The 71,069-nt window shown below is 42.8% G+C and overlaps 5 protein-coding genes across 9 annotated transcripts in view; 1 reads left to right on the top strand and 4 right to left on the bottom strand.

The window, feature by feature from the left end:
• The window catches only part of pcdh12 (protocadherin 12), a 17,789-nt gene extending 5,747 nt beyond the window's left edge, over positions 1–12,042 (bottom strand). The window contains exons 1-4 of the mRNA XM_051419807.1: positions 11,982–12,042; positions 8,718–11,615; positions 5,593–5,684; positions 2,899–3,050 (exon numbers count right to left, since the gene is read on the bottom strand). Coding sequence (XP_051275767.1) covers positions 2,899–3,050; positions 5,593–5,684; positions 8,718–11,585 — 3,112 coding nt within the window. The 5' untranslated portion in view covers positions 11,586–11,615; positions 11,982–12,042. The remainder of the gene's footprint in view (positions 1–2,898; positions 3,051–5,592; positions 5,685–8,717; positions 11,616–11,981) is intronic.
• Positions 12,043–22,750: 10,708 nt separating this feature from the next.
• gm2a (ganglioside GM2 activator) lies at positions 22,751–30,401 on the bottom strand. The gene is made up of 4 exons (XM_051420199.1): positions 30,152–30,401; positions 29,057–29,209; positions 25,124–25,306; positions 22,751–24,827 (listed from the first exon to the last, which is right to left on the bottom strand). The coding sequence occupies exons 1-4, from the start codon at positions 30,248–30,250 to the stop codon at positions 24,672–24,674; spliced, it is 591 nt and encodes a 196-aa protein (XP_051276159.1). The 5' UTR covers positions 30,251–30,401; the 3' UTR covers positions 22,751–24,671.
• Positions 30,402–32,834: 2,433 nt separating this feature from the next.
• Positions 32,835–48,109, bottom strand: LOC127374532 (tripartite motif-containing protein 16-like). Of its 2 annotated transcripts, none has more exons than XM_051419977.1 (2): positions 47,975–48,109; positions 32,835–35,690 (listed from the first exon to the last, which is right to left on the bottom strand). In XM_051419977.1, the coding sequence occupies exon 2, from the start codon at positions 35,666–35,668 to the stop codon at positions 33,989–33,991; it is 1,680 nt and encodes a 559-aa protein (XP_051275937.1). In that variant the 5' UTR covers positions 35,669–35,690; positions 47,975–48,109; the 3' UTR covers positions 32,835–33,988. The 2 variants fall into 2 exon arrangements, with proteins under 2 accessions (XP_051275937.1, XP_051275935.1); XM_051419975.1 differs by lacking the exon at positions 47,975–48,109 and adding an exon at positions 37,880–38,323.
• Positions 43,305–48,088, bottom strand: LOC127374533 (tripartite motif-containing protein 16-like). The gene is made up of 2 exons (XM_051419978.1): positions 47,975–48,088; positions 43,305–45,774 (listed from the first exon to the last, which is right to left on the bottom strand). Exon 2 carries the CDS (start codon positions 45,750–45,752, stop codon positions 44,085–44,087), a length of 1,668 nt encoding a protein of 555 aa, XP_051275938.1. The 5' UTR covers positions 45,753–45,774; positions 47,975–48,088; the 3' UTR covers positions 43,305–44,084.
• Positions 48,110–55,117: 7,008 nt separating the features above from the next.
• LOC127374519 (sodium/hydrogen exchanger 9B2-like) lies at positions 55,118–67,025 on the top strand. 4 transcript variants are annotated; one of them, XM_051419940.1, is made up of 17 exons: positions 55,118–55,243; positions 56,173–56,262; positions 58,347–58,412; positions 60,278–60,325; positions 60,538–60,627; positions 62,969–63,068; positions 63,295–63,465; positions 63,552–63,694; positions 63,791–63,918; positions 64,047–64,128; positions 64,842–64,935; positions 65,008–65,114; positions 65,190–65,339; positions 65,423–65,531; positions 65,612–65,748; positions 66,465–66,632; positions 66,756–67,025. In XM_051419940.1, the coding sequence occupies exons 2-17, from the start codon at positions 56,230–56,232 to the stop codon at positions 66,828–66,830; spliced, it is 1,701 nt and encodes a 566-aa protein (XP_051275900.1). In that variant the 5' UTR covers positions 55,118–55,243; positions 56,173–56,229; the 3' UTR covers positions 66,831–67,025. The 4 variants fall into 4 exon arrangements, with proteins under 4 accessions (XP_051275900.1, XP_051275902.1, XP_051275898.1 ...); XM_051419938.1 differs by lacking the exon at positions 55,118–55,243 and having other exon boundaries at positions 56,149–56,262; positions 66,759–67,025; XM_051419939.1 differs by lacking the exons at positions 55,118–55,243; positions 60,278–60,325 and having other exon boundaries at positions 56,150–56,262.
• The last annotated feature ends 4,044 nt before the right edge of the window (positions 67,026–71,069 follow it).

Here is a 71,069-nt window from a genome sequence, read left to right as displayed (position 1 = left end):
TCATCTCATCAAAGCCTCGGCACGCACACTGAGCTGCCACAGTACTCTCGTGTGAGTTACGCTCATAATACAGCCTGCAGGGTAGAGGTGAGTCAGGCATCACACACATAACACAACACAAAACTCCCACTCTCTCTTTGTTTCTCTCTCCCCTGTCTTAAAAGTGAAGCTCGCTCTACCACCATCAGGTGGTAAACCCCTCTGTTTGCCTCCAGGGCTCGACCACTACAATACCAGGAAGAAACTGTTTAACACACACACACACACACATCTGTACACGGACGTTGTAAAAGCCGAGCCTACACACCACCGTGGAATTCCCAGTTAAACAATAACACTTGTGTGTTTGATGATTGGCAGCCAAAGTTTCTTAGTTAAAACTCTGAAAAGATTAAAGTGACGGGTTGATAATTAAAACGACAGAACTACGACAGTCGTAGTAATAAAGTAATAACATTGACATTTTTTGAGCTTGACATCAAAATTATGATAACACGTTCAATCTAATACTATTAGCATCCTAAAAATACTAACAGATATCATAGAAAACATACAACCCCAACGTGCTAACAACGATAACGCTCTAATACTAACAGGCGAGTTACACCAAACTAACACTAACATCATGAAAAAGAAACAATAACGAGCTAATATTTCTGTTGGACTGATAATAGTTATTAGTAATAGCATTGCTGTTGGATTTATATAAAATAAACTATTGAAAGTGATTGTTTATAGAGAGCCTGAATTATAATAAGACATTGTTATTGTCTCAGTTTGAGTTCTGGGCATGAAAACATCACATTTGAAGACAAAGAAAGTGTATCAGCGGTAGAAATCTTTGACTCGTTATGAGTTGGAGTAAGAACCCCCGACGCGTGGAGCGCGTGGGTGGATGTGGATGTATAACCTGCCACTGTGTTATTTCCTGCTTTCTTCCTGTTTTTCTACATGTGTCAGTGTGTGTCCATTGTACAGTGAGCAGTCTGTATGTTCTTCAGGGGTTCGAAGTTCAGCAGCTTTTGTCCTGGTGAATCAAAGAGTTTCGCCTGAACTCAGTGACACCGCTTGAGTTTACGCAGTCGAGATATAAAGACGGTAAACACAAACACTGTAGCGTCACACGGTATCAGAGTTTAGACCGCGTGGTACACAATGACCACTACATTAGCCTATCTAGCTAATCTACATCAGTAGTCAGCTTCTTGAAAAACTCAATCGTCCGACCATCTGAACCGGTGTTCCTCCTCTGTTCGACCCAACCATTTATTTTCACTCAACCTTTGGTAAATGGTAAAGTAAGAAAATGCACCCTTCTTAAACTCCATGAGTTAGTATACTGATTTAGGTATGATGAACTGTCTGAACTCTACTTTTCTTTTTTTACCCTGAGCCGACTGTCTGGAGTAAGTTTTTATTTTCTAATGTATCTTCCTTGTAGGCTGTCAGCCAGCAGGTGGCAGTAATGTGGCGACCAAAAGGTGGTTTGAGTCTCTTAAGAATCTCTAAAAAGCCATATTTCTGTAAATAAAATAATTATTTTATCTTAAAAACCTTAAAAAACTACAGCGGCTTTTTAGTGGATGAAATATTGAAGTTGTTAACAGAAGGATTTGGGGAGTAACAGATTACATGGAACTGAGTTACATTATAAAAAGGATGTAATAAAAGGTAACTGTAATCCATTACTGTTACAGGATTAAAAACACATAATCAGATTACAGTTACATTTTGTAAATGTGGATTAATTAGCAGGAAATAGGCAGAGTATTTTCTTTTCAAGGGTTACATTGTTGTTGTCATCTAATCATATTGCATCAATACTTGTTATTGATATTTCTTTTCTCTTATTTTTATTTGCATATTTGGTGTTGAGGTAATCCAAAAGTAACTTAATCACTTGGATTAGGTTACTGGCTACATTAATGTTGTGTGTGTTTGTGTGTGTTTGTGTGTGTGTTTCTATGTTTGTGTGTGTTTCTATGTTTCTGTGTGTTTCTGTGTTTCTATGTTTGTGTGTGTTTGTGTGTGTTTGTGTGTGTTTCTATGTTTCTGTGTGTTTGTGTGTGTTTGTGTGTGTTTGTGTGTGTGTTTGTGTGTGTTTCTATGTTTCTGTGTGTTTGTGTGTGTGTTTGCGTGTGTTTGTGTGTGTGTTTCTGTGTGTGTTTCTGTGTGTTTCTATGTTTCTGTGTGTTTCAGTGTGTTTGTGTGTGTGTTTCTATGTTTGTGTGTGTTTGCGTGTGTTTGCGTGTGTTTGTGTGTGTTTCTGTGTGTGTTTCTGTGTGTTTCTGTGTGTGTTTCTGTGTGTTTCTGTGTGTGTTTGTGTGTGTTTCTGTGTGTTTCTATGTTTGTGTGTGTTTCAGTGTGTGTGTTTATGTGTGTTTCTGTGTTTCTATGTTTGTGTGTGTTTGTGTGTGTGTTTGTGTGTGTTTCAGTGTGTGTGTGTTTCTGTGTGTTTCTGTGTTTCTATGTTTGTGTGTGTTTGTGTGTGTTTCTATGTTTGTGTGTGTTTGTGTGTGTTTCTGTGTGTGTGTTTCTGTGTGTGTTTCTGTGTGTTTCTATGTTTGTGTGTGTTTGTGTGTGTTTGTGTGTGTTTCTATGTCTGTGTGTGTTTGTGTGTGTTTCTATGTTTGTGTGTGTTTCTGTGTGTTTCAGTGTGTGTGTTTCTGTGTGTTTCAGTGTGTGTGTTTCTGTGTGTGTTTCTGTGTGTTTCTGTGTGTTTCTATGTTTGTGTGTGTTTCTGTGTGTTTCTGTGTGTTTCTATGTTTGTGTGTGTTTCTGTGTGTTTCAGTGTGTGTGTTTCTGTGTGTGTGTTTCTGTGTGTTTCTGTGTGTTTCAGTGTGTGTGTTTCTGTGTGTTTCTATGTTTGTGTGTGTTTGTGTGTGTTTCTGTGTGTACCGGCGTTGATGAGCAGGTTATTAAGCCCCTCCTCCAGCTGTGGGTCTATTGGTGAGTCTCTTCCCGGTTCCCAGTCCACATCTCCAGCCTCGCTCTCACCGTGTCCGCTGTCTTTAGTGCTCTGCCAATCGGAACAGTCCTGGCCTCCGTATCTGCACACACACACACACACACACACACACACACACACACACACACACATAAAATGTCACTTACTCACAATAAATTTAAAACTTGGTTTGAGACAACATTTTACAAAAACGTTTGTATACAAAAAGGCAAATTTAACTGATTTCTAGGCAGATTTTACTGGATCATGCAGGAACCTTCATCAAGCTGCTGAAAACTAAATCTTGCTATAAATACGCCAGCACTTTAATTCTTATAGTTTCTGAATATAAGTCTCTTTTAAAGCTGCTGTATTGCCGGTGTTATAAATATAGTCCTATGTTTCTTCTTTCTTTGAGATCGTAGCTCCCCTCAGGGACAATAAAGTTTATTCTATTCTAATCACTGAATACACTGCTGCTTTTTAATATGACTTTAAAGTAAATAGCACTTAAATGAATAAATATTATTATATTATATGACGTCTGTAAGATATATTTTTTATCTCCACAGAGAAACAAAGACCATGAATCCTGATAAAAACCAGACAGACGTCCAGAGTCAACATCGGAGCAGAAGTCTGGCGCAGTGAGATTAAAATGTTGATAAAATGCCTGAGCTTTTAGGTGACAAATCCACTGATAACCCCACACACACACACCCACACACACTCACACACACACACACACTCACACACGCCTCTGAACCTGCAGGATCAGTAGCCGCAGGCAGGTCGGATGATGTGTCAGGTAAACTCACAGACGAGTTAGTCACTTACATACACTGAAGATTAAAAATCTTATCTGACTTTGAGATAGTTTTACTTGTTTTCAGTTCGAGTTTCATTACGACTCTCTCATGGACAACTATGATTATGTTCAACAAAACGATTACAAGTTCAAAGTTTTGGTCGTGAATTTCCAAAACAACACATATGAGCCCATTCCGACATCTGTATCAGTAGGTTCCTTAAAATTCGTTATGGATACAGTCAGAGAAAGGATGTGTGTATGAAACAGTGCCCTGTGTGTATCAAGGTGATGTCAGATCTTATCTCATCGCCACGGTGACGCTGAGGTAGCTGCTTCCTGTCAGAGACACTGAATCACTCAGATGGAGCTGCTGTAACCTGCCTTTACACACACACACACACACACACACACCTCTGGGGTTATGAGACACTCTTCCTGTGATACTGAGGGTTGGACTTTGCGTCCTGTTTGTCTGTTGCTGTTATTTCAGTCACAGCAGGTCAGTCGGTCAGAAACGCGGACGAAGACGTTTATCAGCTACCATACCCCCGCAGAAAGAAGTGTAGCTTCGTGGTGCATTCAGGTGCGCCTCGGATGGTCCCATTTTCTGAGTTTGGTGTGGAAACAACATGGACGCTATTTTATTGCTCATTGAGCGTTTAAACAGTGAAGATTCATGTTGCTGTCCAAGTATGCCAAAACAACAATGAGAGCAGCTCAACTCGCAGTACGTGACCTCCGCTGGCTCCAACAAACTCACACAGCAACAACCATAATGCCAAACTCAAGGCTCGAAAACGGGACTTCACAAAACCAATGGGTGACGTCATGATAGGTGAGGGCAGCAGACGCACAATGATAAATAATCCAATCACTCGTCAGGGCCATCTTAAAACACATGAACTGGCCCCCAGGCTGCTACACAATAACAACTGTCCTGCTTTCTTTCAGGAAACAAACATCTGTGAGTTGTTAAAATAGGTGACATTCCCCTTTAATGTCTGTCCGTCCTGCTATCAGAAGCAGTCTGGTTTTTGATCAGAGAGCGCGGCAGTGATCACAGTCTGAAACCTGCAGCCAGCTGGCCTCGAAACAAACCTCCGCTGATGAAGAGAGTGACGGAAAACCACATCAAGATTTTTGTTGTTTTCAAGTCAAGCTGGAAGGTCAACGGGAAGAGACTGAGGTTGTGTTTAGTGACCCGTGTTACTGCCCCAAATATTACAACCAACAAGTTAAACAAATGCAGTTCGAACAAAGAACATTTGAGTGATATCTTAATGTCCGCTGTGGCGTCTACTGGAAAACAACATCATGTGTGTTGGCGGCGAAAACAGAGAAACCACAAACTGAACCCAGCGTCTCTCGTAAGGGTTTTTGTTTTCATTTTGAAAACCACACGAGAGACAGACAGTGTGAGGTCCCGCTCACCACATTACATGAAGTTACAGTGAGATGAAAAATGACTTTTAACAGGACGGTAAATGACACATAATCTACAAAAAATCCTACTTTCCTGCCCTGCTATTAACTTTATACCCAAACATCCAAAGCAACATGTACTCACAAACTCGGGTTTATTTATATGAGATGAAAACCATACATTAACACAAACGGCCCTGTTTCAGTCCAGATTTGCATTATCCGCGATAATGTCAGTTTTGGGGTGAATTTGTTTTCAGGGATTGGAATGACCAACCCCGTTCTCTCCTGCTCTGTTTATTCCATCCAACAGGAGCGTTTTGGTTTGTACTTCAGAGGAGGAAGGTGGAGGATGGAGGGGTCTACTGAGGATGGGGGATTAAGGAGGAAGAGGAGGAGGAGTCAGACTGACCTGCCGTTGCGATGAGAATATTTGTTCCCCCTGAAGTTGGGTCTGGGCTGCAGCTGACCCTGCCGGAGGAGAGAGAGGAGCTGGGAGATCTGCTGCTGGGAGGAAGAGGAAGGGAAGAAGGTGAAAGAGAGAGAGAGAGATAGCAGGGGATAATGGTCAGAATAATGACTTTACACATTATCTAAAGAGTTTCTTTTCATCACCAGCTGATCTGAAGCCATGAATAACCCCAAATATAAAGATTTGAAACTAAACCTTCACCTGTACTTTATTTATTTTAATTGTATTTTATTTATAAGTAAAAGGGCTTTTTTTCCTCTTATTCACCAGCTCTCACACACACTCAAGCGACCATGCAAGACACTGGCCTCGCCACAGAGAGTGACACGAATCTTTGAGTTTATTTTTAACTTGTTAGAACCTAAAGTCAGATTAGATATAATGCTGTTGGACCCCAATCCCAGAGCTTCAGGACAAATCCTCTCCTGAGTCTTTGTTGTCTTTGACTGTTTTCATCGGGACCAGTGAGTGTGTCTTTGTGCTGGTTTAGCTGCTTGAACAGTGAGTGCAGCTGATGCAGCGACGCTCAGGTAGAGAGTGAATAAACATTTTTTTTTTTTTTTTTTTTTTTTACAGTTTTACAGTGTGAGAACCGAGCGGCTGCGTCCGTCTCACTGCTCGGAGCTTTTCTGCTGACAGCTCTGTTATACAGCGGATACACACTGCACACCAGGGAGGAAATCACACACACACACACACACACACACACACACACACACACACACAGTGCTGAAGGTAAGCGTGTGTGTGTGTGTGCTCGCATGCTAATATATGACTTTGTTTTAGCCATGACATTTGTGTGTTTTTGCACGTGCATGCTGCTGCAGGGACAGGAAATGGCCTTTACGTAAAAGCCTATTCTTCTCTGGCCGGTTTCCTTCTAGGATGGGCTCTGAAATATAGAGTGGAGGAGGTAGGTGTGTGTGTGTGTGTGTGTGTGTGTGTGTGTGTGTGTGTGTGTGTGTGTGTGTGTCTGTGTGTGTGTGTGTTGAGGTGGAGGTGAACAGTAAATCCCCCTCCTCACAGGCGTCCAGCAGGCCTCTTCCTCTGCAACCTCGAGGGAGGAGAGAAACGTCTGAAGGCCGAGGAGTGCCAACTAGGCCGACTGGGAGGGTGTAGCGGCGAGGGGGGGATGCTGGGTAAAAAGAAAAAGGTCTCTTCCTCTCTCTAATGAGACTCACGTGAGGATGTCGGACCTGGCCGAGCTCTTTGTTCGCTGTCTGATGGGCGTTGGCAGCAACTTTTGCCCTCAATGACGCTGGTCTGTGTTTAGTTTGAAAGCTTTAAAACGGTTGTTTCTGATGCCAAGATGATGTTCTGAGCTACATTCATCATGACTCTTTAGATCATTTATTAAATATAATTGTTCGTTTTGGAATTCCAAATAGGTTTTCTTCCAATTTGTTGTGATTGATTTCTAATATTCTAAGGTAACGCTCTTTGTTTTACAAGTCCAATAGGACTTTTTACACTTCACGTGACCAAACTGCAGCCAGTCTTGAGTGGATCCACCAGCATGTTTTGGTTAGCCGAGTCCTATATGGTTCATTAAGCAGCCCTGATCCATGATAGCTTCTTTAGATCAGGGTTCAGTTATGAGTGAATCCCCATTACATATCTCTAATGCAGCTCGCACCAATATCTCACAGGAATAATCTGATAAAACACTCAGATTTAACTACATATTGATTAAACAACACTGTTTTTTAGGAAAACTGTGGTGTTTAAAGTCCCAGTTGCAGTCTGGCTCTAATGGTTGAATCTGCAGTATGTTGCTGACAGACTGCTCGGCACTCTGAGTTGCTGTTTTTAGCCTGAGCTGTTTTTCTTTTCTCCGGCAGCTCAGCTCAGTAAAAGTGATTTTTGGGTCATTTGTAAGTGACAGAGCAGCATGTCAGAGTGGTGTTAGTTTACACTACAAACACATCACAGCTTACTTTAGCTGGCCTCACCCCCCCTCCCGCCTTCACCCTCCTCAGACCCCCCATCCTACAGAGAAGGAATGGAGTTCACCCCTCCTCCTCCTCCTCCTCCTCTCCTGGTTTCAATATGAATCTGATATGTGATATTCGGTAAAAAGGCCTGTCAGGAGTTTTTTTTGTGGGGGGGGGGGATTACTGTCTGTGACACATGAGCACCTGAATAAACTCACTTCTTTTTGGCTCCACAATCATCCATCAGCTAGTTACACACACACACACACACACACACACACGCACACCCAGACACACACACACACACACACACCTCAACCCGACTCCAGCCTTCAGGCTGTCTGAGTAAGTCATCATACAGGGGGCTGAAAAAGCAGAGAGGATGCTGGGAAAATGTAAGGGAAGCTGGTCTGTGTGTGTGTTGGCGGGGTAGGTGGGTGGGTGGGGGGAGGCTCTTACTCTCTACTCTCTAATGGACTTCACTTCAGATTAATCTCAAAGCCTGCAGGGGGCTACTTAATTACCCCAACACTAACTGTAAGCACATGTTGAAATAAATGTGATCACACGTTTTAGATGGAGGTAAATTACATTTAAATGCGAGCCAGCAGCGGTGCATTAGCCTTAATGTTTAAGATACAGTGGAGAATGTAAATAAGAAGGCATTAAAAAACCATCATGCAGATTTAGTTAAATCATTAATGCAGTGTAAATGGAGATATTTGTCAGATCAAGTTGCAGTGAAGTTCACAACCATAAGTTTGAGCCTTGTGACATGAAATGGAACAAACTGAGCACTCGTTAACACTCAATAAATAATGTTTGTTATAAAATACATTGCAAGTGCACTGCATTTGAGTTCACTCCAGAAACCCCTCGTTCTTATCTTGTAAAAGCAGTCAAGTGATGGAGATTATTTGTATATGTTCACCACAAAAACACTTTATTATCTATACGATGAAAACTACACTCCTTTGCTTCAGTGAGAATAAATCTAAAAGGAATGCAAGTCTGAATCAAGTTTATGTAACTCAATGACATCCACAACACAGATTAACTTACAGGTACGACTGAATAAGAATGAATGTTTGTTTCTGTGATTGTGGAAATGAAGTAGATAACAGCACTCACCTGCACTTCTGGAGAAGCGGAGGAAAGCTCAATGGAGTCTCCAAACGCAGCCATGGACAGTCGAACAAGGTTTCGAAGCATCTGCCGATGTTCCGCATCGTTCCCGCCTCGTCCCTCTGAGGTCTTCGGCCTCCTGAGAGTCGCCTGGGATGATGAACACAGTGGCTCTGCCTCCTTCCTTTCAGCGTGAGTCTGGCGCTTCAGAGTACTCGAATGTGAAACTGAAGACGATGATGAAGGGTTCCTGGCTTTCCGAAGAGTCTGGTATGATGTGGCGGGTGTCAGAGGCAAAGTGCCATCGAGTTCAATGTTTCCAGGTTTCCGAAGCGTTCTGCAGTGGTTGGTAATAGGTTGAGTGGCATCCACTTCTGGGTAACCTTGGGAATGGAAGCTTGTGTTCATGGCAGATGGCGTTAAGGTGTACTGTCTCTCAGTTTGTTGATCTTCTAACATGGTTGGAGATGGAGCCAGTGGCTGGGCTTCACTATCATCCTCAGAAGGCTCCTCCTTTCGCCCTCTGATGACGGGAATTAGCTGGATGTCAGACTTCCTGATGTTCTTCTGTGGGCGCCGTGGGTGGCGGGTATAGGTTGATTCGGCTTGTCTGCAGTTGTAAGCCCGGTTGTCTCGTTTCTCTGGGCGGCAGAATGTTGTCACCAAAGCGACGGCCAACAGAAGCAGCAGGCAGGTGGCACCCAGGCAGATCGCCATCATCATGGTGAAGCTGAGCTGTCCACGGTTACTGGGTGATGAGTTCTTCAGATGGTCTTTCAGATTGATGAAAGTTACCTCCAGAGTCGCCTTGGTGGCCAGGCTTGGACTGCCCATATCAGATACCGCAATGTCCACATTAAAGGTTTTCCCAATTAGCGCAGTAGCGTTAGTGGTGTTAACAAACAGCTGGCCTGTAGCCTGATCCAACCAGAACAGTCCACTGGGGTTCCCGTCAGTGATGAGGTAGCTGAGTTGTCCGTTCAGCCCAGAGTCTGGATCTTCGGCCTTTATGGTGGATGCAAGAAATCCAACCAGTCCCTCTCTGACTGAGTGATTGATCGGCAAAGTGGTGGATCCCTCTTCAATGTCATTTCCCAACTCGGTCACAATCTCCCCCTTGTCTGCATTGACAGGTACACTTAGAGAAGCCACACCCTTTCTGGGTTTTGGCTCCTTGATGATCGGGTGGTTGTCGTTCACATCCTGGATGTCAATTTGCACAGTGGCCGTGCTTGTGAGAGGTGGATGACCCTGGTCAACGGCCTCCACGATAAAAGAGTAGGTGTTGGATTCCTCGTAGTCCAGGGGACGCTGGACGCTTATGATACCACTGGTCTGGTGGATGGAGAAAGCGCCTGTGTTATTTTCAACTTCATCAAGGTTGCGTATGAAGTAGGACACTCTTCCGCTGAGTTCCAAGTCAACATCGTGGGCTTCAACTTTGATGGCATTGTAGCCTGCAATGTTGTTCTCTTTGAAGGAAGTCTCATAGACGGACGTGGAGAACACAGGAGCATTGTCATTCTCATCCAGAACACGGACAAGTAGGTTTTTAATACAAAACAGTGGGGGGTCTCCATAATCCTGGGCTATGACCGTAATGTCATATTCCATTACCCTCTCTCGATCCAGGCTGCCAGTAGTAACAATCATGTAATTGTCACCTTGGATATGTTTAAGGCGGAAGGGGCCAGATCCTTTCTGAATTTGTGCTTTCACTTTGCCATTTTCTCCTGAATCTGCATCAGAAACCATCACCAGAGCAAGGAAAGTGTCCTCTGCTGCTCCTTCCAGCACAGTTGCCACAGGTGAGTTGGGTGGAGTCCAGGTCATGTGTATCCTCGGTGCGTTATCATTTACATCTTTAAGCTTGACATGTAGTTTGCAGTGCGCAGGGATTGCATTGGGCCCGCGATCACGGGCTTGTATGATTACTTCATAAGAAGACTGAGCCTCGTAGTCCAGAGGTGCTTTGAGACTCACAGCTCCAGTTTGTGGATCCACAAAGAAGAGCTTCTGAACCTCTGGATGTGTGTGCTTACTGAGCAAATACTCCACATCCCCATTGGCACCCTGGTCTGGGTCAGTGGCCTTGAGGTTGATGATGGTTGTCCCACGGGCTGTATTCTCAGGTAGCTCAACAGTGGGAGTGCTGTCCTCAAATGTGGGGCTGTTATCATTTGAGTCCTGAATATTTACACGGACTAATGTGCTCCCAGACCTGGGGGGGTTCCCTTTATCCCATGCTACCAAGGTAAGGTCAAATGAGGCCTGAACCTCCCGGTCCAGTTCTTTGATCACCACCAGCTCTGCCTGTTTTGTCCCACCTGGAGCAACCGTCACATCCAGAGCGAAGTGTTGGTTGACAGACAGCGAGTAGGTCTGGAGGCCATTAGGACCTGCATCAGGATCCACCGCCCGGTCCAAAGGGATTCGCATCCTGAGGCCCGCTGTCTCTGAGATCTCAACTTCCTGCACCGTGCTGGGGAAGCTGGGACTGTGGTCATTCTGGTCCATCACCTCCACACGAACCCGAAGGCAGTTGACAGCACCGCTTTTCCTGTAGAGGACGCTGAAGGCCACCTCGCACAGGTCCGACCCACGGCACAGCTCCTCCCTGTCCAGCCGGCCTTGGGTGGAGACGACCCCATCTCGAGTGCTGACAGCGAAGGGAAGAGCTTTTTCGTGCTCCACCACCTGGAAATCCTCCAAAGGACCGCCTTCGTCTCTCTGCCGGAGGTCGTCCACCAGACGGCCGACCTGGGTTCCTGCCGGCTGCTCCTCCCAAACCCGGTACTGGATAGTTATTGATGATGGCTCAGAGGATCGAGCGTCAGAGCAAAGACTCACAAGCAGAAGCAGAGCCAGCAGCATAATGATGTGAAGTAATGTCCAACCTAGTGGCTAAATAGACATTCCTAAAAATCACTATAAAGAAAAACTGAACTTTTTACTATAAAATTACTTTAAAAATGTCTTCTCTTGAAATAGAACTGAAACATATCCCGTCTATCTGTAAACAACATTATATAAAATGACGATCAAACCCAATTTTTCTTTAAAGTAATTTACAGTTTCTTCTCACAAAACAAACAACCACAGCCAAACCAGTGAGGAAAACTGTCGGTTTTGTAAAGCAAATACCAAGAAAAAACAAATAAACCTCCAGTCTGGTCAGGAGACGATTATAGAAGCCTGTAATTAAGATATCATCCTCTCTCTGTTCATACACTACCACTCTCTCCCTCTCTGCCTGCTGTTGTTACTCACTCATATAGCTGCTGGCGCCCAGCCTCTCACTTCATCCTCCTCAACTCAGGAAAGTTTTGCTCCAACTGAGAAAGTTTGGATGTGGGCTTCCACATGCTAGCGGAGCCCCGGCCAATCCAAAGGGAGTAGGAGGGTCATATGCAAATGTATACAGACTCAACACAAAGAAAAGCCCTCCTGCCCTGAGGAAACTCGCCACAACTCTGGAGTGCTTTTAAAGAAACATGACACCGCCTCTCCGTCACTTAATGCTTTTCTCCCCCTTTCAGTCTGCATAAACCCCTCACAACCTGCAGTCTGGGCCCTTAAATCATTTGGAAAATTTGTGTTAAGTTAAATCCCAGTGGGACCAAAGTACACAGCAGAACATATATATGATCTGGGCTTCTGACAGCAAAAATAAAATACAGATAGGCTGTCATCATAAATACGGCGACAGTTTCAGAGCTGTCTGTCATCAGTAGCACTCTGCTTTGCATTAAACTCTTTGTTGAAGCAGACAAGCTTTTTGCTAAGAATATAAAGAGTAAGTTATTTAATCCAAAGTTTGATGTATCCACAGTGGAGGACGTCCAACACAATGGCAGACTTCTCTTCTTTGAACTAACAGTTGTTTTTGTTGTATGTCCTTGGAAATGAACGAGATGATGTGGTTGTTTTCACTCAGGAAAAACAATCCTTGAAGATTCAACCAGCTATGAAGTGAATGCTGAAAATTCAGGAATGAGTCCTCAATGTGACAAAACCCACATTCCAGCTTTTTACCCGAATATAATTATGAAGGGTTAGAGCGTTCATCTCCAACCACGTCAAAACATGAGCAGCAGATCATGGTGGGAGCTCATTTCAGTCATTCCTTTGCTTTTAAAGGTTTGTACATTAGTGAAAAGACTTGTGAGTCCTGTCTCACAAGTATCAAACGTGATTAATTTCTGACCTTATAAGTCAGAACAATTGAGGTGCTTTAAGTAATAGTTTGTGAAGTTTTGTGTTCTTTTTATGTAGGCTTATGATTAAAACTGTAAGATATTGTACTGGGCTTTAATACACAACACAGGCTGTGATCAATTAACTAATATTGACAATGATTTATTGTAAATTTGAGGAGGATCAACTGATGTTTTAAAGGGAAACCAGATTTCTTTTAAGAAGTGGAGCTAACAGTTGGAACTCAGGAGACATCTAAGTGGACATTTGCCAACTAGAGCAAATACTAATACTCTCCTTTCAAAGACAGAAAATAATCTATGATACAGTATTTCCGGTGTAAATATATATGTATTTCTGTCTCTTCTCTGGCAACAAAGCTGCTTTGGTTGGATTAGAAACCTGCAGACACCAAGTTAAAACCATTAAAACCAGTTAGAGCTCAACAGCTGCAGATCCACTGAGTTGAACATCTTCCCAGCATGCACAGCGTTTATTTTTCATTCGGTCCCCACGAATGTCTTGCAGGCTGACAGAGAATCAGGCCGAGGAAGGTTCAAGCGTATCACTTTCCTCTCGGCTCAGAGGGAGGGGGACTGTTTAAATCATAAAGACATCAGCACTGTCATCTGCCAATGAAACTACCCCGGGACGGAGAGATGGATGACGACTGAAGAGATAACAGAAGCATGACAGCACTCGCGGGGGTGGGGGTTCAGTTCCTAAATATGTGAGAGAGGAAACTCACCTCGGGTCTTAAAATCCATTTACAGTTTGTGTACAGAGTGAAAAAGCAAAAGATAATGTGACAGAAAAAATCGAATAAAACAGCTAAAAAGCAAACACTGATGTATGGGAAGATGAAATAGTAAAATACAGTAAAACCCTAGTACCCTGGTGGAACAAAGTGTCCCTGGTTTGCGTCTTTATTTTTCTTATTATCTTTCTCCTGTCAGCTGTCAAATAAAGTCATAAAATGCCTCCATAATAAGACAAAAATACAATAAATGGGTTAAAAAGATGAGAGAGAAGGTGACTAAATATACATACAACATCACAGCAAGATAATTGTAGCTATTACTCACAGTCATTAGAAAAATCAGTTCTGCCCACTTCAGAGTTCAGAGAAGCTTTTAAAGTTATGTCATCATTGATATATAATAATAAGAAATGAATGCTGACTGTTAATGACTGTCAATAATAATAGAATAATAATAATAATAATATTAATAATAATAAACTTTATTCAGATAGCACTTTCCAAAAACAAGATTACAAAGAGCTTTACAGACATAAAAAACAGATAAATATAGACATCTATACAGCACAATTACACATTAGATTTAGTTGCAGTCAACAATTAGAAACAGATTAAAGAAAATCAATAAAAATCTGTAAAAATAAATAAATAAAACCAACTGAAAAAGCATTTTATAAAATTAAAATTACACTATTTTAACTAACTCTAGATTTAGAAATATTTGAAATCGCCTTTAACTCTCTGTGATGTCGGCAGTCGGCTGTTCAGGAGCCCCAAACGTGAGGCACCCAGGCAGAGCAGAGGTCAGCCAAGGAGATTAGATTATCAGCAAAACAAACACCATAAACCTCCTGTCTGCGGCCAATCAACAGGCACTGTGTGTGTGTGTGAGAGTGTGTGTGTGAGAGAGATTCCCAACTGAATAAGTCACAGGAAGAGAATGTTTCTGTAGACACACTCAGGAACACGTCTGCTTCCAATGAATTCACCACCTGTATGAGGGTTCGTGTTCGTCAACACGATCAATCTTTCGCGACGTTCTTCACTTCAAAAATACTTCTCTAAATTCAGAATTTTTTATTTTTTTAGCTGCTGGAAAGGTATGAATGAGACGCTACCGTTTTCTGCAGGAAGTGAAAACTACTGAATGAAGAACATCTGCAACAGCTGCAATGATTTAGGAAGTTTGTGATTAAGGTGAATAATTTTTTACAGCGTAACCTGCGAGCATATTTTATCCCTCTCTCCTCCGGAAAACTCCCTGAACTGTACTGTCCCTGATCCACAGCTACTGATACCGAAGCCGGATTCGACTTTCTTCGTCATCAGTTCAGTTTATAATATTACGTCACACAAGAAGAAGCGGTCACAGTGATGCCTGGATGTGCTGCAGCTTGTGTGGACCAGCCGACCCATATTGGACCATTCTGCAAAGCTCCCAGGTTACAGGTTCAGTTTTACGTCCATTGCCAACATGTATTAGTATTAGTAAGTGTTGAAGAGAAGATGAACACACACTAAGCTCCAATGACTTTATTGTATAACCGACGTTTTCAGTTCAATATTAGTGTCAGATACGGCTTTAAAGGTCCAGTGTGGTACATTAATTGGTTTAGGAAGATCAGGGTTTGGGTTAAAATCTAAATGTTAGTTAATTACACAATGTAACTTAAAAAGAAGTCATACTCAGTTATGACGCTAGAGGGAAACCTACAGTTTGAGGAGCAGTTGACACTTTCTTTAACTTTGTCAGATGATTTGTGGTTGTCGTGAGCTCAGGTACACACAGGTAACTTGTCGATGATGGTTCAAGGCTCTTTGTGACCGAGTCATTGGATCTTACTGTGTGTGCTCATCTTCTCTTCAGCATACAGGTATGTCATTGCCATAGTCAATGGTGTGCATTCAGCAGAGAAGCTCTTGTTGATAGGGAAAGATCATGGTTATGGTAATGGTTAATAAAGACACGAACAGCGAAGGGAACACTGCTTTCTGCGTTGGAATCCGCACTGAATGTGAATCATGAGCAGCAGAATTGTCCAATAAATCCGAGCTCGCCTCCAACAGGTCATCACCACCCTCCCGTCCTATGGAAGATAACTTATTATAGCTTCACCTGAGTGAGGTGTGTGGTGTGTGTGTGTGTGTGTGTGTGTGTGTGTGTGTGTGCAATTATATACGACCCCATTAGCAGCCATTAGTGCAGCCTTCAACAGTTAATTCACCTTTTGTTTGGCCTGAAGCCTCGCTGAAAGCAGCTGAAACCCCCCCTCCACCAGCGGGGAATGTGTGTGTGTGTGTGTGTGTGTGTGTGTGTGTGTGTGTGTGTGTGTGTGTGTGTGTGTGTGTGTGCGCGCGTGGTTAAAAGCAGGATGTAGCTGATCTGCTGACCCACATGTTGCCAGATAAGAATCAGAGTGGAAGAAGAAAATACCACACTCACTGGTGAGAGGATACACTGTGTGTGTGTGTGTCTTTGTGTGTGTGTGTGTGTGTGTGTGTGAGTGTGTGTGTGCATTTTTCCATATTAGCTTTGTGCTATGTGACCTGAATTAATGTTTCCATCAAATCTAATTTGCAGAATTCATAGCTGATTATGCTTCTGAAAAACAAATATATCTGAAGACGTGTTCTTCCTCAGTCGTTCTCTGTAGACGTTTGTAACTTAAAGGATCAATCTGCAGATATTCTGGATTAAAGTATTGTGAGTGTCAAAGCCTGGTTCTTCCTCTGTACTAAGGAGCTCCGTTACCATGAACACACACACTGTAGTTTATTTTGAGTCAATCAAACATACACCGTCCTGCTGCCCCCAAAACCCCCCAGAGCACCAAATGTGGATTAAACCGCTGTAACATCTCGCTTAAATACTGGAAAATGGCTCTGGACAGCAATGGCGTCTACCGTTACCGTTGCCGGTATTCTAGTCTACGAAAGTTTACCGTCATGCTCTCATCCACTAATGTGACATCCTGGGTGCTTTTCATTTCACTAACTCGTTTCCTTTCCTCGCGTCTTAGCTCCTCCAAGCGAGGAGGTGAGAGAGTTTCAGGTTTTCAGTCACGCCCACTTCCGCGTAGGATACACCGGCGTTTCCTCGCTCTCGTCCCCCTTCAGGTGCATTAAATGAATTGGAAGATCCTCCATGATGGAGGAGGGGGAATGATTTCCGGGTCACAGAAGGAGAGAGGGACACGAGGAAGCATAACGTCGTATCACTGCCTCATACTGAAGAAGTTCTTTAGACCTCCATGTTGACGGGCGAACTGACGACTGACTGGAACGCTGTAGTTTTCGGGCTGCGCAGGTGAACAGAACACGATTGGCCACACAAGCGCTGGCGAGCTAATCTGCCTGTCACCCCAACACGACCTTCTGCCAGAACCGTCCTCTCATTGGTTGATCCCACATGACAACAGGTGATGACACGGGTCTGTTGACGCCCAGAACCCGTTCACCTCCAGCTCCATTGTCCCACTGAACCACTGGTTTGTTTACTTGTTGACCTCTGACCTCTCCGCTCCTTCCTTCCCTCCTCCTCTTCATCGCCTCCTCTTTTGTCTACCTCCACCCCCGTCTTTCTCCTCCTTAAGCCTTTCTGCAGACTTTCCTCCTCCTTCTCGCCTCTTTGCCTCCTCCTTCGCCGTCTCCGCCCTTGTACCTCCTCTCCTGCATCTGTGGACGAGTTTCCTGCCACAGGAAACAGCCTGATGGTGGAGGTCAGAGACAGGATGTCCTGCAGAGAGGAGGGGAGAGGAGAGGAGGAAACAAGGAGATGAAATAAGGTGAGGATAAAAGAGGAAAGGAGAGGACAGGAAAACAGGAGAGAAGAGGGGATTGAAGAGAGGAGCAGAGGGGAGGAAGAGGGGAACCGGCTATGGAAACAAACCACAGAGAGGCTGCGATAGCTGTGAACGAAACACAAGCCTCTGATATTCGCTTTGGAAAGACAGGCTGTGCACTGCGTCTCTTCCTCCTGTATTAGTATTGTATCGGTTCGTCTTTATTCGTCTGTTTCACACACACACACACACACACACACACACACACACACACACACACACACACACACACACACTAACTCTGACAGTGATCTTGGCGTCTTCCTTCCTCCACTTTCAACATCCTCATCCGTATCTACTTGCTCATGATATTGTTTGTTTGCTACCTCGTTTCTGAAATGAATGTGTTGTTTTTCTTCTGCAGAAGAAGTGATGATGTGTTATTTCCTGTTTGTGTTGAATAAACAGAAGACCTTTAAAAGAAATGTGCACAATACTCTCACTCTACACGCTGTGTGTGTTCTGTCAGTGTCCCGTTGTCGAGCAGATGAAATGAAGGCGACGCAGCGAAGCGCAGACTGAGGAAACAGCAGCATCATAACAGTTGTGTGTGTATGTCTGCAGGGTTAATTGTTTCTTCCTGCGATTGTGGATCATCCTCCACCTCACCCAGACCCACTGACCTCCTCAGCACACACACACACACACACACACACACACACACACACACACAGAAAAATGAACTCTCACGTTAAATAAATATCACAGCATTCATAAACATCTATGGATGCAGGTGCATACTGATGTAGACGGATTGTATTCGTGGGTGCGGTATGTGTATATCAAACACGTTCTCACTCCCAAATGGTCAACTACTGCAGCTGAGTGCCCCCCCCCCCCCCCCCCCCCGCGCTTCAAAACCTGACGCTGTAGGTATTATTTCTGGACGTGCGCAGCGAGTTAGCAATAAGATTTATATCATAAAGTTATCATGTGAAAATAATAATAACATTTCTTCTTAATACCACATCTGTGAATCCACACAGTCTTTCTGTTATAATGTAATTGTACTGTATCTTAATAAACTGCACACACAGCTGTGAGAGAGGCATCCAGATTGAATCAGTTTAAAGTCGGTCGCGCTCTGACGCCGTCTGTGAACTCCAACACATTCAGCTTTAATCCAATTTTGGAAATTCCAAATTTTAAATGGAGCAAAGAAAGAAACAAAATATGGACTTTGATTCGATTTTCCAGCCGGAGTCACATTAACACCTCTGAGGGCACGGTGAGGAAGCTCCCATGCAGACGCTGTGACACTTAAAAAGAAAATTACATTTACAACACCATAAGCTTTCATCTCATGATCATGATTATTCCGCTGTGATTAGATTTACAAAAGAATCTCTCAGATCAGGGCCTATTTTTATTATACATGTCTGCATGCTAATAGTTGCTTGAAGGTCTTAGTGGATAATAATACAATAAGATTATTGAGTAAAAGCTTGGACTTCAGGTTAAGATGAGGCCCTGTTTAGGTGGCAGGTGGCAGTGTAAAGAGGTTTATTATCTGCATTAAGTGCTGACCTTTACCTTATAGAATAAGCTGTAAGAGATGAAGAGCAGCATGACTGTCATGGACCAACAGCTAGACAATATAGGAAACAGGAGTTGTAGTTAAAAAAAGGGTTTCTATTTACCTCCCATAGAAAAAGAAAATCAATATGAAGCAAGAATTGAAGGCGTAGAGCTCAATAAAATATACCCGACAGACAGAAGACAGAAGGGAGATCACATTGTATCTGTCTACAGGCTCAAACTACCTCATTACCTCTCCTTACAGTTTCAGGTCGCAGGATGTTTTAAGTCCTCCTCCGCTCAAATATCAGTGTTTCTTCTTGTTGCTACAGTGTGATGTTTGAATGATGTGTGGGCAGAGTTTGACTCCAGAAGGATGTTTTCACATTCATCTGCTGCAAGTGGAAAGTTTCTCTGAGCTCATTGAACATCAAAATTTTAAGGGGTGGCCTGTGTCAAACACTTCATCAAAGGTTAGTTTATGACGTTACAGAGTCAATCACGTGTGCGAGAGTCTTAGTGATGGTGGAAATAAAGTTTTACTGTGAATAAAAATACATCCCTAACTTAAAACGGTTGTTTTTTTAATGGAGTTTGGTTTGACAGTGTGGAGCAGAGTATTTTAACCTTAATAATTCACATAAACTAAGCTGAACCTACCTTCTAATAATTAATTATTTTCTGTGTGATGACAAAAAAGAAAACATATCAAACACACATTTATGTCCCAAGCACACTATTTGTATATATTTCATAATACATGTCTGGAAAGGATCTTTAAAGTGAAGTTAAATGGAAATAACTGTGAATATGTCTGCCCTCTAGTGGCCACAATCACACAATGCAGAGATGTAAACTCTAAACCCAGCGTATTATCATTGTTAATACAGCTCTGTGTTTGTATGCCTGGCGTCCACATGCTGTGGTTTTTTCTCTTAAGTGAAACCACATCAGCGTCTCTCTGGTTGAGATGCTGCAGCTGCCAAAGTGTGCACTTCCTGTCTGAGATTAACAGGAACAAGTGGTCTGCAGCTGTCTCTCCAAGTCCCTCTGAAATTAAAGTGCACTTTCTTCGTCTGCTACAGCACACACACACACACACACACACACACACACACACACACACACACACACACACACACACACACACACACACACACACACACCTATCTGTAAATCACCTGTAGAAATATCTGGATGAATGAAAGGGAAATGGACAGTATTTTATCATATTTTGAACACATTAAGAAAGAAATGAAAGATTAAATGTTATGTAAAATGAATCGTAACATTAAATCTGAATGTTAAAATGACATATCACCTCTTCCAAACATGATAACACTGAATTAATGATTGATTCTATACGGTGAGTTTCACCAGAATGGCAAAAGTAGCCCCAAGTTCACTGGATTTATGTCTATAATTTATATATTAAAGAATATATGAAGACGTTTTTTCACTTTAAAGAAGAATAACTTCCATAATTACATTACATTAATGATGTTTATTTAACATATAATCATTATCTTTTTCATTATTTGGTTATGTTTGCATTGTTTGTACATATATGTTCCTAAATAAAGTTTAAAGGATTTCTTCAGAATAAAAGCCACATGTTGCTGATACGGAGTACTGTAGGGGTTTTACAGACGCTTGTTGAAAGGTCACTGTTCAAGGTCTGTTCATTACAAACGTCCCTGGGAATAAAAACACAACCTGATTGGAGGTTGCGGTTTGTTTCTTCTCTGGAGGTTCAGTCTCTCGGTCTTTCATCTCTGACGGAACCAGAGAGGAAAACAGTTAATGAACGTTACCAGACGCCAGAAGCTGATTTTCATCGGTTTTCAAAGTCCAGGAATCCGCACGAGGCTGAAAACACATGTGAACAAGATCCTGATTCTGTCATTCCTGTTTCTGCTCGCAGCTGTGCAGGTTAACCTCTAACAGTCTAACTTCTTTCATAAACATATGACAAACAACCGGTTCTTCATCGACAGCTTTGTTAAAAGTTGCACCTGTTCTGTTTTCATCACCTGCTTGACGCCGAGTCCTGGACTCCTCATTTTCCTCCTTTTGTTTTCTGTTTTCCATGCTGCTTCCTGTTAACATTCGCTGCTACTTAAGTGTCTTTGTCATAGTGAAGAAACCAGAATGTATTATTAGTTTGGGTTTGTTGGAGAAGAAAATCGGATAAATCTCAAAGGAACAAAGGAGTGTTTTTCTGGTTTTGTGTTTTATGGTTTCATGTAGTTGTACTTCTAGTGGCAGTATGTGCAGTTAACAGTAACATTAGTACTGTTGAGTGCCTCATAATGTGCCACTGGTGTCCAACCCGGGGGTCCCGACACCCACTAGGGGTCACCAAAGCTTCACAGGGGCCATCTTGCTTTTAAGGGGTAACGGTAGAGGTCACTTATCGTTTGTATGAACATTCATGATGCCAATTTTATGGTAAATAATTTTTTTGCACACCAAACTGGTGTATAGCATATTTGGACGGAGCCGTACAAGACTTATAGGTCCGTGTTTGAGTATCACTTTAACTTTTTATCAGAACTCTTCTTCGCATGCACTTAACGGACCATAATTCTTCAGTTCTGAATTGGATTGCAACCAAATTTGGGATTGTTGCTCATATGGCCACATTGCACACGTGTGTAACATTACAAACAGCTGTACTGACAATAGCTCCACCTCATGACCATTAGTAAAACCCCCGCCATATCTCTTGAACACAGTATTCAATTACAACCGATTGTGGGTGGTATCTTCAGATGTCAATCACTCTTCTAGCTGGAAGTCTTTCAGAGAGTCAGACACATCAATCAAATGCAAATATTCTTGTTACTTAAGTTATAAGGGCACGGGGAAGACCTGAACATAAGCTATATTCACAGAGCTAAACAGCCTGGTCCTGCATTAGAAAAGTACGCAGTTAAAAGAACCAAAGATCTACAAGAATAATGAGGTTGAATGAGACACTGGATTTGTCAAAGAAGCATTATGAGTATGCATATAATAAAAGACATATAAAACAGACAGAGAATTGTATAAAAAACAACCCAGAAAAAAATCAGGAAAACTCATCTGATGCAATATTCCCAGGAAATAATCCTCTCAAAATTCATCCAAATTCCTCTTTTTTAACAAACTTCCTGCTGTTATCGCATTCACTGTTTGGGCTCATTCACCAGGTGTTCTGTACTGTTATTGTTATGGATTGAATATTTAATGAAATATCCATAAAATGTGTCACTTAGTCAGTTTACTCAATGACAGGAAAGGTTGAGAACCAGTGAGTGAATACTGTGGTCAGAGAAAGTGCTGCCACCTGCTGGTGAAACATGGAGACGCTCCAGATACATGATAGAAGTCTTCAATGATTCATATTGATTATAGCAGCAGAGGAGGAGGAGGAGGATTCTTTAGGCATCATTATGCACATAAACATACTATTTGCTTGTGTTGGAGGATTTGTGCATTCAGTCTGGTCTACAGTGAAACTCAGACAGACTTTTAGATGCACTGTAAAAGTTATGATTAATAAAAAACACAATATGGATGAAAACACACTTCGTCTAATCCTGTTCCCACTTTTCATATGTGCAGTTTCATCTTTATTTCGCAAAATCTAATGAGTTAATCACTGGAATTACTAATTTTTAATTAGGAATTAGTCATTTCTATTACTAGTACTTGACTTTTCACATGAAAACACACAATTTATGGGATAATATTTATTAAAAACTGTACAGTGTATAGAAATAATTACAAGCATGACTCAGATTCCATCATTTGTCATCATTCTCAACACTGTAGGAAACAAAGGAAATGTTTAGGCAAATTAAAATTCATAATTAACTCATCAACCGTAATCAGTTACCTCTCTGCTTTATGACTGATTTTCATTATGGGTGTTTGTAGATGAAGATCTAATCAGGCACTTAGTAAAAATAAAGAGTAAAAATAATAAAATCAGAGATAACGAAGGATATAATATCAAAGAATATTTTGAGACGAGCACTGTTTAATTCCCAGCAGAGCTTCTACTCATTGGCCAAAAACCCTTTTTCCTAACATCAAATAAGAAACAACCGACAACTGAAAGAACTGAAAGCACTTTTTAAAAAAACATCACACACAGATGTAAAAGCAGAGCGTATGAAGGGAATTATTACTGTAAAAAACATTTTAAAAAAGAGCATCTCATCTAAAAACCCCACAAAATTCATGTGTATCCATTCGATTAAATGGTAAAACAGTGTGCAGCAAAATGATTAAAACAAACCCTTTAATTCAAAGTCTTTGACTCGTCTGACATTCAGATTGTACCGAGCGTTTTAAGGTTTATTAGCAAAGTTTCCCCAATAGTGTGAAATACTGTGCGAGAGAAAAATATTGAATTACATGTTGATCTATTCATAAGCTGAGGCCTGAAAAAAGCATCGATGTTTCACCTTCTATCATCAGTGAATAAACACAGAAACTCTCAAAGTAAAAACTTTTTAATAACATTTAATATTTCTAAATTTGCTCAATTTGACCGTGTTGCAACTCTGAATAGCTGCCAGTGTTTAGTTCCTTTTGGCTCGCCGTGCCTCCGTTTGTTCGGACACTGAAGACCATGAACTGACCATTTCTATGAAAAAGGTTTTAAATGTGAATCGGGAACTGAGAGAGCGACCCTCAGGTCATCATCCTGTTTCTCAGAGTGCGAAAGACATCACCAGGGCAGACGCAGACAAACGCAGCAGCATTCACCGTCGACACACACAAACACACACAAACACACACAGAGAAACTGTTTCCTCTGCTAGTAAAGGAGTGACATGCTGCTGGTGAAAGGATCGAATCCCTCTGGGCTTCTGGTCCTGGTAGATTTGTTCAGATTTTTCCCACACATACCTAAATCATATCTACTAAACAACTTAAACCAAGCTGCGCAAAACAAAGTGGACATACAAAGAGGTTGAGAGCCACGCTGATTACAGCCAAATGTCTGGGCTACTTTTTCTCAGAAATATGAAGCAACGTTTTCCTCACATTATTTTTTCCGGTGTTTCGAATCATCTTCTGCTTTTTTGCAGAATTAAACTGAGGGGAAATTCTGATTCGATAGTCAGATATCACCACAGATTCAATAAAGTCTCGTCCCTTGAAATGTCTTTGGCACACATTATTTCGTGTTTGCTTATTAAATGGCACCGTGGCTGGCAGCAGCAACTAAAGTAAAGCAGTTACTGTACATAAAGAATGAAATAAATGCTGCCCAAAGGCTCAGACGCTGGAAAAAAGCTTCACTGTCAGACACAGTAGCCATAATTTTTAATGAACACCAAATGCTATGTTTTTCTGTCTGTACAGAGACTGGATCCCCAAAAAAACGTTCTCCAACTGAAACGACTTCAGAAATGTAGTACGCAGGTAAAATGTAGGACCTTAAAGACAGCTACATTAGAAACATCTACAAGCTAATGTATAAAATGTGAAATCTGTTTTCTAATTTTTCCCCCACTGTTCTTGACCCCTGCGAGGTTTATCAGTGTCAGAACACTGTGCAACTCCTGCTTTCGTTTCCCAATTTTCATTTTTATGTGCAAATAAACAAAAACCTGAAACCTCCCGACTGTTTTGGGCGTCGGTTTAATCGGAGTGAAGGGAGAGAGCGATTTTGAGGCAGCCCAGCTCTTTGCCCTGGCTGCCCAGGACACCCTGCACACGGTAGTTCCCGTTAGTCAGCCAGTAGGGCAGATCCATGTAGGGCAGGTAAAAGTCCGACTGAGGCAGAGAGTACGAGCCCTGAGGAGACACACAGTCAGACTTTAATCAGACAGAGTTATTAGGTATCATTATCAATATTATGATGGACTGTGGGAGTTTTTTCTTCAAGTCTTTGGGGGAAATCTGGAGGAAACTGTTGGGCACTACAATGACAATAATAATAATAATGGAGAGCACTTTGAAAATTCCTAAATTACAACCTCATAAATTGCATCTCATAAATGCAACTCAGATCTCTTAAATGCAACAGATCACACATCCTTTAAATCAGAGTTTCTGTAATCATCGGTAAGGAAAACTGGAAAAAGACTCACAGCTTTGAAGGGGCAGCGGCAGGGCAGTCCGTAGGTGTGCAGCGGTTCAGGACAGTCCTGACCCGGAGGGATAAGCTGGTTCAGGACATCACAGGCGTCCGAATAGTGACAACTGCCCAACTCCTCCAAACAGGGGATCTTCACCCAGAAACCTGCCACCTCCTTCTCCAGGGTCACGTTCAACTGATGAAGAAGAGGATACAGTCTGAGGTTCTTGTAGACACATTAGAAAATCCTGCAAACCTTGGGTCAAATCAATGAAGAAAAAGGGAAGGACACAATTGTTGAATGAAGACAGAGAAATTAAAACAGACATTTTGAGGTTTTTAAAAAACAGCTTCTATGCTCGTCTACAAATAGTTTCAGCTCTTGCCATCTCAGAACTACCAGAGGAAAGAGATGGTTTGATCAAATCTTCCCAGGGCACAGAATGCCACGGACATCAGGAGTGTGGTAGTGGAAATGGAGTCTAGGAACCTCAGAGGTCGACCATGAACCACCAGTCTCTTGCGGTTGTGAGCAGCCCACCTTGGATCGTCCTTTGGGGCTGAGGGTTCTCAATTGCTCAGACAAAAGCAATGGTGCACTTTGATGGGTGTTGCTGCCCGCAGAAGTTGGTCATGGTGCCAAAGATACCACCACTCTCCCAAGGCCTTTGGACAGCAGCTGAGGATGTGTGCCAGAGTTGGCAAGCAGGTGAGTCCGTCAGGCCTCAGCTGAACGGGTTGGAAGGGCTTAGCAGAAACTCCTACATGGACTGGACCAAGAACTTTCCTCCCAGGTGATCTTCTGGCCAATTGTGTGCTCCCACTTGCTTCCTCCACCTCTGCACATACCTCTTCCTGGATTAGCTTTTGCTGCTCCTTGCCTCAGGCTTTACTGTAGCAAGGTCTTGGATTGCTCCCAAGCCCGGCCTGACCAGTTTCCACAGTGCCCATGAGAATGTTGTGCTTCAATGGGTAGCTCAATGGGTAGTGCTGGCGACCCACGTACCGAGTCCTTGCTGCAGCAGCCCAGGGTTCGAATCCGACCTGTGGCTCTTTGCTGCGTGTCATCCCCTCTCTCTCTGCCCCCTTTCCTGTCTGTCTTCAGCTGTCCTATCAAATAAAAGCTCCCTCACAAAAAAAAAAAAAAAAAGGAATGTTGTGCTTCAACCTTGCCTCAGCCCGCTCAACTGACCTCGATACCCGCAGAGGAAACCTTGGTGTCCCGGTAGAGCAGGACTTTTCTGGCTTGGGCGACTTCGAACCTTTCTGCCAGACTGAAAGACTGAAAGGAAGCTGGACCTTGGTGCTGTGCCCGCAAAGTGCAATGCTGCTTAGGCTCCAAGGACTGGCCCAGCCACCTCTGCAGGAACTAGTTGGTCTTCCTTTCAGATTCCTCTACAATGGTGACTGGGACTTCATCCAGCAGTGGCCAGAGGAGTCAAGGCAGGGTTCCATGTTGATATATCCTTGAATTTACGAGGAAACCCAGACTTGTCCACTGCTTGGCGTGTCGCTGTGTCTTCCAGGTTGCTGGGGAAGATCTTACCCAGGGTCTTGACTGGCTTTTGGATGAATTTGGATGCCTCCTAAAGAGAAGCCCAACTGGTCGGTTGCGCCTTTCCTGAGGACCAGAGACCTGGATTTTGCAGGCTTGAAGCTCATTCTTTCCCACAGAATGAGCCGTAAAATGTATACACTGGTTTATTTTATGTTATTTATTTAGTTATTCTAATTAATAAGTAAGTAATGATCTTTTCTATGTGTGTAGCGTAAATACATTACCTTCATCCTTGATATTCTGAATATTTTGAACTCTTGTGTACAAACTGATTCTGGTCAAAAGTCTGTAAAACACACAGTGACACTCTGCAGTTATCAGATAATATCAGAGTCCATGTGATCAGTTCTGAAAGACACAGAGCTGTTTGTTTACTCTGCGGGTGAAGGCATCACAGCGTTATCTACGCTCTGATGATTGTATCACATGAATTTTCTACTTGTTGACAGAACAGTTAAACTTTAAACTACTTAAGGCAAATGCTGTAAAATCTATAATAATATAATATGAGTGTCTGGGTTTTTTTTATTACAACCAACAAAATGTTTCTCTACTTATCTCCACCAACAATTCTGCAGCCAAAAAAGGGTAAAACACACAAATAGTGCAGCACTTTTAATGCGTGTAAAGCAAAACTAAAAAGCAGTCCAGAACAACAATCTTTTTATTATCTATTTATGATACAGAGCAAAGGCTCAAACAGGAGTTTATAGTTTTGCTTTCATTGCTGCAGATGTGATCTGTATGTATTGAACATGCTGAGTCATGAGATGTTTTATCCCTGTTGATTACACACATGACTGCAGCTTTACAGCTGAAACTGGCTCATGAACCTACTTCTGCTGGGTCCTCAAAAACAAACAAGACCTGCAGTTTTCGCTGAGGGAGAACTTTTGTACAGAAAAGATTCCTAAAACCTGGAACTGAGTTTGCCGCGTTGCACTTCCAGTTCCCTCGCCTCAAAGTCAAAAAAGGCGGTTACGAACAAGTGGCTAATTGAGACTACAGAGGTTGTCGGTGACCAAAAGGCTGAACACGTGCACCTTTACAACCTCGCTGTGTTTATACTCTTGCAAACTATTCTAACTCAAACTTTACAACTTGTACATTTTAAATACAGGTTGGAAGTTCAGTGGTGGTGACGCTGAAGTCTTGCGACCGTGGTGTAGTTCGTTTATAGCCAAACGTTAGCTTTTCACTTCTGGTGATCGCCTTTACGAAGATTATCTCGCTGAACAAAAGGTGTAAGTATCATAAACCTTCGTTCACCACGGAGCTAATGTCCCAGTGGCTTTTTGTTGAAGGAACCAGGACGATGCTCCCTGCAGAACCCCAAAGTAGACAGAGTGGAAAATAAAAGTGATGGAACGACTCAAACTAAACAAGAGAACGAAAGAGACGCTGACCTATCAGAGGGAAGTTTTTGGTCGTCACCAAAATAAACCCCAGAAAATTTACGAGACTTCTAAAATTGAATTAAAAGACATAAAGCACTTCATTAGCTGTATCCAACTGAGACAACAGAGCTTTGGGCATTTCAAGACTTTTCAGGTTTTCATTTCAACATTTTCTTTAATTTTTGCTTTTTCTTATATAATATAATAGTCCAACACAATAGTACATTTCTGTCTTTGTCTTAAACTGTTCTCAGCTCTGTGTACAGCACAAAGCACTGACCTGCTCACATGAAGCTCACAGGATCAGCAGCAGATCCAGCAGACACGCCTGTTTGTTTGAGGACCAACAACGAGCTGCAGACAACCAGTGCTGAGTAATCCTGTATCTGTGTGTCCTGTGGCTCGAACACACTCATCCGCCACTGAGATTCCTCCCGTTTAATCTCACTTTACTCAGACTGAGGCGTCTGTTTTCGACAAAGAGAACTCCCCACTGTGATACAATCACTACACATTAATCAGCTAGCTGAGCTGATGCTCCAGATAACTTTACCACTTCCTTGGTTGACGTTTGTTTTTCATTTTTAATAGCTTTGACCACATGACTGCGAGAGTCACACAACTGAAACTCACAGGCCAAACGTCCATTTCCTCACACAGAACAGAAACTAATTTAAAACTGATAAAGACACAAAAAGAGAACACTTAGAGCACATGGCCAACCAAGACTCTCCCTCGTCTTTTGTAGGCAGGCAGCCAGACGTGAGTGACTTACTGTGTGTTATGTGGTCGATCTGAGACTCTCTCATGATTCCCAACAATATGTTATTATTAGAGTAGTACACCGTTGCAGAATCATGTAATTGGGAAGACAGCTCGGTTATGTTTGCTCTCCAGATTTGGGCTATGATGTCTGGAGGTTGGCGAGAAAGTATCGGTACAGTATCGGTTCTAATGAGGAACCCAACCCTAACGGCGGCAGTGTACTCACGGCCAGCGGGGCGCTCAGCTCCACAGACGTAGATCCAGAGGCGGCGGCCGTCAGCTCCCCTGGGATGGAGATCGGATCCGGAGACACGGTCAGAGTCTTCAGTACAGCCGGAGCATCGGGCTGCCCGCAGTTCTTCCAGTCGAAACCCAGAATCTGTCCACAAAACGCAGAATCAGTCAACACAAAACAGACAGTGTGGTTGAATGTGTTCTCCAACATTCCTGTTTTATTTCATTTCCATTCCCTCTGAAAATCAACTTGCCAGGACTCGCCTGAGTAAAATAATCCATCGTGTTTGTTTTTAAAGCCGCTGTGTCTTTGCAGTCACTGAACTCAAAAGAAACTTTCAACCTTTAAAAACTCTACTAATAACTTCTATTTCCTCTTGTAATCTACTTATTTATGTTCTTACATCTGTAAAGGACGTTGTACACTTATTTTTAAAATGTGTTGTCAATAAAAGTTATTGTAATGAAGCATTTTCTGAGGCTGTCCAGGGAGTAGAAAGAAAAACAAATTAAAAATCTAAATATTTAATAGAAAATTCTTAATAAATGAATGTAGCCATAAATATATATTTTTTTAAATCAGCCGCAAATGGGAAATTTATATTATTATAAATAATCGGGATAATTAAATTACAGCTGAAAAAACAGCGATAAAAGATATTAATAATATATATTTTTAATTCTTATATTTAATGAACTTTACTGGAAAAGGAACATTTGAAGGGTCAGAACTGTTGTTTGTTTGTTTGTTTGTTGTTGTAACAAATAATAGAGACGTCATCATGTGTGTAAAAACTACAGGTTAGAAACTTATCGATCAAATATCGATTATCGATAAATCTGACTACCGTTTCTAAATATGGGGAACATTTTTTTGTTGTTATTTTTTACCACAAACAGAAAACTTTGTTTGTTTTTTTTCGTTTTCTAATTTTAATTCCGTTATTCTTTTAATTGTGTATTTTTTTATTTGCAAAACAAAAACAAACAAAAACAAAACCCGGAAAACAACTAATTGTCTGATTTTTGTTTTTCTCATTTCAAAATAAAAGCCTGTGTGTGATGTCGTCAGTGAAGGTGGACTCACCTGAGAGACCTTCCTCAGTCCGGACGACGAGCAGCTCACCTGAGATAAAACTACCACCAGAGTCACAGTGACCCTTACAGCGACCCTTACAGCGCACATCTTCTCCACCCTGTTGTCTCTGAGCGGAACCACCGACACAAACCGGGGAGTGGAAACTATCGGCTGCCGTTAAACCGACCGTTAACGAACCCGGACCGAGGACACACTGCAGCCACAGCCGTTTCTTCTGTACTTACTTCCGTGTTTACTTCTGCACAGACTCGGTCTGTCACATGACCGCGGAGTCACGTGACTCTTTGTGTTTCTACTGTTTCTGTTCAGTTAGAGGCTCAAATGGCTGCTGTGTGTATTAAGGTCATACACACAAAGAAAACTTTATTGACAAAAAGATAACAAGAAAAATCTGCGTGTCTATGTTTATGTGTTTTTGTGCCAATGTGTGTGTGTTGGCTACCTGTTGTGAACCAAATTGCCCCTTGGGGACATTAAAGACATTTCAGTTTCAGTTTCAATTCAATTCAATTCAATTCAATTGAAAAGGCATTTCAAATGGATTAAAATGAGAGTTATGAATTTATATATGACCATTTTTAATCAAATAATCTGAACAAGTAGCCTAGTGGCATCATGGAGAAGAAAATACAGAATCTGTCAGAAAAGATTAAAATATAAGAAGATAAGTGATGGTTAAAAATTAAGAAAATACTAAAGTTCCTGAAAATATCAGGAAAACTCATCTCTTAAATTCACAGGTTCATCCAAACTGCTCATTTTACACAAACTTCCTGCAGTTCTTATGTTCACTGTGGTTGTTGTACCGTTTATCAGTTGTTCTGTACTGGCACTGTTATTATAAGAGTCTCAGTTTCCCCCCACAGTCAGCCACAGCTTCACTTCCACTCATAAAGGCAGTTCTTCCACCTCACAGCGGCTCACACTTTAAATTTAAACTGACTTTTGATTCAAATATCAGTCACCAGAACACAATATTGACATCGCGTTGGTCCAATGATAACTTCAGGATTTTATCTTCAGTTCTCTACCAGGAATTTTTCTTTCCATCATGGATCACAGCTCCCACAGTAAAACCAATGACAAGACATTCTAATAATAAATGCAGGAAACAACAGCAACAAAAGGAAAATAAATAAAGAGAACTAGAATAAATCCTATTCAGACATTAGTGCACACAGTCTTCTGAAAAGAAATCTCTATTTATGGATTAAGAAATCAGCCTCTCATGCAAGGATCTCCACAGGTGTTGGACAGTTTCACAGGAATAAAACAGGCAACTGTTGTTTCTGCATTTGTGTTGCAAAGGTAACGGTTATCTACATCCACTTTAAATCTGGTTCTTCAGAATTCATTTGAAGGATATATTTCATTCAAAGTTTTAAAATGTATTTCTTTATGTTTTTGGTATTTTGTTCTTAAAGCCAATGAATCAGTGGTGCCATAGTTTTTGAGATTATTTTCATGAGACCAGGGTTCACAGTATTTATCAAAGATTGCCTCAAAAATGTATTATTGCAACTTTTGTCCAAGAAATCAACAGAACCAATTTTAATAGTTTGTAATTTAGGTACTGGTGTGTTATCTACATTGTGTTATCTAGACCTTCTTATAATTCTTCATTGAACAATCCAAATTATATTTATAGTTAAAATCCTCCAACTTATATTTCCATTTCCATCCAAGAGAGGTATGATTGACCAAATTGCAGTCTCCCATCAATACAGATTTTCTTTTATTTAATGTGACTCTGTTCTTCCACACTGGGACACTGTGAGGGCTGAAACTCTTTTAATAAATCATTTTCCAATGTAACAGGACTCGTTGGTGAAAGACAGAGTTTCACAGAGATTTCAAAGTCACATTTTAACAGAAACTCAGTGTCTCCCAATTTACTGAGCACGAGTGAAGGTCATCAGAAGCGTATTATAGCCATTTAACATCAGAATCAGAATCACTTTTATTGGCTAGGTATGTGTGCACACACACAAGCAAACAGAGATTGTATCTGCATTTTTATGACATAATGGACTTTTATTATAAAGCTTTTTATCAGCCTATAAACATGTTCTGAACCGAAAGTGGAGACAAAATGAGTTGAGGTGCTTTAACCTCCATTACATCCCTGGTTATCAGGATGAAGGCGCCCTCTTGTGTATCTCCCTTTGTCAGTGTGCTCACAGGAGTCACAGCCTGATGCTGCATTCAGGTCACATGGGAAAATGTGGTAGAGGAGAGTTTACAATTATTATTCCGTTCAACTCTCAGGTTGAAAATACTATTCGGGGATTTCAGGGTACTGGTTCAAACACCTCTGCTAAATCGCCTCGTCCTGCATTAGAAAAGTAGTCTAAGCAGTTAAATCACCCAAAGAGCTGATAGAACAGTGGCCTCAGTGGGGAGAAAACACAGTATTTGTCAAAAAAGTCTATTGATTAACTGTTAAAAATAAAATACTAAATACAGACAGAGGACTGTATAAAAAGTTCATAGAAGTATCAGGAAAACTCATCTCTTAAATTAAGGAAATATTTTGCTCCAAATTCCTCCAAACTGCTCATTTTACACAAACTTCCTGCAGTTATTGTGATCACTGTGGTTATTGTACCATTTATAAGTTGTTCTGTACTGTTACTGTTATGCATTGAATATAACACGAATTATCCATAAAATATGTCACTTAGTTTACTCAATGATAGAAAGGGGGTCCAAGTACAGATTTAGAGCATGTGTGCAATAGAAACATAGATACTTGGTGCAGTGTACCGATAGTATTTCACAAGAAGTAGTACTGCAGTATCTCACCATATCAATGTTGTATCACAGAGACTCTTTGTAGTGAAGGTAAATAATAAAAAGAGTGCACAAGTTACTCAGTGTAGATTGTCCTCTGTAATTAAAATAAGAAACAGCAGGTGGAGCCAGACACACACAGACAGACATCAGTCAACCAGTCATCACTGCTGTTATCATTGAACCAGGTCAGTGAACGCACCTCGGCCTCTGAGCGAGGACCAGAGACCAGTCAAACACAACACAGAGCATGCTGGGAAACTACTATTCTTTAATGTTACTGCCCACTTGGTCAAACTAACAGATACATAATATTGATCATTATTACTGTAATAAAAATGATGTGCAGTCATACAGTAGTCGTAGTAAAGGTAGTAGCAGTAGAAGAGCATGTTATCATAATCACAGCTGATCTATAAGACAACATTTTATTATCACGTTCTGCTTTGTGACTAAATGAACACACAGACTGTTGCCTTCAGGGACCACTGAGATATTTAAGTATAAAATAAATGACAAACCTCTTGAGCACAGCAGCTGTGTATCTCCTTATTGATTATGATCATGTTGATTACATTTGTGTAACACCTTACATTTCCTCATTTGTACATCAATTTGGACAACAACTACAAATGTCCTCTAGCAAAATGTAATGTTAAAATAATGTAATTACAGATTATCTTAAGAAATGTACAACGTGATAAGAACAAACTATCTACAATAAAGGAAGGTCTGGTGCTTTAAATCCTATATATTTAGAGAGCAGAGAAATGTCAGTTCAGCTTAACAAAAGCCATCATGAGCAGTGATAACCTCTATGGCTGAACAGCGCCACCTAAAGAGACTCAAACATTTACACAACAACTAATGAGAAGATGTCAAAGTACCGCCCACAATGTTTGATTGACAGGTGATCTCTGTGCAGTGAAGAAACGCCACAACAATCAGCTCTCAGCAACAAACATCAAGACAAAATAGGATTTAACAACTAAAAGGCAGAATATAACCCACTGTCCCTTAAATGACTTCTGTCTATTTCAGTTTACAGAACTCAGCAGTGACTTCATGAAAATCAAACCCAACTCCAGCATAGAGAGGCTGAGTGAATGTGGTCTGGACTCTGTGGAGGAGAGTCATGGTTTCAGAGATGCTGTAGAAGGACAGAATACCTGCAATGTGATCCAGGTACACTCCAACTCTGGAGGACTCAGGACCTGAGACAGGAGTTGAGATATTGTTGAACCAAAAGTTATAACTATTATAGTTCCAACTTAATGCCCAAGATTTGTCATTTCGTCCAAATCCACATTCACATTCATTCCTGCTCCCTGCTCTGCTGATATTCTTGTATGCGACTGCTACAGAAACTCCAAAACCTCTCCTCTCAACCTCCCAGTAACAATGTCCAGTCAGACTCTCTCTACTAAGGACCTGAACCCATCCAGTGAATCTGTCTGGGTGACTAGAATAAGACTGTTTTTCCATTTTCCATGTTATTTTTGCTTTTCTGTTCCCCTCAGATAACAACAGCTGTGTGTTTGCTGTGTTTGGATCCAGTGTGATTTTACGTGAATATTTTAAGAGTTCAGCTCTGGTCTTGGGCTCTGGTTGTGGCAGTAAAACATCCACTTCAGTCACTGTCAGTGAGACGTTTGTCCATTTCTCTCTCAGAATGTCCTGTAGTTTATCTCTGAGCTCTGAAGCAGCCGCTGTCACATCCTCAAAGTACCTCAGAGGACGGATATTGATGCTGGATGTAGATTCACTGAGTGCTGACAGTGAGGGGTAGTTGTATAGAAACTGGGTGTGGTCCTCTGTGTGTGAGAGCTTCTTCATCTCAGCGTCTTTCTTCTTCAGCTCAGTGATCTCCTGCTCCAACTTCTCCTGAAGCTCTTTGACCCGACTCACATCAGTTTCCTCCTGGGATCTGACCTGCTGCTTCACATCAGAGCTTCTTTTCTCCATGAGACAGATCAGCTGAGTGAAGATCTTCTCACTGTCCTCCACTGCTTTATCAGCAGAGCGATTGATAGCCTCCACCTGCTGTTGAAGCTCCTTCACATCTTTCTCTCTGTCCTGGATTCTCTGCTGGACGTTTTGTCGACTCACCTCGAGCTCTCTCTGCCTCTCAGTCCTTTCTGCTGCAGCTGAGACTGTGTCGTGGCCTTCATGTTCCTCCACGGAGCAGAGATAACAGATACACTGCTGATCAGTACGGCAGAACATCTTCATCACCTCATTATGACGAGAGCAGATGTTCTCCTGGAGCTTCTTGGAGGGGTCCACCAGCTTGTGTTTCTTAAAGGTAGGTGATTCAAAGTGAGGCTGCAGGTGTGTCTCACAGTAAGAGGCAACACAGAACAGACAGGACTTGAGGGCTTTCACTTTTCTCCCAGTGCAGACATCACAGGCCACATCTTCAGGTCCAGCATAGCAGTGATCAGCAGGAGCAGCTTGGAGTCCAGTCTTCTTCAGCTCCTCCACTAAAACTGCTAACATGGTGTTTTTCATCAGGACAGGACTCGGTGTGAAGGTCTGCCTACACTGAGGGCAGCTGTGGATTTTCCTCTCATCCTCTCCATCCCAGTAGCTTTTAATACAGTTCATGCAGTAGCTGTGTCCACAGGGAATAGTCACCGGATCCTGCAGTAGATCCAGACAGATCGAACAAGAGATGGTCTCCCGGTCCAGCTGAACTCCTTTCTGCGCCATTTCACCTCAACAACATGTAGATCTGCAGGGAAAAGAGAAGAGTTTAGTGTGTTTGAGAGTTTTCAAACTGTGTTTCATTCCAGGAAGAGGAGCATCTCTGTGAATCTGAACTTTCTTCATTTACAAATCATGCTGCTGTAAAACCTGCTACTGATCAGAAAACAATAACATTTTTAACTGTAAAATACTTCTTGGAAGTTCAGTGATCGCTTGATAATCCCGCCCATCTTGTCAACCATTATAATGCAACACTCTTCTCTTGCCTCGACCAGCTTGCTCCCATTAAAACCAAAACAGTCTCGTTCACACACTCAGCTCCCTGGTATACTCCTGAAATCCTGCAAACTGGCCTAACAGTGCATTTCCAAGCCTACACAGACTACCTACAGCAATACAAAGACTCTGTAACCACTGCCCGGTCCACCTACTACTCAAATCTCATACACTCTGGCTCTACCAAGCCCCAAGACTCTCTTTTCCACCATACATAAACTTCTCAAGTCCTGTGATAACTGCTCCAGTTCCTTCACAGTAGACCTCCACATTGTCATCCTCCTGGACCTCACTGCAGCTTTTGACACCATCAACCACACCATTCTTCTCTCCCGCCCTCAGTCCTCTCTCAACATCACTGGTGCTGCCTTCTCCTGGCTAAGGTCACATCTCACAAACAGACAGCAGTTCATCATTTTATCAACAACAGCACCTCCTCCACTGCTCCCCTGTCCCAAGGCATCCCCCAGGGTTCAGTGCTCGGTCCTCTCCTGTTCATCCTGTAAATTATTCCCCTTGGTAACCTCATACGCCGCCATGGACACCGACGGAGGGGACGTGAATGGGCCCAAGGTTTTCATTTAACCCCCGGCAGCTCCTCCTCCCCACTCATTGAGCGCCTTTCATCCCAGCTCACATCATTTATTCTGAGAATCGGCTCTGGGATAGAAAGAATGAGAGCAAACCCGCCGCCATCAGGGTCTCTGCTTCCACTGTTATGCTGATGACGACCAGCTCTACATCTCCACTAAATCCAGAACACCCACTCCACTCTGACACACTGCCTGACTGAAATCAAATCATGGATGCATGCCAACTTCCTCAAACTCAACTGTGACAAATCTGAAATAATCATAATCGGTCCCAAATCCTTCAAACACAAACAACTTCGGCCTCACCGTTGACAGCACCACTCTGTCTCCCTCCCCACACATACACAACCTCGGAGTCATCTTCGACAGCAACCTCTCCTTTGAACACCACTTCAACCAAATCATCAGAACTGCCTTCTTCCACCTGACAAACATGGTACGCCTCCGCCCTCACTCTCCTCTTCTGCTGCTGAGACCCTCATCCACGCTTTCATCACAACCAGAATTAACTATCGCCACTGCAGCTTATATGGTACATCATCCAAAGTTCTTAATGAACTTCAGTACATCCAGAACTCTGCTGATCGCCTGCTCACCCATGTAGGTGCAACAGGTTGTTTGGATCAATAAACTGTCTATCAAATATAATCTTTAGATTGAATGTTGAACATTTAGCTTTAAACTTAATTTAAGTCCTCCGGGCACCATCCTCTAAACAGAGGGAAACGATAGCGGATACCGGATTGATCTACGTCTCATCTACCACAAATTATGACGGTTTAATTAACGACTAAATAATCAAAATAAAATGGAATTAGTTACAATTCTCAGACCAGAAATCCACTGTAATCTGATTACAGTGAAGTTATGGGTCTAAGAAGGTAACAAGTATACTGAAGGGAAAGCTTTAGAGTTCTTGGCGTAGCAGAGGCTGGTTTCCACACAACATTCAAGTAAAAACAACCAAAAGGCACTTCTGGTCAAATATAAAAGAATGTATTATATTCTAGCAAACATACAATCAATTCCACACAATATAACCAAAGGCACAAAACAAAGTCCTAATGATGCCAGTGTGTGTAGGTATGAATGTAACAAATGGGAAAGATGGCGGCCTCAGACCCTGAAGCAAACCACAGGTAACGAAGGAGAGAGGGTGTGGTGAATGGCGGGACCTTTAACTGTTATGAAATCACTCCCAATAACAAGACTGAGCGATCAGTCCTCTGAACCTCAGTTTCATACAGTCACACTCCCAATAGCATTCACTATACCCGTTATATATCAAACATAGAATACACTGATCAATGATTTAATGTCTCTGTACTTTGAAACCAAGCCTTACTTGAGGGAATCACTCCGTGTGATCCCGATGCTGTACGCGTGATTCCTGTTGCGGTGAGCGGCCAGGAATATCGGTGCGGGCTGCTCCTTTATCTTAACGCTCGGCAGCGAAAAGAACCGTCCTGTTACTCCTTAGGCACGGCGGCGGAGGAGGAGAGTTTACAGGCGATCATCGACGGGAAGACACGGGGGAAAGGGAAGCTGGTCGCCTTGGTCCGTTCTTCAGGAGATGATATTCGCTGTTGTGTGCAGCGGATGTACCGGTATTACCGGAGCAGAGCCAAGTTAAACCTTTCTACCGTGGCCAAATGGCGGATCAGAGAAACTGTACTTACTTTGTCCAAAAAGGAGGGAGAACTCGTTAAGTTGCGCAGAGTTATCTCCAAACAGTAAACCCAAATTCACACACAGAGACAGAGATGCGTCTCTCAGCTGGATTTATTTACAAAAGTGACGTCACTGGTAGCGGCAGTTGGACCAATGGCGTCTGAGAGCTGGGTCTGTAGGCGGGTTTCACATCCAGGTGTGAAACGCTAAGGACCCTGGGAAGTTGAGTTCAACTGGGTTTTCCTTTGTCTAAGGAGACAAAGAAAGGTTTGCAGTCCCAGTTGGCATTTTGAACGGGCTGAGACCATTTTTATGGTGTTCAACTTTTTTATTGCCATGCATTTAGCAAGGTAAGAGAACCAGGCCTCCATTGAAACTTTATGTGATGAAGCTCTGCTGCCCCTGGTGGTTTGCAGGGGTCATCACACTTAAAATCTGTTGTCCCTGAATTTTGAAGGTAGCAGCTTAGATTTATTTGGTATTAATGGGAAAAGCGTAATAATATGTCAGGATTACAGTATATCAAAAATATGTGGTAATAAAGGGGGTCATGGAATTTTAAAAATAATAATAAACAACAAATCCTGGCCAAGTTTCACACAATTAGCCCTTAAACTGACTGAGATATTGAGAATCAAAAAAATCAAATAAGCAGAAAGTACGTTTGGTCCCCCAAGGTTCCTCGAGGGTTAAAGAAGCCACACAGAGATTGTATCTGCACTTTATGACATAATGCACTTTTATTATCAAGCTTTTTATCAGCCTATAAACATGTTGGAGACAAAGTGAGTTGAGGTGGGTTAAACCTCCATTACATCCCCAACATAGCTAAGCTATGGCGCCACTGACTGTCGCCTCGGTGTGTTGATGCGCTTTGTTTTTTCTTGTTTTGTGTGTTAATTCAGTTTTGGGCTGTGATACCCAGAGCTCTTTCACTAGAGAAGAGCTCACAAACATCAGGGGAGCAACTCCAGCTGATCTCTTTCTCACTTTTCTGCTTTCTTCCGTGGAATTATCGGACATTGTGGTCAAAGGTGTGCTCTCCTTTGCTCACGCAGGAGGAGAGGAAAACGTGCCGGTGCGCTTGTGCGTCTCTGCCAGCGCGTTCACTTTGCAACAAAATGGACAAACTTCAGCTACAACTGGAGAAAAACAGTGACTTTTCTTCATCCTCTGTTTTATGCTTCACGGAGACGTGGCTAGGTGTAACGATACCGATCTCTGTGGATTGATACCGGACTCTGTGGATCGATACCGGACTCTGTGGATCGATACCGGACTCTGTGGATCGATACCGGACTCTGCGCTGCAGCTGGCAGGCTTCCAACTCCTCAGAGTGGATTGTGACACGTAACTCTCCGGCAAAACAAAGGGTAGACGTATCTGTTTTTATACCAACAGTAGCTGATGCAATGATGTGACAGTGATCCAACAGCACTGCTCTTCTAATCTGGAATATTTTATCATAAACTGCAAACCTTTTTACTCCCCCCCTGAGTTTGTTTCATTCATTCTGGTTGGTGTTTACATTCCACCACAGGCCAACGTGCAGGAGGCACAGCGCACGCTTGCCGACCAGATACTGTGTGTGGATCGGACTAACCCGGACTCCTTAGTTATTGTCCTTGGTGACTTTAACAAAGGAAACCTCAGTCAGGAACTTCCTAAATACAAACAGTTTATTAAATGCCCGACCAGAGAGAAGAACATACTGGATCACTGTTACACTACAGTTAGCAGAGCTTATCACGCCGTCCCCCGCGCCGCACTGGGCCTCTCTGACCACGTCATGGTCCACCCGGATTCCTTCATAAAGGCAGAAATTAAAGCTCTGTAAACCTGTTGTGAGGACATCACAACAGTGGACCAGTGAAGCTGCGGAGGATCTCCAGGCGTGTTTGGACTCTACGGACTGGGATGTGTTCAGGACTGCTACTGAAAGTCTGGACGAGTACACAGATGCTGTGACATCATATATCAGCTTCTGTGAGGACTTCTGTGCATGCACCAGGGTGAGTTATAACAATGACAAACCCTGGTTCACAGCCAAAGTCAGACAGTTACGGTTGCAGAAGGAGCAAGCGTTGGGGAGTGGGGACGAGGATAAGTTTAAGGAGTCAAAGAACAAGTTTAGCAAGGCGGTGAGAGAAGCTAAACGACAGTACTCTCAGAAACTCAAACATCAGTTCTCAGCCAACGACTCTGGTTCTGTCTGGAGGGGGCTCAGACTGATAACCATCAACAAGCCTAAAACCCCCCACTCCATCAACGACTTGCGCCTGGCAAACGAGCGGAATGGGTTCTACTGCCGCTTCGACAGACAAAGGAGCAGTCTTGACACCATCCCCCGTTACACCCCTCAACAGCCCCACCTCACCAGTCCCCCCCCAGCCATCAGGAGCCAGGGCCACTCAACAACTTCACACCTCTGTGAATCCCTCCTCCTCCAACACAGTGACGACTCTCTGCCTCCAAGAGAGGGACGTCAACAGACTTTTTAAGAGGTAGAACCCCCGCAAGGCAGCCTGACCAGACTCTGGCCCTGTCCTCACGAATACGCGACCTCACCCAATACGATGTCGTTTCGGAAAAAATCTCCGTAAACACGGCGTCGTTTCCAGAAATATCTGCGTCCGCACGGATTCACTGAAAACGACCCAAAACGCTGTAGTACATATGCCAGGCCTGTATGTGGCACTGTGACGCTGCCACACCAATACACTAAAACCGAAAGAGAAGCCATGGAGCATGCGCTGTTTACTAACAAGTAGTAGTAGTACGCCATTGTTGTTGTTGGTATGACGCGTTTAGCGGCGGCGGCTGAGGTTAAAGGCTAGAGAGGCGGGGCTAATACGTCATCGTTTCGGGAAAAATCCGTTTCACCGTCCTGACGACTCCGGGCAACCCGGCGTTTTTTCTGATTTTCCCACTCTGGGACCCATTTTCAAAAAATGCCGTTTTCACACCCAGAAAACGCCGTATCCGTCTGGACGCGAGGCCATAATGTATTTATCCGGATTCGTGAAAAACGTATTCGTGAGGACAGGCCCTCTGTCTCTCCATCCACCCTGAAGCACTGTGCTGCCCAGCCGTCTCTGGTGTTCACGGACATCTTCAACACCTCATTGGAGACATGTCATGTGCCAGCCTGCTTCAAGTCATCCACCATCATCCCTGTCCCCAAAAAAGCCACAGGACTCAATGACTACAGACCTGTTTCCCTCACCTCTCTGGTCATGAAGTCTTCTGAGCGCCTTGTGCTTTCCCACCTGAAAGCCATAACGGACCCACTCCTGGACCCCCTGCAGTTCACCTACAGAGCCAACAGGTCTGTAGATGATGCAGTTAACATGGCCCTGCACTTCACCCTCCAGCATCTGGACTCCCCAGGAACCTATGTCATGATCCTGTTTGTGGACTTGAGCTCTGCGTTTAACACCATCATCCCAGCTCTGCTACAGGACAAGCTCTCCCAGCTCACTATGCCTGACTCCACCTGCAGTTGGATCACAGACTTCCTTTCCGACAGGAAACAACAAGTGAAGCTGGGGGAAAATGTGTCTGCCTCCCAGACCATCAGCACCGGATCCCCACAAGGCTGTGTTCTTTCTCCTCTGCTCTTCTCCCTGTATACAAACTTGATGCACCTCCAGTCACCCGTCTGTTAGGCTCCTGAAGTCTGCAGATGACACCTACCTCATTGGCCTCATCTCTGGTGAAGATGAGTCCGTCTACAGATAAGAGATTGACCATGTAGTGACCTGGTGCAGCCAGAATAACCTGAAGCTAAATGCTCTAAAAACAGTGGAGATGGTTGTGGACTTTAGAAAGAACCCAGTGCCACCCGCCACCATCACCCTGTGTGACTCCCCAGTTGACTCTGTGGAGTCCTTCCGCTTCCTGGGTACCATTATCACTCAGGACCTCAAGTGGGAGCTAAACATCAGCTCCCTCACCAAGAAAGCCCAGCAGAGGATGTACTTCCTGCGGCAGCTGGGGAAGTTCAACCTGCCAAAGACGATGATGGTGCACCTCTACACCGCCATCATCAAGTCCATCCTCACCTCTTCCATCACCATCTGGTACGCTGCTGCCACTGCAGCGTATTATTCGATCTGCTGAGAAGGTGATCAGCTGCAACCTGCCATCCCTCCAGGACCTGTACATCTCTAGGACCCTGAAGCGTGCAGGCAAGATTGTGGCTGACCCCTCCCACCCCGGTCAGAAACTCTTTGAACCTCTCCCCTCGGGCAGGAGGCTGCGGTCCATCAGGACCAAAACCTTTCGCCACCAACCTTTCCGTCTACAGCTGGCATCATTAACAAGGCCCGGATCCCCCACTGTCACTGACTCTTAAACACACCCTGTATATGCATTACATTAATGCACTCCCATCTTCTGTACAGTTTTCTTATCTTTTCTTGTCTTTATTTATCTCTATTTTTAATTTTTTTCACAGCCTGATGCTGCATTCAGGTCACATAGGAAAAGACGGTAGAGAAGAGATTACAATTATTTTTCAGATCAACTCTCAGGTTGAAAATACTATTTGGGGATTTGAGAAGAACTCTTAAATTAAGGAAATATTTTGCTCCAAATTCCTCTAAACTGCTCATTTTACACAAACTTCCTGCAGTTATTGTGTTCACTGTGGTTATTGTACCATTTATAAGTTGTTCTGTACTGTTACTGTTATGCATTGAATATAACACGAATTATCCATAAAATATGTCACTTAGTTTACTCAATGATAGAAAGGGGGTCCAAGTACAGATTTAGAGCATGTGTGCAATAGAAACATAGATACTTGGTGCAGTGTACCGATAGTATTTCACAAGAAGTAGTACTGCAGTATCTCACCATATCAATGTTGTATCACAGAGACTCTTTGTAGTGAAGGTAAATAATAAAAAGAGTGCACAAGTTACTCAGTGTAGATTGTCCTCTGTAATTAAAATAAGAAACAGCAGGTGGAGCCAGACACACACAGACAGACATCAGTCAACCAGTCATCACTGCTGTTATCATTGAACCAGGTCAGTGAACGCACCTCGGCCTCTGAGCGAGGACCAGAGACCAGTCAAACACAACACAGAGCATGCTGGGAAACTACTATTCTTTAATGTTACTGCCCACTTGGTCAAACTAACAGATACATAATATTGATCATTATTACTGTAATAAAAATGATGTGCAGTCATACAGTAGTCGTAGTAAAGGTAGTAGCAGTAGAAGAGCATGTTATCATAATCACAGCTGATCTATAAGACAACATTTTATTATCACGTTCTGCTTTGTGACTAAATGAACACACAGACTGTTGCCTTCAGGGACCACTGAGATATTTAAGTATAAAATAAATGACAAACCTCTTGAGCACAGCAGCTGTGTATCTCCTTATTGATTATGATCATGTTGATTACATTTGTGTAACACCTTACATTTCCTCATTTGTACGTCAATTTGGACAACAACTACAAATGTCCTTTAGCAAAATGTAATGTTAAAATAATGTAATTACAGATTATTTTAGAAATGTACAAAATGATAAGAACAAACTATCTACAATAAAGGAAGGTCTGGTGCTTTAAATCCTATATATTTAGAGAGCAGAGAAATGTCAGTTCAGCTTAACAAAAGCCATCATGAGCAGTGATAACCTCTATGGCTGAACAGCGCCACCTAAAGAGACTCAAACATTTACACAACAACTAATGAGAAGATGTCAAAGTACCGCCCACAATGTTTAATTGACAGGTGATCTCTGTGCAGTGAAGAAACGCCACAACAATCAGCTCTCAGCAACAAACATCAAGACAAAATAGGATTTAACAATTAAAAGGCAGAATATAACCCACTGTCCCTTAAATGACTTCTGTCTACTTCAGTTTACAGAACTCAGCAGTGGCTCCACCTTCAGGAAACCCAACTCCAGCATAGAGAGGCTGAGTGAATGTGGTCTGGACTTGGTGGAGGAGAGTCATGGTTTCAGAGACGCTGTAGAAGGATAGAATACCTGCACTGTGATCCAGGTACACTCCAACTCTGGAGGACTGAGGACCTGAGACAGGAGTTTCCATATTGTTGAACATAAAGTAATAACCGTTAGGGTCACATGTTAATGCCCAAGATTTGTCATTTTGTCCAAATACACATTCATCCCCTGTCCCTGCTCTGATGATATTATGGTATGCGACTGCTACTTCAACTCCATCCCCTCTCCACTCCACCTCCCAGTAACAACGTCCAGTCAGACTCCCTCTACTCAGGACCTGAAAATATCTAGTGAATATGTCTGGGTGACTAGAATAAGACTGTTGTTGACTCATTGTTGTTGCTTTTCTTTCCCCCTGAGATATCAAAATCCATTCGCTTGCTGTGTTTGGATCCAGTGTGATTTTACGTGAATATTTTAAGAGTTCAGCTCTGGTCTTGGGCTCTGGTTGTGGCAGTAAAACATCCACTTCAGTCACTGGCAGTGAGACGTTTGTCCATTTCTCCTTCAGAACGTCCTGTAGTTTATCTCTGAGCTCTGAAGCAGCCGCTGTCACATCCTCAAAGTACCTCAGAGGACGGATATTGATGCTGGATGTAGATTCACTGAGTGCTGACAGTGAGGGGTAGTTGTATAGAAACTGGGTGTGGTCCTCTGTGTGTGAGAGTTTCTTCATCTCAGCGTCTTTCCTCTTCAGCTCAGTGATCTCCTGCTCCAGCTTCTCCTGAAGCTCTTTGACTTGACTCACTTCAGTTTCCTGCTGGGATCTGACCTGCTGCTCCACATCAGAGCTTCTTTTCTCCATGAGACGGATCAGCTGAGTGAAGATCTTCTCACTGTCCTCCACTGCTTTATCAGCAGAGCGATTGATAGCCTCCACCTGCGGTTGAAGCTCCTTCACATCTTTCTCTCTGTCCTGGATTCTCTGCTGGATGTTTTGTCGACTCACCTCGAGCTCTCTCTGCCTCTCAGTCCTTTCTGCTGCAGCTGAGACTGTGTCGTGGCCTTTATGTTCATCCACAGAGCAGAGATAACAGATACACTGCTGATCAGTACGGCAGAACATCTTCATCACCTCATCGTGACGAGAGCAGATGTTCTCCTGGAGCTTCTTGGAGGGGTCCACCAGCTTGTGTTTCTTAAAGGCAGGTGATTCAAAGTGAGGCTGCAGGTGTGTCTCACAGTAAGAGGCCACACAGAACAGACAGGACTTGAGGGCTTTCAGTTTTCTCCCAGTGCAGGCATCACAGGCCACATCTTCAGGTCCAGCATAGCAGTGATCAGCAGGAGCAGCTTGGAGTCCAGTCTTCTTCAGTTCCTCCACTAAAACTGCTAACATGGTGTTTTTCATCAGGACAGGCCTCGGTGTGAAGGTCTGCATACACTGAGGGCAGCTGTGGATTTTCTTCTCATCCTCTCCATCCCAGTAGCTTTTAATACAGTTCATACAGTAGCTGTGTCCACAGGGAAGAGTCACCGGATCCTGCAGTAGATCCAGACAGATCGAACAAGAGATGGTCTCCCGGTCCAGCTGAACTCCTTTCTGCGCCATTTCACCTCAACAACATGTAGATCTGCAGGGAAAAGAGAAGAGTTTAGTGTGTTTGAGAGTTTTCACGCTGTGTTTCATTCCAGGAAGAGGAGCATCTCTGTGAATCTGAACTTTGTTTCTTAATTTACAATCATGTTGCTGTAAAACCTGCTACTGATCAGAAAACAATAACATTTTTAACTGTAAAATACTTCTTGGAAGTTCAGTGATCGCTTGATAATCCCGCCCATCTTGTCAACCATTATAATGCAACACTCTTCTCTTGCCTCGACCAGCTTGCTCCCATTAAAACCAAAACAGTCTCGTTCACACACTCAGCTCCCTGGTATACTCCTGAAATCCTGCAAACTGGCCTAACAGTGCATTTCCAAGCCTACACAGACTACCTACAGCAATACAAAGACTGTCTAACGACTGACCGGTCCACCTACTACTCACATCTCATACACTCTGGCTCTACCAAGCCCAAGACTCTCTTTTCCACCATACATAAACTTCTCAAGTCCTGTGATAACTGCTCCAGTTCCTTCACAGTAGACCTCCACATTGTCATCCTCCTGGACCTCACTGCAGCTTTTGACACCATCAACCACACCATTCTTCTCTCCCGCCCTCAGTCCTCTCTCAACATCACTGGTGCTGCCTTCTCCTGGCTAAGGTCACATCTCACAAACAGACAGCAGTTCATCATTTTATCAACAACAGCACCTCCTCCACTGCTCCCCTGTCCCAAGGCATCCCCCAGGGTTCAGTGCTCGGTCCTCTCCTGTTCATCCTGTAAATTATTCCCCTTGGTAACCTCATACGCCGCCATGGACACAAACGGAGGGGACGTGAATGGGCCCAAGGTTTTCATTTAACCCCCGGCAGCTCCTCCTCCCCACTCATTGAGCGCCTTTCATCCCAGCTCACATCATTTATTCTGAGAATCGGCTCTGGGATAGAAAGAATGAGAGGAAACCCGCCGCCATCAGGGTCTCTGCTTCCACTGTTATGCTGATGACGACCAGCTCTACATCTCCACTAAATCCAGAACACCCACTCCACTCTGACACACTGCCTGACTGAAATCAAATCATGGATGCATGCCAACTTCCTCAAACTCAACTGTGACCAATCTGAAATAATCATAATCGGTCCCAAATCCTTACACAAAACAACTTCAACCTCACTGTTGACATCACCACTCTGTCTCCCTCCCCACACATACACAACCTCGGAGTCATCTTCGACAGCCACCTCTCGTTTGAACACCACTTCAACCAAATCATCAGAACTGCCTTCTTCCACCTGACAAACATGGTACGCCTCCGCCCTCACTCTCCTCTTCTGCTGCTGAGACCCTCATCCACGCTTTCATCACAACCAGAATTAACTATCGCAACTGCAGCTTATATGGTACATCATCCAAAGTTCTTAATGAACTTCAGTACATCCAGAACTCTGCTGATCGCCTGCTCACCCATGTAGGTGCAACAGGTTGTTTGGATCAATAAACTGTCTATCAAATATAATCTTTAGATTGAATGTTGAACATTTAGCTTTAAACTTAATTTAAGTCCTCCGGGCACCATCCTCTAAACAGAGGGAAACGATAGCGGATACCGGATTGATCTACGTCTCATCTACCACAAATTATGACGGTTTAATTAACGACTAAATAATCAAAATAAAATGGAATTAGTTACAATTCTCAGACCAGAAATCCACTGTAATCTGATTACAGTGAAGTTATGGGTCTAAGAAGGTAACAAGTATACTGAAGGGAAAGCTTTAGAGTTCTTGGCGTAGCAGAGGCTGGTTTCCACACAACATTCAAGTAAAAACAACCAAAAGGCACTTCTGGTCAAATATAAAAGAATGTATTATATTCTAGCAAACATACAATCAATTCCACACAATATAACCAAAGGCACAAAACAAAGTCCTAATGATGCCAGTGTGTGTAGGTGTGAATATAACAAAGGGGAAAGATGGCGGCCTCAGACCCTGCGGGGGTCCTGAAGCAAACCACAGGTAACGAAGGAGAGAGGGTGTGGTGAATGGCGGGACCTTTAACTGTTATGAAATCACTCCCAATAACAAGACTGAGCGATCAGTCCTCTGAACCTCAGTTTCATACAGTCACACTCCCAATAGCATTCACTATACCCGTTATATATCAAACATAGAATACACTGATCAATGATTTAATGTCTCTGTACTTTGAAACCAAGCCTTACTTGAGGGAATCACTCCGTGTGATCCCGATGCTGTACGCGTGATTCCTGTTGCGGTGAGCGGCCAGGAATATCGGTGCGGGCTGCTCCTTTATCTTAACGCTCGGCAGCGAAAAGAACCGTCCTGTTACTCCTTAGGCACGGCGGCGGAGGAGGAGAGTTTACAGGCGATCATCGACGGGAAGACACGGGGGAAAGGGAAGCTGGTCGCCTTGGTCCGTTCTTCAGGAGATGATATTCGCTGTTGTGTGCAGCGGATGTACCGGTATTACCGGAGCAGAGCCAAGTTAAACCTTTCTACCGTGGCCAAATGGCGGATCAGAGAAACTGTACTTACTTTGTCCAAAAAGGAGGGAGAACTCGTTAAGTTGCGCAGAGTTATCTCCAAACAGTAAACCCAAATTCACACACAGAGACAGAGATGCGTCTCTCAGCTGGATTTATTTACAAAAGTTGGACCAATGGCGTCTGAGAGCTGGGTCTGTAGGCGGGTTTCACATCCAGGTGTGAAACGCTAAGGACCCTGGGAAGTTGAGTTCAACTGGGTTTTCCTTTGTCTAAGGAGACAAAGAAAGGTTTGCAGTCCCAGTTGGCATTTTGAACGGGCTGAGACCATTTTTATGGTGTTCAGCTTTTTTATTGCCATGCATTTAGCAAGGTAAGAGAACCAGGCCTCCATTGAAACTTTATGTGATGAAGCTCTGCTGCCCCTGGTGGTTTGCAGGGGTCATCACACTTAAAATCTGTTGTCCCTGAATTTTGAAGGTAGCAGCTTAGATTTATTTGGTATTAATGGGAAAAGCGTAATAATATGTCAGGATTACAGTATATCAAAAATATGTGGTAATAAAGGGGGTCATGGAATTTTAAAAATAATAATAAACAACAAATCCTGGCCAAGTTTCACACAATTAGCCCTTAAACTGACTGAGATATTGAGAATCAAAAAAATCAAATAAGCAGAATGTACGTTTGGTCCCCCAAGGTTCCTCGAGGGTTAAAGAAGCCACACAGAGATTGTATCTGCACTTTTATGACATAATGCACTTTTATTATCAAGCTTTTTATCAGCCTATAAACATGTTGGAGACAAAGTGAGTTGAGGTGGGTTAAACCTCCATTACATCCCCAACATAGCTAAGCTATGGCGCCACTGACTGTCGCCTCGGTGTGTTGGTGCGCTTTGTTTTTTCTTGTTTTGTGTGTTAATTCAGTTTTGGGCTGTGATACCCAGAGCTCTTTCACTAGAGAAGAGCTCACAAACATCAGGGGAGCAACTCCAGCTGATCTCTTTCTCACTTTTCTGCTTTCTTCCGTGGAATTATCGGACATTGTGGTCAAGGTGTGCCTCCTTGCTCACGCAGGAGGAGAGGAAAACGTACCGGTGCGCTTGTGCGTCTCTGCCAGCGCGTTCACTTTGCAACAAAATGGACAAACTTCAGCTACAACTGGAGAAAACAGTGACTTTTCTTCATCCTCTGTTTTATGCTTCACGGAGACGTGGCTAGGTGTAACGATACCGATCTCTGTGGATTGATACCGGACTCTGTGGATCGATACCGGACTCTGTGGATCGATACCGGACTCTGCGCTGCAGCTGGCAGGCTTCCAACTCCTCAGAGTGGATTGTGACACGTAACTCTCCGGCAAAACAAAGGGTAGACGTATCTGTTTTTATACCAACAGTAGCTGGTGCAATGATGTGACAGTGATCCAACAGCACTGCTCTTCTAATCTGGAATATTTTATCATAAACTGCAAACCTTTTTACTCCTCCCATGAGTTTGTTTCATTCATTCTGGTTGGTGTTTACATTCCACCACAGGCCATTGGCAGGAGGCACAGTGCACGCTTGCCGACCAGATACTGTGTGTGGAACGGACTAACCCGGACTCCTTAGTTACTTTCCTTGGTCACTTTAACAAAGGAAACCTCAGCCAGTCACTTCCTAAATACAAACAGTTTATTAAATGCCCGACCAGAGAGAAGAACATACTGGATCACTGTTACACTACAGTTAGCAGAGCTTATCACGCCGTCCCCCGCGCCGCACTGGGCCTCTCTGACCACGTCATGGTCCACCGGATTCCTTCATAAAGGCAGAAATTAAAGCTCTGTAAACCTGTTGTGAGGACATCACAACAGTGGACCAGTGAAGCTGCGGAGGATCTCCAGGCGTGTTTGGACTCTACGGACTGGGATGTGTTCAGGACTGCTACTGAAAGTCTGGACGAGTACACAGATGCTGTGACATCATATATCAGCTTCTGTGAGGACTTCTGTGCATGCACCAGGGTGAGTTATAACAATGACAAACCCTGGTTCACAGCCAAACTCAGACAGTTACGGTTGCAGAAGGAGCAAGCGTTGGGGAGTGGGGACGAGGATAAGTTTAAGGAGTCAAAGAACAAGTTTAGCAAGGCGGTGAGAGAAGCTAAACGACAGTACTCTCAGAAACTCAAACATCAGTTCTCAGCCAACGACTCTGGTTCTGTCTGGAGGGGGCTCAGACTGATAACCATCAACAAGCCTAAAACCCCCCACTCCATCAACGACTTGCGCCTGGCAAACGAGCGGAATGGGTTCTACTGCCGCTTCGACAGACAAAGGAGCAGTCTTGACACCATCCCCCGTGACACCCCTCAACAGCCCCACCTCACCAGTCCCCCCCCCAGCCATCAGGAGCCAGGGCCACTCAACAACTTCACACCTCTGTGAATCCCTCCTCCTCCAACACAGTGACGACTCTCTGCCTCCAAGAGAGGGACGTCAACAGACTTTTTTAGAGGCATGCGCTGTTTACTAACAAGTAGTAGTAGTACGCCATTGTTGTTGTTGTTATGACGCGTTTAGCGGCGACGGCTGAGGTTAAAGGCTAGAGAGGCGGGGCTAATACGTCATCGTTTTGGGAAAAATCCGCTTCACCGTCCTGACGACTCCGGGCAATCCGGCGTTTTCGGATTTTCCCACTCTGAGACCCATTTTCAAAAAATGCCGTATCCGTCTGGATGCGAGGCCATAAAGTATTTATCCGGATTCGTGAAAAACGTATTCGTGAGGACAGGCCCTCTGTCTCTCCATCCACCCTGAAGCACTGTGCTGCCCAGCCGTCTCTGGTGTTCACGGACATCTTCAACACCTCATTGGAGACATGTCATGTGCCAGCCTGCTTCAAGTCATCCACCATCATCCATGTCCCCAAAAAAGCCACAGGACTCAATGACTACAGACCTGTTGCCCTCACCTCTCTGGTCATGAAGTCTTCTGAGCGCCTTGTGCTTTCCCACCTGAAAGCCATAACGGACCCACTCCTGGACCCCCTGCAGTTCACCTACAGAGCCAACAGCTCTGTAGATGATGCAGTTAACATGGCCCTGCACTTCACCCTCCAGCATCTGGACTCCCCAGGAACCTATGCCATGATCCTGTTTGTGGACTTGAGCTCTGCGTTTAACACCATCGTCCCAGCTCTGCTACAGGACAAGCTCTCCCAGCTCACTGTGCCTGACTCCACCTGCAGTTGGATCACAGACTTCCTTTCTGACAGGAAACAACAAGTGAAGCTGGGGGAAAATGTGTCTGCCTCCCAGACCATCAGCACCGGATCCCCACAAGGCTGTGTTCTTTCTCCTCTGCTCTTCTCCCTGTATACAAACTTGCTGCACCTCCAGTCACCAGTCTGTTAGGCTCCTGAAGTCTGCAGATGACACCTACCTCATTGGCCTCATCTCTGGTGAAGATGAGTCCGTCTACAGATAAGAGATTGACCATCTAGTGACCTGGTGCAGCCAGAATAACCTGAAGCTAAATGCTCTAAAAACAGTGGAGATGGTTGTGGACTTTAGAAAGAACCCAGTGCCACCCGCCACCATCACCCTGTGTGACTCCCCAGTTGACTCTGTGGAGTCCTTCCGCTTCCTGGGTACCATCATTACCTAGGACCTCAAGTGGGAGCTAAACATCAGCTCCCTCACCAAGAAAGCCCAGCAGAGGATGTACTTCCTGCGGCAGCTGGGGAAGTTCAACCTGCCAAAGACGATGATGGTGCACCTCTACACCGCCATCATCAAGTCCATCCTCACCTCTTCCATCACCATCTGGTACGCTGCTGCCACTGCCAAGGACAAGGGCAGACTGCAGCGTATTATTCGATCTGCTGAGAAGGTGATCAGCTGCAACCTGCCATCCCTCCAGGACCTGTACATCTCTAGGACCCTGAAGCGTGCAGGCAAGATTGTGGCTGACCCCTCCCACCCCGGTCAGAAACTCTTTGAACCTCTCCCCTCTGGCAGGAGGCTGCGGTCCATCAGGACCAAAACCTTTCGCCACCAACCTTTCCGTCTACAGCTGGCATCATTAACAAGGCCCGGATCCCCCACTGTCACTGACTCTTAAACACACCCTGTATATGCATTACATTAATGCACTCCCATCTTCTGTACAGTTTTCTTATCTTTTCTTGTCTTTATTTATCTCTATTTTTAATTTTTTTCACAGCCTGATGCTGCATTCAGGTCACATAGGAAAAAACGGTAGAGAAGAGATTACAATTATTTTTCAGATCAACTCTCAGGTTGAAAATGCTATTTGGGGATTTGAGAAGAACTCTTAAATTAAGGAAATATTTTTCTCCAAATTCCTCCAAACTGCTCATTTTACCCAAACTTCCTGCAGTTATTGTGTTCACTGTGGTTATTGTACCATTTATAAGTTGTTCTGTACTGTTACTGTTATGCATTGAATATAACACGAATTATCCATAAAATATGTCACTTAGTTTACTCAATGATAGAAAGGGGGTCCAAGTACAGATTTAGAGCATGTGCGCAATAGAAACATAGATACTTGGTGCAGTGTACCGATAGTATTTCACAAGAAGTAGTACTGCAGTATCTCACCATATCAATGTTGTATCACAGAGACTCTTTGTAGTGAAGGTAAATAATAAAAAGAGTGCACAAGTTACTCAGTGTAGATTGTCCTCTGTAATTAAAATAAGAAACAGCAGGTGGAGCCAGACACACACAGACAGACATCAGTCAACCAGTCATCACTGCTGTTATCATTGAACCAGGTCAGTGAACGCACCTCGGCCTCTGAGTGAGGACCAGAGACCAGTCAAACACAACAGAAACAGCAGCAACACAACACAGAGCATGTTGGGAAACTACTATTCTTTAATGTCACTGCCCACTTGGTCAAACTAACAGATACATAATATTGATCATTATTACTGTAATAAAAATGATGTGCAGTCATACAGTAGTCGTAGTAAAGGTAGTAGCAGTAGAAGAGCATGTTATCATAATCACAGCTGATCTATAAGAAATTTTATTATCACATTCTGATTCATGACTAAATGAAGACACAGACTGTTGCCTTCAGGGACCACTGAGATATTTAAGTATAGAATCAGCACAAAGTCACCGACCCGCTGCTCTTTACCCTCACAGGAGTCTCAATTTCCCCCCACAGTTAGCCACAGCTTCACTTCCACTCATAAAGGCAGTTCTTCCACGTCACAGCGGCTCACACTTTAAATTTAAACTAACTTTTGATTATGATCATGTTGATTACATTTGTGTAACACCTCACATTTCCTCATTTGTACATCAATTTAGACAACAACTACAAATGTCCTCTAGCAAAATGTAATGTTAAAATAATGTAATAAATGTAATTACAGATTTCCTTAGCAATGTAAAATACTATCTACAATAAAGGAAGGTCTGGTGCTTTAAATTTAAGGATGTATGCAGTGAAAGAGAAACAACAACATACAAATACATCAACACAAATATGATATATACCGCCCACAATGTTTGATTGACATCTCTGTGCAGTGAAGAAACGCCACAACAATCAGATCTCAGCAACAAACATGAAGACAAAGTAGGATTTAACAATTAAAAGCCAGACTATAACCCACTGTCCCTTAAATTACTTCTGTCTATTTGAGTTTACAGAAGTCAGCAGTGATTCCACATTAATTAAGCCAAAGTCCAGCATAGAGAGGCTGAGTGAATGTGGTCTGGACTCTGTGGAAGAGAGTCATGGTTTCAGAGATGCCGTAGAAGGACAGAATACCTGCACTGTGATCCAGGTACACTCCAACTCTGGAGGACTCAGGACCTGAGACAGGAGTTTTGATATTATTGAACATGAAGTCAAAACTGTTTTTGTAATAACTCAATGCCCAAGATTTGTCATTTCGTCCAAATCCACTTTCATACCAGCTCCCTGCTCTGCTGATATTCTTGTATGCGACTGCTACATAAAGTCCATGACCTCTCCACTCCACCTCCCAGTAACAACGTCCAGTCAGACTCTCTCTACTCAGGACCTGCCCACATCCAGTGAATCTGTCTGGGTGACTAGAATAAGACTGTTTTTCTCTCATTAATGTTGCTTTTCTGTTCCCCTCAGATAACAACAGATATGTGTTTGCTGTGTTTGGATCCAGTGTGATTTCACGCAGATATTGTAAGAATTCAGCTCTGGTCTTGGTCTCTGGTTGTGGCCATAAAACATCCACTTCAGTCACTGTTAGCGAGACGTTTGTCCAAATCTTGCACATTATTATTGTACATTTGATCTTGTATATAGGTTAAACTCAGCTAACATTAGCCACCAAAGGTTAAATATTGCATCATAAAACAGTTTTTCAAGTCAATTGCAATGCCCAAGTTTCAGCCAGTAGAGGGCGCTATTTATGCATTTTTATTGCACAATCTGTAAATACTCTGCTCTAAAATGTCCTACGACTGAATACCCATATACACGCTTTCAGGTGAAAAACTTGGTTTTGTGGGTTCAGATAATATTTAAGGTTTCATTCTGCTCATTTAATGTTGAGGAAATTATTATTTATTTATTATATTTATAGCAAAATCGGGCTGGAGGAGGTCTGGCGGCACTAACTGGTGAAGTAATCGGAACTGCTGCTCTGATTGGCTGGTTGTACGTGTCTTCTGATGTTTTACAGGATGATTAGTGAATCATAACCTATATCTGCTCACACACACAGACTCACACACACACACACACACACACAGACTTACACACACACACACACACACACACACACACACACACACACACTGAAGGTTAAAGCAGAGTTAGGAAACGCTGACTCAGCAGACTGAGTGTCTGCAGTCTGAACTGAAAGATTTTGACAAACTGAAGCTGCTCATAAAGTTTCTGATGATTTATCTTCGGGTCTGTCCACTGGTGGAGTAATACGTTTGTCCTGAGGGTGGCGCTACAGGAAAGGTCAGAAGGTTGAGAGTTTATTTAAGATCAAGTAAAGTTCAACAACGGCTGAGAAAATTTTCCATCATGTGAGTGTGTGTAAGAGGTGTGTGAGTGTATCTGCTGGTTTAATGATTACTGATGCAACAATAAATCTTGTTTATTAATGACAGAGGGAGACGGCGAGAGAGAGAATGATGACTGGGAAAACGAAGGAGGAAATCTTACGTAAATTTAACTTTAAAAATTAAGATTATCATAAAGTATTGTGTATATAATGTAATCTGGCTGTGTGAGTGACTGAATTTGACTTTACACCTGGCAAGTGAGGACATTGTGGTTTATGGGGACATGTTGTCCAGTCTGTAACACATTACTCTGGGTGTGAACTAGAGGGGCAGCTCGGCTCCTCTTAATAAGACATGAGCTGAAACATGATTTGTTACATTTTGGGGTCTCTTAAATACGTACAATATGCTGTTATTGCCATGCATTTCTATTTTTCTTCATTATCATGGATTAGGAGTAAACTTAAGCTGCTACTGATATATGATTTGTGCGTAATTCACTTTAATAAAGAATATAATATATATTGAATAAATGTTCCGAGTCCCATCCAGTCTGTGAATCACCATTATCAATGTCTCTGTTTTATAGTCAGCTGACCCCCCCACCACTCTCAAAAGTTGAAAAAGTGAGCTGTGGTATGGTTTACACACTGACTACAATGGTCCAGAACTGAAATTGGTCCTCACAAAGATAGCAACAGCCCCCCCCCCCACATATCAGAGCACAGCCTGCTGTGGACAAGGTGCAAAACCTCATTCACTGTCTATGTCTCTCTCTCTCTCTCTGTTAACACACTCGTCTCTTTTTTAATGACTAATTTAAACACTCTCTCTCTCTCTCTCTCTCTGTCTCTCTCACACACACACCTATCTGTGGTGAAGCGAGGGAGTAAAGTTCAGGTCAGTCAGGAGGAGAGAGAGATCACCGTCCTGCAGCGGATGAAGATGGACGAACTGGACGACACCGACGGGGTGAGTGTTTGTCAACACACACACACACAAAGGTCATCTATTAATAGAAACGAGGGTCGGTGTGGTCACACCATCATGTGTGTTAATCCAGTTTGTAAGAAACAACCAATCACAGACATTAATTAAAGCTGCAAGCAGCGTTGGGCAGGACCTCGCACTCCAAGCAACTCGGGGAATGCTGCAGCCGCGTCACGTGCAGTCGACCACGACATGAAAATGTCACATAAATCAGCTCAAAATCGCCACACAGCACTTACTTCCTGTTGCCAGTAGGTGGCGCTATCACTATGTCTGAATATTGTCATGTAGACATGTTCAGGGCGGGATTGTTATCAAACGTGAAGTTTCATTGAGATTGGACGACGTACGCTGAAGTTATGAGGACGTGTTCAGAGCGAGACTGTTAGAGAATATATGAAGTTTATGGGAGATTTACGGAGCCCCTAAAGGGACATGAAAAAAAAAAAAAATGAAACGTTTCTAGTGAGCACTAGATAGTATCTTGTGCTCACTAGATAGTATCTTGTGCTCACTAGATCCGTATCTAGTGCGCACTAGATATGGATCGAGTGTTGTGGCGAATCAGCACGTGGCTCATTTAAATATTAAAATTAGCCATGTGTTAATAGGTCACAACACGAAAATGTAACCAATGAAATTACTTATTTTGACACACATTTTAAGCCAATACGTATTAAACTAACAAGATAATGTGTCAAAAGGTGGACTGTTTTTGTTATTTTCTCAAAAGGAGGACAGGCATTTAAATGCGGACTGTAACAAAAAATGTTACAGATTAATTTACATTTATTTTTTACTTACAGACAAATTAGTTTAATACTCATTTGAATATTAAAATTAGCCATGTGTTGATTCACCACAATATGGATAGTATCTAGTGCGCACTAGAAACGTTTTTTTTTTTTTTTTTTCCCATGTCCCTTTAGGGGCTCCGTAGAGATTGGACATTGCACACTGAAGTTATAAGCAGTGTTTTATGGCGAATCGGCTGAATTCGACAAGTTGTCAGTGGCACGCAGTTTGACGTACAGTCACAAATAGCTCAACTTTTCATCTGGTTTGTATGACCACAGAATTCAAAATGGCCCACTTTGACGGCACGCAACAGATACGCCCTTCAACGTACAGTCTTAAATAGCACCACTTTTAATCAGCACCATTTTTGTCTGTACTGACCAATTTTTAAGTACATCTGATAAATTCCCTAGGAGGAGTTCGTTCAAATACAACGCGAAAAGTTTGCCGAAAGTGAAAATGAAAATGAAAATTGCCGACTTCCCATGAGGGTTTGGGGTATGGGTCCAAGAGGCTTTTCTGTAGGTCTCAGGACATAACACGTGCCTACCAAGTTTCATACATATTGGTGAAACGTGGCGCCGGGCTGTTTTTTTTAAAATCCTGTAGGGGGCGCTACAAACACGTCAAACACGATTTTTGGTATGTGAGCTACAGGCTGAAGGTAGCAGATAATAACAGACTAAACAAACTGATCAGGAGGGCCGGTGATGTCGTGGGGGAAGAGCTGGACACCCTGACGACCGTGGCAGAAAGGAGGATGCTGTCCAGGCTTCAGTCCATCTTGGACAATGTCTCTCAGCCTCTCTACGACACACTGGCCCAGCAGAGGACTCCTCTCACCACAGAGCGCCACAGGAAATCATTCCTGCTTGTGGTCATTAAACTCTACAATGCCTCCCTCAGAGAGTCAGACACCCCCTCTCAGTAATCGGACTCAAACATAGACAATCATTTTTTGCACTTTTTGCACATTATTATTGTACATTTGATCTTGTAGCTTGTTAAGCGTTAGCCAGAGGTAATGCTACCTAGTTTTGTCAGAGCTGAAGGTTTTGTGAAATGCGAAGCTGACGTTGGGCCTTCTGGAGAGCAGTGTACTGTCACTGGGCTAGCTGGTAGCTGCTATCTAAACTACAATATCTTGTATTGGTTTCCTAATTAAATACAAAAGACACAGCGTGTTTGTGTGCGCAGAATTAGATTCAGTTTAAGTTTGTAAATCAGCGTCCTCACAAGTATAGTACAAATTTGCGTGTTTGTTTCAGATGATGGACGAAGAATCTACCAAGCGCTACTTGCGGACGAGTGACGATGGACAGAAACAAGCTGAGGTACCAACTGTTTGTCTTCACGTCTCTTAATGAAACCTGTGATCCAGATGTGTAGCCCCATCCACCACCTGATGGATTTTAACTAGCTGGTTAGCTAGTATTGTGCTCACATGAGCTTTCAGATCTAAATAGCTTACTAACTATTGAAGCATTATGTCTACAGTTAGCTAATTTAAGATGTATATATATATTTGTCTCTTATCTTTTAATCATCTTCAAACTGTGGTTATCTTCTCAACATAGATTAGCCTAGCATGCAGCATATTCAAGTGGAGAAAAGGAGAAAGCTCAACTGTTATTGGAGCAAAGAAGGGGCGGGGCTTAGAAAGGGTAAATTGCAATGCTCGGGTTTCAGCCAGTAGAGGGCGCTATTTATGCATTTTTATTGCACAATCTGTAAATACTCTGCTCTAAAATGTCCTACCACTAAATACCCATATACACGCTTTCAGGTGAAAAACTTGGTTTTGTGGGTTCAGATAATATTTAAGGTTTCATTCTGCTCATTTAATGTTGAGGAAATTATTATTTATTTATTATATTTATAGCAAAATCGGGCTGGAGGAGGTCTGGCGGCACTAACTGGTGAAGTAATCCGAACTGCTGCTCTGATTGGCTGGTTGTACGTGTCTTCTGATGTTTTACAGGATGATTAGTGAATCATAACCTATATCTGCTCACACACACAGACTCACACACACACACACACACACACACACACACAAACACACACTGAAGGTTAAAGCAGAGTTAGGAAACGCTGACTCAGCAGACTGAGTGTCTGCAGTCTGAACTGAAAGATTTTGACAAACTGAAGCTGCTCATAAAGTTTCTGATGATTTATCTTCAGGTCTGTCCACTGGTGGAGTAATACGTTTGTCCTGAGGGTGGCGCTAGAGGAAAGGTCAGAAGGTTGAGAGTTTATTTAAGATCAAGTAAAGTTCAACAACGGCTGAGAAAATTTTCCATCATGTGAGTGTGTGTAAGAGGTGTGTGAGTGTATCTGCTGGTTTAATGATTACTGATGCAACAATAAATCTTGTTTATTAATGACAGAGGGAGACGGCGAGAGAGAGAATGATGACTGGGAAAAAAAGAAGGACAAACGAAGGAGGGTGGGAAAAAACAAGGAATGCGCAGTCATTGTGTGTGTGTGATATTAGAAATCTTACCTAATTTAACTTTAACAATTAAGATTATCATAAAGTATGTATCTATATAATGTAATCTGGCTGTGTGTGTGACTGAATTTGACTTTACACTTGGCAAGTGAGGACATTGTGGTTTATGGGGACATGTTGTCCAGTCTGTAACACATTACTTAGTAACTTTATATAGTCCTACTACATCCAAGATCAGTGTTAGGTTGTCAATAATCAATTAATTCTTGCACATTACTCCATACCCATGATGCACAGTGAGAACATCTGTCAGAACCGGATGTATTAGAAAGAAAAGACAAACTACAAGAGACAGAGCAGGTTACAGAGATCTGCTGGAGGTTTACCAAGTATCGCTTTATAAATCAAAACGTAATAAATGGTCAGTGCTGTTACTGTACTCTGCAGTGACGCCCTCACTACGATCTGGGTGTGAACTACAGGGGCAGCTCGGCTCCTCTTAATAAGACATGAGCTGAAACATGATTTGTTACATTTTGGGGTCTCTTAAATACGTACAATATGCTGTTTTTGCCATGCATTTCTATTTTTCTTCATTATCATGGATTAGGAGTAAACTTAAGCTACTACTGATATATGATTTGTGCGTAATTCACTTTAATAAAGAATATAATATATATTGAATAAATGTTCCGAGTCCCATCCAGTCTGTGAATCACCATTATCAATGTCTCTGTTTTATAGTCAGCTGACCGACTGCTGACCCCCCCACCACTCTCAAAAGTTGAAAAAGTGAGCTGTGGTATAGTTTACACACTGACTACAATGGTCCAGAACTGAAATTGGTCCTCACTGTCTATGTCTCTCTCTCTCTCTCTCTTTTAACACACTCATGTCTCTTTTTTAATGACTATTTTAAACACTTTCTCTGTGTCTCTCTCTCTCTCTCTGTCTCTCTCTGTCTCTCTCTCTTTCACACACACACACACCTGTCTGTGGTGAAGCGAGGGAGTAAAGTTCAGGTCAGTCAGGAGGAGAGAGAGATCACCGTCCTGCAGCGGAGGAAGACGGTCGAACTGGACGACCCCGCTGGGGTGAGTGTTTGTCAACACACACACACACACACACACACACACACACACATACACACACACAAAGGTCAGCTATTAATAGAAACGAGGGTCGGTATGGTCACACCATCATGTGTGTTAATCCAGTTTGTAAGAAACAACCAATCACAGACATTAATTAAAGCTGCAAGCAGCGTTGGGCAGGACCTCACACTCCAAGCAACTCGGGGATGTGCTGTGGCCGCGTCACATGCAGTCGTAACACATGCGGACCACGACATGAAGATGTCACATAAATCAGCTCAAAATCACCACGCAGCACTTACTTCCTGTTGCCAGTAGGTGGCGCTATCACTATGTCTGAATATTGTCATGTAGACATGTTCAGGGCGGGAGTGTTATCAAACAAAAGTTTCATTGAGATTGGACGACGTACGCTGAAGTTATGAGGACGTGTTCAGGGCGAGACTGTTTCAGAATATATGAAGTTTATTGGAGATTGGACATTGCACACTGAAGTTAGAAGCAGTGTTTTATGGTGAATTGGCTGAATTCGACAAGTTGTCAGTGGCACGCAGTTTGACGTACAGTCTCAAATAGCACAACTTTTAATCAGCACCATTTTTCGACTGTACTGACCAATTTTTAAGTACATCCGATAAATTCCCTAGGAGGAGTTCGTTCAAATACAACGCGAAAAGTTTGCCAAAAGTGAAAATGAAAATGAAAATGGCCGATTTCCTGTGGGGTTTAGGGTATGGGTACGATTTTTGGTATGTGAGCTTCAGGCACCACTCTACACGTGCTCTATGAATTTCATAGTCATAACTATTACGGTCTCCGCACAGTGATTTACCATGCCACCAGAGCGCCACCTAGTGGTGGATTGTTGACACATTTTTTGGCAAGCCTCAGGGAGCCATGGGCAAGCATCATACCAAGTTTAATTTTAATCACACGTGCCGTTGCAGAGATATAAACTTCTTCATTTTAGAGAGCACCACCTTGTGGCGATGGACTGAAATTGTGCACGATGCCTAACGAAGACATGGGGAACTATGGACCCAAGCTTGGTGTCAATCCGACATATTAATGTGGAGAAATGGTCCACTTCCTTTTTTGATGAAAAATTTACAGAAAGTGCTAATTTAATAACGTGCTTACTTTTTGAAATATTAAGATTCTTTGAATCAATTTTTATTAGGACAGTCCCGGCGTGTAGGAGGAACACTAAAAAGTAGTTTAAGGACATTTCGCGCTCTAACGAAAAAAAATTATAGCCGGAAGTGGGCGTGGTCTATATGGGAAGATTCAGCTCTATTCACTGAACGCGTGGATTTAAGGATTTTGAATGAGCGACAAACTATGCAGAAGTTATTAACCTAAACGCACTTTTTATGATAGTAGTGCCACCTAGTGGCCTACCTGAAAGTGACGCCTAGAATATAAAGATTTTCACCAGGCCTGACCACTTTGCCAAATAAAATTGAGTTTTCGTATATGTTCAGGAGGGCAAAAACGCAGTCAAAGGCGCTAAAAATATTAATAATAGGTAAGAAACATAGCAAAAACAAGTATGTGGACAGCTGATAATCTGCTGCTTTAACAGCTCCTCTGGTCTCCACCACGTTTACCACCCGGCTGTATGGTGCTGCCGTGTTTCTCTGAATTTGTTTACATTTTGTCGAATTTAAAAGTAGCTGAATTATGTGTCAGCAGCTCCTGTTTGCAGTGAACTCACAGATGTACAGACAACTGTCACTGGATCACTGTGATACTGCAGAAAAGTTAAAAACATGATATTTCTCAGGCAGGTTCTGCAACCAGTTTTACTGTGATTTATGGACGAGTATCTGCAGTGTGCATCGTGTGTGTGTGTGTGTGTGTGTGTGTGTGTGTGTGTGTGTGTGTGCGCGGGCTGTTTACATTTGAGTGAGTTATGAGTCAGTAGGAGTGTGGCAGATCTTCCTCTAATGCTGAAACAGGAAGTATCTCTGTGTGCTGCTGCAATAAGACTTCCTCTCACTGGAGCTAAGGGCCACAAACTGAGACAGTACACAGGAGGATCATTGATCCAGTAAAGTGCTCTGATCCTGGTCTCATCCTGCTCTGATCCTGGTCTCATCCTGCTCTGATCCTGGTCTCATCCTGGTCTGAACAGCATGATGATCTGCATCTGCATTGATTAAAGTTTCATAAGGTCTGGAGTTAGCCAGCTAACCCACTAATCACATTTTATGGCATATTACTGTATATTTGAATAGAGGGGAAGAACTCTCTCTGTACGTGTACATATATAAATATACATACTGTGTGTGTGCTTGTATGTGTGTGTGTGTGTGTGTGTGTGTGTGTTTGGATGAAGATGGCAGCGTCCGACTCGTCCTCCTGCTGTTCGTCTTGTATCAGCCTGAAGGACAGATGTCCTCAACCTCATGGACTCTTCAACTTGGTCATCACTAAAGGTACCTGAGTGTGTGTGTGTGTGTGTGTGTGTGTCTGTGTGTGTGTTAATACATTAATACACACACGGTCCATCAGTTGAACTACTAACATAAAAACATCATCAGCAAAACGTCAAACATAAAATGGCTGCCGTTTGTCAGCTCCAACAGGTGAACGCTGTAGAGACTGTGTGTATTAACCTGTGTGTGTGTGTGTGTGTGTGTGTGTGTGTGTGTGTGTGTGCAGTGTGTCTGTTCGCACTGCTGTTCGGAGTCGTTTGGTCCATCACAGGAAGTCAGTGTTTACCTGGAGGGAACCTATTTGGCATCGTCATCCTCTTCATTTGCGCCGTGGTGGGAGGGCAGCTGGTGGGAATGATCCAACTGCCCACGCTGCCCCGCTTCCCTCCACTGATTGGTGCGACCCATCCTGACCCCTAACTCTAACTATTATAAAACTTGATCACGACTGAGTGCCGTTTTAAATGTCTGAACATCCTGTAGGTATGCTGCTGGCTGGCCTGCTGCTGCGTAATATTCCCTACATAACGGACGCCATCTACATCGACACTCACTGGTCTGCAGCTCTGAGGAAAATCGCCCTCGCAATCATCCTGACCAGAGCCGGACTGGGTCTCAACCCATCGGTGAGTGTGCCCACACACACACACACACACACACACACACACACACACAGAGTTAAATAAACTGCACGTACCTCATAATGAAATGTGTGTGTGCAGGCGCTGAGGCGTCTGAAGGCGGTGTGTGTGCGTCTCGCAATCGGCCCCTGTGTGGTGGAGGCCTGCATCGTTGCTGTGGTTTCTCACTTCCTGCTGGGTCTGCCGTGGGTCTGGTGCTTCGTACTGGGGTAACACACACACACTTCATCATGAATAGATACATGGAAAAAACAGCTTTCTGTATCTGTGAGACTGTACTGAAAATCAATACAGTGACTGTGTCTGTGTGTGTGTGTGTGTGTGTGTGTGTGTGTAGTTTTGTCCTGGCTGCAGTGTCTCCGGCAGTTGTTGTTCCCTCCATGTTGCTCCTGCAGAGAGAAGGATACGGAGTGGAGAAGGTAAACCATCAGCTTCAAACATTACTGTGATCAAGAAACACCAGAACCACCTGTAAGACTCACAGAACCTTCTCACTGGCCACAAGAACCTCTTTGATGACCAGTAAAACTTGAGCGCCCGACCCCTTTCAGTGATGACAAGAACCTCCTAAAGCCATTAAACCGTTTCAGTGATCATAAAGACCTTCTAAAGAGCCTCTATAACCATCCAAAACCTCCTATAGAACCCTTAAAACCTTCTTAATGACTACTAGAACCACCCTAAGAACTTCCTGAAAGAACACTTCCTTAGTAACTATAAATATATACACCTAAAGAACTGCTAGAATCCCCTTAATGACAACAAGAATCTCCTAAAAGACCCTCAGAACCTCAAATGACGACAAAGACTTCCCAAAGCCTTTAAATTAATAGCTTTGAACTATGCTTAGTGACCATTAGAACCCCCTCAATGACCACTAGAACTACATAAAGGTCTTTTAGAACCTTCTTTGTAAATGATGAATAATGAATAATATGTGTTTGAAGGATGTCGTTCCACCGCAAGCATCAAGAACAGATTCAGTGTTCCTTGTCATTGATGTCATGAAGGCCGACCAGAACCTCTTAAAGGAAATGTAGAACCTCTTCAGTTACCACTAGACTCTAATAACTTAATTAATGTAATTCTGTGATGTTCTATTAAAGTTCTACTACTGGTCTGTGTTGTTCAGGGGATCCCCACCCTGCTGATGGCTGCTGGGAGTTTTGAGGGTGTTCTGGCCATAACCGGGTTCTCTACCTGTCTGGGAATGGCATTCTCTACAGGTCTGTGTTATTTTATTCTGTTTCTTTCGGTTCCACTTTGTTCTGTTCTTTCATGCTGTGTTTGCCCTGCAGGTTCTACGTGGATGAACATACTAAAGGGTCTGCTGGGGGTGGTGGGAGGGGTCATAGCCGGGCTGATCCTGGGTCTGTTCTTGCAATGCTTCCCCAGCAAAGACCAGGTGAGACTGTGGTTGGATTTTGTGTTCTTATAAACTTTAAATGTGATTGAATTAACTTATTCTGTCTCCCTGCAGGAGGACCTTGTCCTAAGGAGGACTCTCATGTTGTTGGGTCTGTCCATATTTTCTATCTTCTTCAGTCATGTTATTGGTTTTGCCGGAGCAGGTGGTCTCTGTACGCTGGTGCTGGCCTTTCTGGCTGCTCTAGGCTGGAGGGCTGACAAGGTAACAACTTTAATCTGGATTAGACCCCTGTTCACACAACTGATTCTGGACTGGTACAGTTTAATGTTCATCTGTATGTCCAGGCCCCGGTGGCAGCCATGGTGGGCCGGTCGTGGGATGTGTTCCAGCCGCTGCTCTTTGGTCTGATTGGAGCAGAGATCACCATAGCAACCCTCAGCCCCAGTACAGTGGGTAAGCACCAAAACAACCAAGAACCATAACCTTAACCAAACACATATTTTACATTCTCTTTGTTGGCTCTCTGTGTTCAGGTTTGGGTATGGCTTGTATCAGCATCGGTCTGGTGATCCGCCTGCTTGTCACATTCCAGCTGGTTCATTTCGGAGGATTCAATCTGAAGGAGAAATTCTTCATCTCTGTGGCCTGGCTGCCTAAAGCCACCATACAGGTGTGTGTGTGTGTGTGTGTGTGTGTGTGTGTGTGTGTGTGTGTGTACCACAGCGATAAAGAACCTCATCACTAACAAGAACCACCTGAATGACCCCTAAAACCTCCTCTGTGACCACAAGAAGCCTTTAAAGGATGACTTACAACCCAAAGGACCTCTAGAACCTTTTCAAAGGCCCCTAAAACCTCATCAGGGACCAGAAGAAGAACCAATTAAATTACTCCTAAAACCTCTTTGATTTCTAGGAGCCTTTAATTGATGTAAATGTAATGTCGAAACTAACCCAATGGACCTGTAGAACCTCCTTATGGACTGCTGGAACCTCTAAAACCTGATCTGTGACCTTAAAATCCACTTAAGTGAACCCTAAAACCTCCTATTAATTAAATTGTTTAAATTCCATTTTATTTGTATAGCGGCAATTCATAACAGAAGTTATCTCAGGACACTTTTTAAATAGAGCAGGTCTAGACCGTACTCCTTTTAACATTACACCCCCATTATTAGACCCCTAGAACCGTATAAAAGATACCTAGAACCACCCAAAGGACACCTAGAGCCACCTAGGGACCACTAGCACCGCTTCCCATTTATTAAGTTACCTCTAGAACCGTATAAAGGATCTGCAGAACCTCCTCAGAGACTACATGAATCTCCATGCTCATAGGCTTTCAGTTGTTTGTCCAACATGTGTTTATCTGTTTATCTTGTGTCAGGCTGCTATTGGCTCCAAGGCGTTGGACATGGCGAGGGAGGAGGGGGATGAGACCTCAATTAAGTTCGGTTTGGATGTGCTAACGTTAGCTGTGTTAGCCATCCTGACCACAGCGCCTATCGGAGCTCTGGGTATCGGACTGGCAGGACCACGTCTGCTGAAGCAGCAGGTCACAGTTCTGCACACACCACACATTTGTCTATCTATACTTGTGAGGACCCTCCCTTAACCCTACCCTTATAGATCGATAGATAGATCATATATTTACTGACACTTTTGATCTTTTTCTCAGCAGGTGATGCAGAAGGCGGAGCCACAGCTCCAACCAGCAACAGGATTGGTCAGAGAAACTGTGAACCTTCTGTGAATGTGACTGTGATCCTATGATGGATACAATTATATGATTTAATATTAAAACAAGAAAACTCACCACTTGTGTCATTTACTGCTACGACTACAAGAAGTCAGTTAGGTCAGTTAGTTTGTATAAAACATAACATAATAAAGTTAGACACTAAGAGATATTTACTGTATCAATAGAATAAAAATAAGTAAAAAATTATTACACTTGATTTAGTTTTTTTTAGTATTTCATGTCATGTCCATGTTGAAAAGTCAACCAAAGTTGGAACAACGAACAGTATATACAGTCACATCTTAACTAATGTCAGCAAAATGCTAGCTAACTAATCTATAGTAATCATTAGCTAGCTAGTTAGCTAGATCATCTACATTCATTGTTAGCTAATATACAACACACAACAGTCAATGACTTCTGAAAAGATGGGTTGTGATTAGTGATTTGAACGTGGACAGTCTCGAGGGGTAGGGGGTAGTTAAGGAGAAGGCGAGCAGCATAATTCTGGGTATAATTGGATTGAGTTATTCAGGACTTTGGATGAAACAAATGTCATCGCAGTGGTCAGTTGTGGATATGATAAAAGCATTGATCAGGGTGAGAGAGGAGACAGGCAGACACAAGCCATGTTTTTGAAAATGAATTCTTCACAGGACATTTTTACAGCAATGTGACGTAAAACAAGTGCAAAAACACATTTTCAATAAAGAGGAAACAGAATTAAAAGTGTCATTATGTGACAGACTACACTGTGATACGATCTTCAGTAGAGATCTGCCTTCGAGTGTTTCCTGTCTGTAACTAGTATCATACGTTTTCATTTCTTCCTCCTCAGACCACAGTGCAGCCAAGTAACCGTAGGGTCGGACACTCTAGAGACTCTAACATTGCTGTTATTGCAGTAGCTGCAGTAACACTAGTACGTGTATGTGGGAGTTTTATTCCAGTAACAGAAGTACTATAGACAGGGTTCGAGTTATAATCTGAGCTTTGTGGGAGTCTCGGACATACATTGCAACCAGCCTGAAATATGCTAACTGCCATCACTCAAAGCGAGAACGCACAGTACTCTATGTAGTGCTCCACTGGTGGGAGGATGCATTGGTTTTTGCAGGTCGTAAATCCAATAGAAAGCAAGCGGTCAATACAAATGAAATAATAGTAATTCAACTGAAAAATGCATTATTTGTGATTAGAATAGTTAAAAATTTAAAAACATTGTTTGTAATATTTGAGCGGCCTCCATAGATTTATGATTTTACTGCTTTCACAGGAGCTCAGACCCCTTCTTATTGGCTCCCACATACATACAGAAACCCAACTATAGAATGATTGGAGCTTCTGAATCATTTACTCAACACTACCACAAAGGTTTACCTGTTAAGTTAAAACCTGCTTTCAGGTAACAACTAACTTAACGTAGTAATACGTTTGCAAGTTGTCAGAAAAAAACGAATTACAGAGTTACAGTTGATTCACAGAGAGTGTACAAAGTAATCTGATCATTCATTAATACAGTATTTCCCAGTCAGCTGTCTAGTTATGGAGGACTGAAAGTGCCACAATTAAATAAATAAATACACCATTAAATAATTACTTAAATGTGTCATTAATTAATTCAAATACCGATTCATTTAATGTAAAATACATATATAATTATTTCCCTATTTACATTTACATTTCATGGTCCTGTGTTGCAGTGCTTCATGAATTACTTAAAACTGTCAAACTCACCCATCAAACTCAGTGGGTGGGGCCAACGCGAATCTAGCCTGATCCATTGCTTTGGTCTGAAGTAGAGTGCCAGGAAGATCTTCATGAACTTTCTAGGGCAGAGGTCGCTAACAGGCGAGTCTGGACCCAGACACCGTCCTATGCGGACCCAGACCTATAATCAATTAATTATTGAGGATTCTAAATTTTGATGGGGAGCTTCTATTTTAACCAGCACAGCTTTTCTAGTCTTTACGGTATTTGTTTAGCAGATCAGGAAGCTCACAGACCAATCGCATGCTAGTTAAGCCATCCCACGTGATGCTGCTCAGCCAATCAAATCTGTTTAAACAGTGCGACTGAATACAGAGATGAGAGCGATGAGAGAGGAGAGACAGACAGAAAGAGAAGTCACAGATACATGGAGAGGAAACGGAGAGATGAGTGAGCGAGAGACAACAGAAGATTTATGGCGCTCTCTAAGAAGAGAAAAGTGGATAGAAAATGGAGCTTTTAATGGACAGATTCATTCACATTCATTCTTCCCACTGGGAGCACATAACCAGTGTGTCTCATGTTCAGAGACCGCGGCGCTGATTAAAAGTGCCAGTGTGAAACGCCACTATGAGACAAAACACAAAGTTCATCAAACATACCCACTCAAGTCTGAACAAGGTCACAGAAAATAAGCAGTCTCAGATCCCAATATGATCACTCAACCAGTATCCTGACCAGTGTTGGGAGTAACGGCGTTTAAGTATAACGGCGTTTAAGTATAACGACGTTACTAACGGCGTTTACTAACGGCGATGCCAAGACAGAGACAATGGCGACGAGCTAGGGAAATTCAAGGGTAGCGATATCAAACTGGAAGTACCGACACTACTACTCGCTTACTGAAGTTAAAGGCAAGAATGTTTATGTAACATGTGTGAATTTTATTTTCAATATTTATTTTGTATATATTTTTATTTCTATGCATATGGCCGGCTGCAATCTATTGAGTTCAAATAAATACCAAATGTTCTAAAATACTGTATATAGTGTTTTATTCTTTATTCAGTGATTATAAACATCTTTAACGTTATAGAAGATGTTATAGAATGTAATTATAGACCATAAAAATAACGTTAGTTACTTTGCTGAGTAACTAATTACTTTTACAATGTGGTAACTGAGTTACTAACTCAGTTACTTTTTGGGATAAGTAATTTGTAACTATAACTAATTACTTTTTTAAAGTAAGATGACCAACACTGATCCTGACCCATTCATTCACTGCCCAACGAGGGAGAGAGGTTAGAGCTCAATTCTCTCACTGAACAACAGAAAGTGTATAGAAAGATATAAAAGGGAAAGAAAGAGAAACTGTTCAATTGTAAAGATGTGTTGATATTCATTTATAAAATTTGTTGAGACTGTTAATCAAGATATAAAACAGTTAACAAAGAAAAAGGGAAACTCAAGCTGCTGCTACACTTTATTTTTAAAAGTTAAACACTTTATTTTATTTTGTAGACTTAGCAGAGGATGTGGAAGCAGGAGCTGCTGACCCAGAGCATGTAGCGAGTAAAGCAGAGGAACTTATTGAAGTTCTTGGAGTTATTTCCGCACTTTCTGACCGAGATATTGACCACAGAGTGACTGCAGATTTAGAAGAAGTAGTCCAATAGCGCCACCCAGTGTATTGGAATGTGTTCACTAGCTCTGCATCGATCCATTATCTGGAATTGATTTGTCTTGGCTTGATGCGCAGGGTAACCAATCAGGCGTTAGGATCCGCCTACCAACTTTTGATGGGTGAGTTTGACAGTTTTAAGTAATTCATGAAGCACTGCAATGCAGGACCATGAAATGTAAATGTAAATAGTGAAATAATTATATATGTATTTTACATTACATGAATCAGTATTTTAATTAATTAATGACACATTTAAGTAATTATTTAATGGTGTATTTATTTATTTAATTGTGGCACTTTCAGTCCTCCATATCTAGTAAATCCCCATTATCTACTAAATACTCCTCATTCTGAGTTAATAATGATTCATGGATTATTATTATTCCTCACTCGCTTCTTAGCAACCACTCTCAGTTCTGTGTATAGACCTTTTTCACAGCTGAGTTTCGGGACTGGCACTACTGCCGTCACCTGCATTACCGTCCCCAACTTTCCGGGGTTGGACCGAGACCGATGAGGGTCTGGATGAACCTCACTGGACCACCCCGGCAGAGGAATCTAAAGCCTGCAATGAACTGCAAGTGCAAAGTATCATCACATTTGCATAGTGTGACAAAGACTAAACAAAGTCACTGGTTTTTAATTTGTCTCAGTATGATGTCATAGCCTGACCACTGTTTTCTATACTATAAGACTATAAATACATGTGTTTAAAATAAAAATATTAAGGATGCACTGATGCAGTATCAGGAACGGGTTTGATACTGAGCTGTACTTGTACTTGTCGTCATAAAACTACTCCGATAACCTCTCGTTAGCTGCACAGGTAGGCTGAGGAGAAACAATTTAAAGCA

The sequence above is a fragment of the Dicentrarchus labrax genome, unplaced genomic scaffold (assembly GCF_905237075.1).
Source record: "Dicentrarchus labrax unplaced genomic scaffold, dlabrax2021, whole genome shotgun sequence".
Lineage (NCBI taxonomy): Eukaryota > Metazoa > Chordata > Actinopteri > Moronidae > Dicentrarchus > Dicentrarchus labrax.
Note: the sequence above shows the minus strand (reverse complement) of the source record. Positions and strands in the feature narration are given on the sequence as shown.

Excerpts from the sequence above, each read along its gene's own strand:
- LOC127374533 (XM_051419978.1), bottom strand. The coding sequence starts at position 45,752 with ATGGCGCAGAAAGGAGTTCAGCTGGACCGGGAGACCATCTCTTGTTCG.
- LOC127374532 (XM_051419977.1), bottom strand. The coding sequence starts at position 35,668 with ATGGCGCAGAAAGGAGTTCAGCTGGACCGGGAGACCATCTCTTGTTCG.
- gm2a (XM_051420199.1), bottom strand. The coding sequence starts at position 30,250 with ATGTGCGCTGTAAGGGTCGCTGTAAGGGTCACTGTGACTCTGGTGGTA. Across the intron at positions 29,210-30,151 it reads GACTGAGGAAGGTCTCTCAG|ATTCTGGGTTTCGACTGGAA; the intron begins GTGAGTCCACCT and ends TTTTGTGGACAG. Across the intron at positions 25,307-29,056 it reads AGCTGAGCGCCCCGCTGGCC|TTGAACGTGACCCTGGAGAA; the intron begins GTGAGTACACTG and ends CTTCTTCATCAG.
- LOC127374519 (XM_051419940.1), top strand. The coding sequence starts at position 56,230 with ATGAAGATGGACGAACTGGACGACACCGACGGG. Across the intron at positions 63,069-63,294 it reads CAACTTGGTCATCACTAAAG|TGTGTCTGTTCGCACTGCTG; the intron begins GTACCTGAGTGT and ends GTGTGTGTGCAG. Across the intron at positions 64,129-64,841 it reads AAGGATACGGAGTGGAGAAG|GGGATCCCCACCCTGCTGAT; the intron begins GTAAACCATCAG and ends TGTGTTGTTCAG.